The sequence below is a fragment of the Salvia miltiorrhiza genome, unplaced genomic scaffold (genome assembly GCF_028751815.1).
Source record: "Salvia miltiorrhiza cultivar Shanhuang (shh) unplaced genomic scaffold, IMPLAD_Smil_shh original_scaffold_350_2, whole genome shotgun sequence".
Taxonomy (NCBI): domain Eukaryota; kingdom Viridiplantae; phylum Streptophyta; class Magnoliopsida; order Lamiales; family Lamiaceae; genus Salvia; species Salvia miltiorrhiza.
In genome coordinates, this window is record NW_026651531.1 from 476996 (window position 1) to 549084 (window position 72089).

The 72089-nt window shown below is 38.7% G+C and overlaps 4 protein-coding genes across 5 annotated transcripts; 3 read left to right on the forward strand and 1 right to left on the reverse strand.

The window, feature by feature from the left end:
• Positions 1-10442: 10442 nt before the first annotated feature.
• On the reverse strand, positions 10443-11450 carry LOC131004177 (protein ALP1-like). The gene has a single exon (XM_057930802.1). The coding sequence runs from the start codon at positions 11448-11450 to the stop codon at positions 10443-10445; it is 1008 nt and encodes a 335-aa protein (XP_057786785.1).
• Positions 11451-24801: 13351 nt separating this feature from the next.
• On the forward strand, positions 24802-25814 carry LOC131004167 (uncharacterized). The gene is made up of 3 exons (XM_057930792.1): positions 24802-25311; positions 25379-25489; positions 25739-25814. The coding sequence occupies exons 1-3, from the start codon at positions 25054-25056 to the stop codon at positions 25796-25798; spliced, it is 429 nt and encodes a 142-aa protein (XP_057786775.1). The 5' UTR covers positions 24802-25053; the 3' UTR covers positions 25799-25814.
• A 99-nt stretch (positions 25815-25913) lies between these two features.
• On the forward strand, positions 25914-28468 carry LOC131004189 (protein STRUBBELIG-RECEPTOR FAMILY 5-like). Of its 2 annotated transcripts, none has more exons than XM_057930811.1 (7): positions 25914-26031; positions 26126-26197; positions 26287-26352; positions 26453-26524; positions 26852-26901; positions 27374-28063; positions 28171-28468. In XM_057930811.1, the coding sequence occupies exons 1-5, from the start codon at positions 25937-25939 to the stop codon at positions 26868-26870; spliced, it is 324 nt and encodes a 107-aa protein (XP_057786794.1). In that variant the 5' UTR covers positions 25914-25936; the 3' UTR covers positions 26871-26901; positions 27374-28063; positions 28171-28468. The 2 variants fall into 2 exon arrangements, with proteins under 2 accessions (XP_057786794.1, XP_057786795.1); XM_057930812.1 differs by lacking the exon at positions 28171-28468 and having other exon boundaries at positions 27374-27428; positions 27540-28161.
• Positions 28469-55731: 27263 nt separating this feature from the next.
• LOC131004178 (uncharacterized) lies at positions 55732-56610 on the forward strand. The gene is made up of 2 exons (XM_057930803.1): positions 55732-56323; positions 56588-56610. Exons 1-2 carry the CDS (start codon positions 55732-55734, stop codon positions 56608-56610), a joined length of 615 nt encoding a protein of 204 aa, XP_057786786.1.
• The last annotated feature ends 15479 nt before the right edge of the window (positions 56611-72089 follow it).

Sequence of the window (72089 nt, forward strand, 5' to 3'; positions counted from 1 at the left end):
CTGTATTTATCCCTTGTACCTATATATAGGTCCTTTTTCTGACCTAATAGACACATCTTTTTACCTCTCTTCACCTCCTTTTCTCCTCTTTTCATATTTTTCACTTTTAGAGTTAGGATTTTAATGCTTTCATAGATTAGATTTCTTTTCCTGCAAGATTCAAGATTCCAACTGTTCATCCTGAATTCTTTCCGGGTTTTATCTATTTTATTTATTTCAATTGCTTTCTTTTATTTATGCTTTTATTTTATTTTATGATGTCTAGCTAGTTCTTTATCTGATTTTAGGGTTTGTAAATAGTTTATTGAATTTATGTGATTAATTTGTTAATACCTTTTTGCCTTCCAGTTTATGATTCATAATTCCTGGTGCTTGATTTCTTGTGGATTATCTGGCCAATAATTTGCATGTGTAGCTATTCGGTTTGAGACCTAGCGGAGATAACTGTTTAGCGGATTCAGGAATGTATGATATGATTTTAACCTTGAAACCTAGCGGAGATAGGTGGATCACAGGGAGCTATTCTTGTGAGCTTTTGGGAGTTAGTAGATTTTCTTGAGACCTAGCGGAGATAGAGAATTTATTAATCTACTGTCATATGCTGCTCTAGCGAGAGTGTTTGATTATATTTGCGATCTCTCATCATAACTGGATTAAACTGGTAATTAGGATTAATAGGTTGATTATGTGAATTTGATTAATGAATTTATATCCCTAGGATCAGTCGTTTTATTTATCTGATTTTATTTGTTTTGTCTTGAGTTTAGTTTTTATTCTCCTTCATATTTCTGGTTGCCTGAATATTGCTATAGGAATTATTAAAAATACTTAGAGTAATTTCATTTATCAGTCCCTGTGGATACGATACTCGGTTACTGATTATTTGCTACAATTGCACCGTGTTAGTTGCGGTATTTGTTGCTAAGAAATTAGTGATCACTACATGTGTTCTAGAATTGCATGCTTAGATTTTCCATGTCAACGTGATTTAACCTATAAACCTTTTGAAGTAAAAGACTAAGCGGATAATTTAATTTTTTTAAATAAAGTTGATATAGACCTCCACGGTTGGTTTAAGACAAAGTAGATTGATAATTGGTGTACACGTCCACACGAACGTGGCTTGCACTCGTTCTCAATTTGCAGCTTTTGTCAGTTAAACTTCTAAATTAAAAAAAATGATTTAATCTTGTGAATAAGTGGGAGTTTTGCATGTAAACGTTCACACTATCGTGACTTGCATGTTTTAATTCCTGCGAGTTATTCTAGGAAAGATTAAAGTAATTATTTTAACCTTGTAAATAGTGGGAGCTTCTCGTGTAAACGTCCACACGAACGTGGCTTGCACGGGTTAGTTTGTCATGGATTATTCTAGGAGGGGTTAAAATAAAAGATAGTCATAAAGTTGACTAAACTGTGGTCATAGCTTAGGCATTTATTTCAAGTACAACTCCCCAACGGAGTCCCTTCTTGAAGTTGCGTGGTCTAGTTAAGGTCCGTTTATTGATCATGCAAGTAATTTAAAGTTTAAGAAGCAACATTTAGGTAATGCAAATAATTCGATCAGACCCAGTTCTCCGCTAGAAGTGAATTCCCTAATGTGATCGCCTTTATAATCAATATCTCCATTTTTCACACTTTGTGTGCTTAATCACTTTAGATTTCGACAGTTGAGCCATAATTCATGAAATAAAACCATTTGGATGTAATCAAAAGTCTTTTCACGTGGTTTCCCATGTTCATAGTTAAACTAGAGGAGCAAAGACTCAGAGCTGTCGTTTTCAAAGCTGGCCAGTTCAGAGCTGGCCTTTTCAGAGCTGGCAATTCGTCCAGCATTTTAAACATTTCACAGATAAGGATACGATCGTAAGCAATCACAATGACAACACTCCCTCTAGCATCGACCGGACAAATCACGTTTTACTTACTTACAATTGTGTTGCAACAAAACTCATAATTTTTTGCATAATCAAGAAACATATATCAAAAGTAAAACAAGAATAACCACCATTCAATCACTAACCCGAAATTCACATCGAAAACCATCTTCTCTTCCACAAATTCATAAAAAAAATCGCAAGTATCCAAGAGCAAATTAAGAATAGCGTGACCAATTTCCCAATTGAAAACATGCAACAAAACAAGACACCCCCCACACTTAAAGAAAGCCATGTCCTCAGGGCACAAAATAAAAAGAGTTAGAATACGTCCCTGATCTTTGGCGATGAAAACTGAAGCGCTGTGGGAGCGGCGAAATGTCGGGTTTGCGGTCTTCGGCAGAGTGTAAATGTCAGCGCTGGTCCTTTTCAGAGTGGAAATTCAGATCTGGAAGTGGACTTTTCAGCGCTGGCATTCTTCAGCGCTGGTGGCAAAGTCAGAGTAGAATTGCAACGCTGGAAACAAAAACATTAACACCCAGAATCAAAGCAACCGAACAAGCAACCAAAAACAAGGAAAACAAAAAAAATGGAAAGCAAAGAACAAGAAAAAATAAAAAACTAAACCAAACCAACAGTGGGTTGCCTCCCACCAAGCACTAGTTTTAAAGTCATCAGCCCGACTTAGAGGAACCCTTAACCAAAGTCACTGTGAAGCGTCAGCTGCATTAGTCCCTGTGAAAGCACGTCTTCTTCAATTGCAGCTGCGGGTCCTCTTGATGAGCAAACATCGCTCATCACATTCAACATTCTCTCGATCCAAGAGCTGGATCGCAAGCTCTCCTCTTTCTTTTCCTCCACGAGCATTACTCCTTGCACTCCTTGCATGACACCATCCTTGCATTGTAGCATTTCAGTCCATCCTTTTTCAACTGCGGCGTCCTCTTTCAAGCTAGACGGTAATTCATGAACTGCATTGACATCGAGTGGCAGCTTGTCCAAAAATTCATCTTCGATGGCCATCTCATCTAGCAGGTTGTCAAGAAATTCTTGTATTATTTCGTCCTCTTTCAGGCATGTGCTCATCAATTTCTCCTCAGCAGAATTATGGCAGGTGCTCACCAGAACTTTTCTCAGCTCTGACGCCAGTCTCAGCTCTGGCGCCATTATCAACTCTAGCATCCTTCTCAGCTCTGGCGCTCTTCTCAGCTCTGGCGCCCTTTTCAGCTTTGGCACTCTTCTCAGCTCTGGCGCCATTTTCAGCTCTGGCGCCCTTTTCAGCTCTGGCGCCATTTTCAGCTCTGGAGTTCTTATCAGCTCTGGCATCCTGGTCTGCTCTGTTACCTTCTTCTGCTCTGGTACCGTAGTCTGCTCTGGTACCGTTATTAGCTCTGGCATCCATGTCAGCCCTGGTACCCTAGTCTGCTCTGGTATCCATGTCTACTCTGGGAGAGCAGTAATAGCTAAAGCCTGATGAGCTTGCAGAGGTTGACCATGAAGTTTTCCAGACTGCTGCTACTGCTGCAATTGGTTCAAAGTGCCCGACAGCTGCCCCACAGTGGTCTCAAGTCTTTTTATGGTTGTGGACTGAGATTCTATATTCTGCTTGGTCATCTCCATGTTCTGCTTGCTGATCTCCATGAAATACTGCAAAGTCTCCTCCATAGACTGTTTCGGCGGTGGCATCTGCTGCGCATTCTGGAAGTTTTGCGGTTGAAAGTTCCCTTGCTGCCGAGGGAATGACTGAAACTGTTGCTGAAAATTCTACTGCGATGGGAAATATTGTTGTTGTTGTTGATATCCCATTTGGGGCGGTCGATGGAATTGATTTTCTCTGAAATTTTGATTTCCCCATCTAGTGTTCGGCTGACCTCTCCATCCACCATTGACGTTCTGTTGCCCCTGATTATAGCTCTGCCCAACTTGCGGTCTGCTCTAGAGTCCTTGTGCGGCATAGACTTTCGCTTTGCCCTCCGGTGTAAACTCGCCCATTCTGTGACACTCGTTGATTCCATGGCTGAAATCTCCACATATGCCACAAGGCTCGACATTCTGCACAGGGACGGGAGGAGTTTCCATCTTGCTCATCTTGAGCTGCTGTACTTCTCTCATAATTGAAGCTAATTGTATCTACAGCTCGCCAGTTTGTGAAACAGCGCTGGCCTCGACCTTCTTTCCACGGACCGACTTTTGTTGAGAACTCTCGGCTAAGGTTTTTTAATATTTTCTTTAACTCATTTGCCGTCTTCCTAGCAATGTTTCCTCCTGCCATGCTGTCCACTATGAATTGGGCCGTCTGCACTTGCCCATCGTAGAAAAATTGCATCAACATCACATTGGTAAATTGATGTTGTGGGCACTGGCGGAGGAGTTCTTGAAACCTCTCCCAAGCCTCATGCAAAGGCTCGTCCGATCCTTGGGTGAATTTCATGATTTGAGAATTGATCTCCCGTATCTTGTGATTCGGATAGTACTTTAGCATGAACTTCTCACAAGCTTCACACCAAGTAGTTATGGAGTTGGGCGGCAGAGATAGCATCCACGTCCTCGCCCGATCTTTAAGTGTATAAGGGAAATACTTAAGCTTTAGTTGATCCTCCGTAAGATTCAGCAGTGGGATGGTTTGCACTTGAGTGCAAAAATCGTGGATGAACTATAAGGCGTCCTCACTCGGCATCCCGTGGAACAGAGGTAGCAAACTTGAATCGTTCGGCTTCAACTTGTAATTTCTGACTGCGGTGGGGAGCACAATAACCGAGGTGTTAGTGTCCCCTATGACGGGCCTGGTGAAATCTCCCATGTACTGTAAGTTGTCTTGCGCCATCTCTTATTTGTTGAGGTTGGCACGCTCTTTAACTTCCTCTTCTTTGGGCAGCTCTGCAGGCTCTTCTTCTTCCTCTTCTACGGACTGCTCTGTATGGTCCGAGACAGAGCTCGCTGGCAGCTCTGTAAGTTTTTCTTCTTCCTCTTCTACGCTCTGTCCTGGAAAGTCAGAGTCAGATCCAGAGCCAGAGTAGAAACCGTCAGCTCTGGCACGTTCCTTTCCTTCAGAGTCAGAATCGTCTGCTCTGTCCTCAGCGAAAACTCATTTTTAGCTATTCTCTCTGAAAATCCCTTCGCTCGTACTGTGCAATGGAGACACAAGTTTGCCTTTTAGACTACGGCGTCTCTGCATGCACAACACTAAATAAACGGATTAAACACACCGGGTGGAAGGAAAAGTAAAAACAAAACGTAAGTAAAGAAAGCAATAAAAAACTGAAAAGAAAGTGACACAACTAAACGCCTAAAACCTTCCCCGGCAACGGCGCTAAAATTTGACTCAACTAGAAACATCTCTAGATTGACTTGCAATAGGACAAGGACACTCTAGCAGTGGTAAGTTAACCCAATGTCGTCTCTCAAGGAAGATCCTTAAGGCCTTTTAATTATGTCACAAGAAAGCAGTAAACTTTGATTATTAAACTAAGACTTATAATTAAAAACTCAATTTAAAACTAAACTTAGAATCAACTAGGCAAAATAAACTATTAAACCCTAGGCAAGATTAAACGATTAAAGAAAATGAACTAAGAATTTAAATACTTGTAAATAAAAGCTTCTAATCTAATTGACATAAACTAAATTGCATAATTTAAAGGAAAGCATAAACATAATGAAATTGCATAATTGAAAGCAAGGCATAAACGAAAGTGCAGAATTGAAATAGCATAATTGAAAGCAACGCATAAACATAACAAAGCAAGTAAATTAAAATAAATACGGAATACCATAACTTCTCGAAGGTGCAACCACTGTCACTTGATTACAAATTCGAAAGGAAAATTAAACAAAGCTAAACTTAAAATCTAACTAGAACAAAAAGTAACGAAAATTTGAAGAACTAAGAAAACTCAAAAAATTAAGAAAGCTTGAAAAATCTAAGTCTTTGGCTGCCTAGCGGAAGAATGACTCTCAAAAGACGGAACAAAGATTAGGGCAAAGATTGATTATTACAATGAATATTAAGACCCTATTTATAGACTTAATTCCAACCTTAATTACCATCAAAAAGGCCTTGCAAAACTGGACTTTTAAAGATAAGCATCGTGAAATAAAAGGAAAGTCCAGTTGGCAGCGTGCTCTGCAAGTAACGCTAGCTCTGGCGAATATTTGCTAACTCTGGAACCGTGTTAACTCTGGCGATCAAGGCAGAGCTGGAAGTACGCTCTGGAAAGTTCAGCTCTAGCGAGTCAAATCCGCTCTAGAAAGTTCAGCTCTGTAAAGTGGTAGTCTGCTCTGGAACATTCAGAGTTGGAGATAAAGTCAGCTCTGGAGAAATATGTTGACTCTGGAAAAATATGTTGACTCTGGCATGTAAAGTCAGCGCTGGTGACTAAACTTCAGCTCTGTCGAGTTTTAGCTCTGCTCTGACAAGTTTGTTCTGCTCTGGAGAATTTAGCTCTGATAGTGAAGTTCAGCTCTGGAGATGGTCGGCTCTGACTATGACATTTCAGCTCTGCTCTGGCACGGACTCTTCCGCTCTGCTCTGGCACGGGCTTTTCTGCTCTGGCGCGGGCTTTTCTACTCTGGCGCGGGCTTTTCAGCTCTGGGCACCAGTTTGCGCCTAAGTACGCAATTCTGACCCAAAATCTCCAACATCACACTCTTCCATCTATAAAATCAGAATCTCCTGCAAAGCATCAAACAACACCATAAACGCACCAATTTCTAGGATATTTAACTCAAAATAAACACATGCAAACCCCCAAATTAAGAACAATTAAGCATAAATCAATGAATCAATCGTAGATCTAGATGATCTAAGGGCTGAAAATGGTTCATGTTTTATATCTTAGGAGGTCTTTTTATTTTATATATATATATATATATATATATATATATATATATAGAGAGAGAGAGAGAGAGAGAGAAATGTTCAACAGATAATGCTAAATATTTAGATAATAGAGAATTCGTGAAACAAAAACGAACAGATCTATAATTTTGATGAACAAATCAATATACCTCATGAACAACATTTTGCCTTGGGTTTGAATTCTATTGGTGGCGAGTTTTTCTCTGTTTTTACTAAACACGTCTGTTCATTAGTTATGTTGATCTGTTCGTAAAATATATAGATTTGTTCATTCTCTCGAAAAAGATAATTCTCTATTGAACCCAACCCTATATATATATATATATATATATATATATATATATATATATATATATAATATTAAGAGATATAGTAGGATTCGCAGTATAATTATTTTTATAAATTTATTGTTGTATAGATAGGTTTATAAATATGATAGGTTCAAATTTTTGATGCGACGTTAATGTGAAGCTATCAATGAGTTGTTTCTTCAAAAAACCAATACCACCACTCTAAGTTTTTTTGATAAACTAACAATATTAAATAAATAAATTCAAGACCGCACTACAGGGGCTCGAACCCAAGACCTTTGATCTTGAGCATTAACTCCTTACCGCTTGACCAACACACAGACACCACCACTCTAAGTTAGAGGATTTGAAAAGCGAAAAAACGGTGAGATTTATTTACTAGTTACCTAGTTGGGTCGAAAAGGACTAATTGATAGCCTATTAGCATGTACCCCTTTAGGTAAGACCCGTCGTAATATATCATTTGATAAATTGATATTAATTTAATATAACATTAGGTAATTAATAAGAGTGGAAAGGCTATCTTGGTACGTAGGATTAAAAAAATGCAAGAACATTTTGATGATGAAACTTTAGATCGATCTACTTATCTAGTTGGCTTAAAAAAAATCTACTTATCTAGTTATTCGCAATTAGGTCAAATTTATCAATTGTTCAGACTCTATTGACTCCTGAGAGCATCTCCAATGCATTGGTGCTTAGAAGGGGTCTTAGATGGTGGTCCCCACCTAAGACACACCCCTCTCCAATGCATTGGGTCTTAGAATGTATCTTAAATCCTTATTTCCACAAAATTCACATATTTACACTTTTATTTTTAAATTCCAAACTTCATTAAAATTAAAATTCAACATTATAATAAAAATAAAAATTACATTATTTAAATAATAAAGAAATTACATAATTTAAATTTTATTTTAAAATTTAAAATTTTATTAAATTTAAATATTCAATATTGCATCAATTAAAATAAAATATAGAATTTTAAAATTTAAAATATTACAATAACTAAACATCTTGTGAAAAAATTAAAATAATTAAAAACCAAAATAAGAAAACAAACAAAATAATTAAAAAACCAAAATAATTAAAAACCAAAATAATTAAAAGATTTAAGCAAATTTCGATTTTTTTTAAATGGGGCGCGTCCTCTGGACACGCCAACCATTTCTCTTCTTCGCCTCGGATCTCCGCTAAGCATCGGCTTCGACCCCCTTTGGTTCTCCAATGCAGCGCAACTGAGGAAGCACCGGGTCGACGCCTCCTTCGCAACGAGCATTGGAGATGCTCTCATGATTTTGAGTTGTGTAAATACATTCTATATTTGTTAAGAGTGCGTTTGCTTTGCAGGGAAATATGAAAAAAGATATATTTTCACCTATTTTTTTTTTATTATTTTTATATATTTATTATAATAGAAAATATTTTTAGACATGATGAAATATTTTTTTGAGTAACTCATTTTCTCTTCAATATTGGATAATATTATCTTTGAGTAGTGGTGTGAAAATATTTTTCAATATTTTCTCATCTTTTCATCTCTAATAAATATATGATAAAAAAAGATAATATTTTCTTATCTATCATTTCATCGGTTTATATCATGTAATAGACGAGAACTCTTATTTCTTTTGCGGAGTTTTGTTCTTTTTGTAATAAAATTTTATTTATATATCTTTTCCATCATTTTTCAATAAAAATTTTATTAATTATTTTTCAATGAAAATGCACCCCAAAAAGATAATTAAAAAGGTAACGACCTTCTTTTATGCCAAAATTTATTTAATATGTGGGCCAGGGAAAATCTACATGGGTGCATGGGGTACAATTGTACCCCCCAAATTATTTATTTATTTTATATATATATATATATAAAAGAAATACAAGAAAAACTAAATTGTTTAATATTTTACAGTGATTTGTTATATTAATTTGTTAAAAATTTGTGTTATTTTTATCACATTTTCCTTTCTTATTTAATTTTTAATGTTGAATTTAAATCATTCCTCGAGTTAAAGTAAATATGAAATTAGTTTATTTTTTTAGAAGATGAAATAATTTATAAAAAAAAAACGCATAGAAGTAGGTCTTTATATATTTTCAATGTACTTGTTGCTGAATTAATGGAAATACGAACAACTATTTATATATTAAGGGTGCGTTTACTTTGATGGATAAATTTATCATGAGAAAAAGAGGAATAACAAATATTTTTGTCTTGAAATGCCTCATTTCTTTTCTCATATTTTATACAAAAGAAAAGTTGACAATTTTCCCTTCCTTATTTTCACTTCAACGAGAAATAATATTATGTGAAATTTATTGAGATTTTACTTGAATATAGAAAAGAACTATAGCTCAAAAAAATTTGGCTCAAGGGCTCCTCCCCCGAATCCAGTGCAAATATTTTTTCAACGCCATAATTCAATGAAATCTGCCACGTAAATAAGAAATCTTGGATCCGCGGCATCCGCCCCTCACATGGGCATTCTAGTTAGCTTCTGTACTATGTATTGTAAAATATGATTAGAAAGTTACTTTCATTAGCGAGTAGTACTAATTAATGTAAAATAAATCACATGTCCAAAGTAATCAATGTTGAGATTTTGATAGTGGGGGCAAACCATGTCCACAACGTTAAAGAAGTGGCACACATTAGGTTTTGTCATTGCCCACTTGTTTAGTTTGGCTTCTTTTATAAATATTATAAATGACTGAAAAGTTAGTTGAATTAATTTATTAGAATTCTTGATTTTATTTGATGGTTATCAATCGCTTAGTTGGTGCATTTTGTCACAATATTTTATCTTATAGTATTAGTAATTTTGCGCCCAAGCGATATATGAGTATATTTTAAAATAAATAAATAATATTTTAAAATAATTTTATATTTAAAATATAATTATTTATTGAGAAAAAAATTTAGATGCCACACATCCAAATATATGCGGCTGGGTCAACCCGCCTTGACCCGACTTGTCTGCCACCGTCTATAAAAAACAAAAAAATAATTATTTTATTGTGGTTGAGGTCTTTTACCGAACAGTTGATGTGTAGCGGGTATTATTTTTTTCGATGTAAGAACTGAATTTTTAAATATGGGAGTAATTCCATTAGAGCATCCACAATGCTTGTTGCTTAGAGGGGTGTCTTAGGAGTGGGCCCCACCTAAGACACACTCCTCTCCAATGCATTGTGTCTTAGGTGGGTGCTTAAATCCCCATTTCCACAAAATTCATATTTCTACACTTTTATTTTTAAATTCCCAATTTCATTAAAAATAAAATTAAACATTACAATATTTTAAAGACATAATTTAAATACAATAATAATAAAAAAAAATTAAAAGAATTTTCTAGGGCTCAATCGGACCAAAACGAGACCAAATGTGCTCCTTCAAGTCCAATGTGAGGCGAGCATGCATCTCTGCGTCTCGCATGGATGCTTGTCGTGCAACAAATGCACGAAAATTCGGCGGAGCACCGACATGAGGTTGAGATGCGGCGCTACTCGAAGCTTCGTCGGCGTCTTCTTCCCACACTGCGTTGCTTGCTCGCCTTCGTCTTCGATGATCATGTCATGCAAAATGATGCACGTGAACATGATGTCGCTCATTGCCTCCTTGCTCCAAAGACGCGCTGGGCCTTTGACGATTGCCCAACGAGCTTGAAGGACGTCGAAGGCTCGTTCAATATCCTTGCGAGCCGCTTCCTGCATCACTTTGAACCTCTTCCCTTTCGGATCCGTCGGATGTGTAGGACTCTTCACGAATACAGGCCAATTGGGATAGATGCCGTCAGTCAAGTAATACCCACTTGTGTAGTAGGCGTTGTTGACTTGATATGTGACCGGCACCCCCATTCCTTGCAGCCGATCGTTGAACAACGTCGAGTTGTTGAGCACGTTGATGTCGTTGTTCGAACCAGGAGTCCTAAAAAAAGCATGCCAGATCCATAGATCTTGCGAGGCGACGGCTTCGAGGATGATGGTCGGTTCCCCCTGATCGCCGCGAGTGTATGCGCATTGCCATGGCGTTGGACAATTCTTCCACGCCCAATGCATGCAATCAAGGCTCCCTAGCATTCCCGGGAAGCCGTGCTTCGCTTCGTGCATTGCTAGAAGTCGTTGGCAGTCAGCGGAAGTCGGCCTCCTCAAGTACTCCGCGCCGAAGAGTTGAATAATGACACGACAGAATCTCCGCAAGCACTCCAACGATGTGGACTCTGCAATCCAGAGACACTCGTCGTATTGGTCCGCTGCCCCACCGTTAGCTAGCATACGAACAACGACAGTGCATTTTTGCAATGGCGTGAAGTCGGGCCTCCCAAGTGCATCCGTGCGTTGTTGGAAGTATGGATCGGAGGCGACGGCATTAACGATGCGCAAAAACAATGCACGACGCATCCGAAAATGACGGCGAAAGATGTTGTCGGGGAAGACCGGATTTTCATCAAAGTAATCCGCGTGCAAACATACAGCACCGGCTTCACGGTCCCGACGAATGAAAGCCTTCTTCCGCGCACCTCATCGGCGACGACGAGGTTGCTCTTCTGGATCACCAATATCTTGAACAATTTGGTTAAATTGTTGTACAAGATTGGAAAATTCTTCAGCACGTCGCTCGTCCTCGTGGCTTGATGAGGAGGAAGACATTTTTTTTAGAATTTTTTTTGATGTGGAGATGTGAAATGAATGAAGAAGAGTGGTGATATATATAGATAAAAGGAAAAAAAAAATGAAAAAGTCGAATTCGGCCGTTTGATTCAACGGTCATTTTATTAAAAAAATAAAAAAAAATTTACAAACGGTCGAAAATTCAAAAAAGAATCGAATTAATTTTTTTTTAATAGGCGCGTCCGCCGGACGCGCCATACACTTCCGCCTCTCGCCCCGGGTCTTCGCTTCGCCACCCCTTCGAACCAGGACGGGTCTCCAGCGCGCGGCGTCTTCCTTCGTCCCGGCTCGACCCGCCCTTCAATCTCCGCGCTGTGGATGGCCTTAGAGTTGTGAATTTCTATAAGAAAGAAAGGAGAAAGAAAAAGTAAGATACCAAATTGAGTGTTCTGCTATGTTGCTCTGCTCTGGCTGTCTGCTCTGGATGCTCTGCTCTGTCTGCTCCGCTCTGCTTTGAGTGCTCTGCTCTGGCTGCTCTGCTCTACTGCTTTGCTATGCTGCTCTGATCTGGCGTTGGTGCTTAGGTCTGGCTGCTCTGCTTTGCTGCTCTGCTACTTTGCTGCTCTGCTCTGGCGCTGTTGCTCAACTTTGGCGAGTCGGTTCTGAACGAATCAGCTCTGGAGTGTTTCCTTTTTATCTTTTGCGTTTTCTTAGGGGAGGGTGAGTTCTCACCTCCTTGGGTTGTAATCTTTGTTTGGGTATCAGGCACTTCTAGTGCCGGTGCTCTTGGTAATACAATTTTTTTCTGATAAAAAAAAAATGAGTTGAACTTTTATTGGTTGAAGTGAATTAAAGATAAAGAGTTATTATTATTACTTTTTTTTAACATTAACACAAGTGTTCAATGTTGCAGTAGATAAAAACATTAGTAAATAAAATATATTAGGTATTTTAAACAATAAATAAATTAATTTAACTATTAATAATACTAATTAAGTAATTGATAAAACATAAAATTAAAATATGGTGTCGTTTTATGTAAATTATGTATTACTTATATTGTAAAAATATGTATATTATCATTACAAATATATTAATTTTATATGGCCCAAAAGCCAAATATTTATAAGCAAACCAGAATAAGAGGGGCAAAGAGTCGAAAAAATAGTTGGGCTGAATCTATTTATAATATTGGAAATTTCATAGTATTTAAATTTTGTATACTATTTTAAAAAATAGTTTTATTATTATTTATGGAACAATATATATATTTACAGCTCAATTATATTCTTTGATCAGCTTATACTTTGTGTCGTTTTATAGATACATATGAATATATGAATATGAATTACAAATTTCGAGGTGCAAATAAATAATGAATTGTTAAAAATTATAACTATTAAATATAATGAATGTGAAAATATATAAATAAATAATAGATATTTGGCCACTTAATAAATAGGAAATAGTTAAGATTTAATATTCATTCCAACGACTCATTTAATGTTGCAGATTTGCAAACCCGTCAAATCTGCAAATCATGTTGGATAGAGTAACGCTTATATATAGGATCACATAGAGGATGTGTTTTTACCGCAAGTATGTAAGAATGGTGTTCAAAACACTGTTCATCCAGTCATGTTTCTTGGTCGAATACAATATAATACAACACAGAAATATAGATAGATGGAAGATGAATAAATATCTCATACTTGGTTGTTTTCGACCGCTTGGAACATTTAAAAAAAGGTAAAGGGAACAGTTCGCTATCATAAATTAGTTTGAATATAGTTATTGATTTTAAGTGCAATACAAATTGTAAAGAAGTTAATTAATGATGTCATAGTGTATTAATATTATTTTCTTAATTATCATTTGCAGAGATGAATTCAAATGGGATATAGTGCCGAGGTTCACGGTGTAGATGGAGAATTTTAATCCTTAATATGACATTAATGTCATAGAATAGAAATATAGACCCAAGTTTATAATTTAGGGTTTAGAGTGCAGCTGAAATATTAGAATTAGAAAATTGAAAACATATTAAATTAGAATGAAATATAATGAAAAAAAAAAATCATAATTGGGTTATATTTTATAATACTGAGTATTACTTATACAAAAAGAAAAAAAAAACTATCGTATAGAAACTTATATTTTTGTAAACTTATAACCTGATTAATTTTACAACTTATAAATTTTTAAAGAGCTTTTTTTCCAAACACTTTGAAAGACCTTATAAGCACTTGAATAGTATTTACAGAGTATTTGGTTGAGCTTAGCTGTAAGATAAAAAACTTAAATATTAAAATATATGAAATTTACATGCCGTGCTACGCACGGGTGCTCCACTAGTATTATAAATGACTGAAAAGTTAGTTGAATTAATTTATTAGAATTCTTGATTTTATTTGATGGTTATCGATCGCTTAGTTGGTGCATTTTGTCACAATATTTTATCTTATAGTATTAGTAATTTTGCGCCCAAGCGATATATGAGTATATTTTAAAATAAATAAATAATATTTTAAAATAATTTTATATTTAAAATTTAATTATTTAATGAGAAAAAAAATTAGATGCCACACATCCAAATATATGCGGCTGGGTCAACCCGCCTTGACCCGACTTGTCTGCCACCGTCTATAAAAAACAAAAAGATAATTAGTGTATATAATTGCTTAATTTTTTTTTATTTTTAATGATAAATATTGATTATGGTTCATTATATGATAATATTTCTTATTTTTGTAGCCGATAACTCATAAGCCTGATTATAAAAATTCATTCATATCTGTAAACATTATTGATATTTTGCGATGTGTGGTCATATGAACGCATAAGCCTCGATCTATTGTTGTTTGTTTATAAAATTTAGATCAATGACCACATTGGAAATATGAAAATAATAATAAGTGATATTGAAAAATAAATATTGAGTGAAAATAAGATTATGGTAGCAAATGTGATTTTAGCAAACAACTATTGTAGTTTTTATAGAGAGGTGAATTATAATATATACTCACTCCGTTGCAATTCAATAAGCCATAAGGTTTGGGCACAGATGTTAAGAAACGAATAATTTATAATAAAATATGAGAGATTGTTGGGAAGCTTGTGGAATATCATAATCCTTGTTTTGATGATACCAAAATGCATAGGTCTTACTTGTAATAGACTAGAACGGTTTTCAACTCAAGTGTTAGAGTTCGTTTCTAGTTTAACTTGTGGTTCTGAAGACTGAAGACTGAAGGACGAAGGACTGAAGACTAAAGACTGAAGATACCAACTGAAGTTTCAGTTCGGAACTTATTACTTAATGCGTGCCGCGTGGACTCAGCGGACTGATACTAAAGTCAAGTATCAGTTAAACATTCTTCCTCGGACTGAACTTCCAACGTTCAAAGGAAGCCACGTACTCACAAAAGTACAGCCGCATTAAATGCAGAGATCTCAGGATCTTCTTATCTCTGCAGAGGTCATTCCTATTTGGTGGCTACTTTACCAGAGACGTCACATCTCCTGCCCTTCAAGAGAGCCGTTTCCACCAAACAAGGAACCTCGAAGATTGAAGCCTCAGCCCAAATTCGAAATGCTTTCCAACGGAAGAAATCTTGAAGACGTTCTCCGCCAACGGATCTATTCAAGACCTCTCCTATAAATAGCGTTCGAGGATTACTTCAATCTTCACCGATTCAACGACATAAGCTCAAGCTCTGCCAAAATCGCTACTCAGCCTAAAGCTTAACCTCCCCAAAGCTTGAATCGAAGAAGAGAATTCCAAAGCCAAAATCAGTCACTGCTGATTACATATATTCTCTTAGACCTTAGGCAAACCTCTGTTAACCCAGAACCCTAGGTCAAACTTGCTCTAAAGAACTTGTTCTTTGAAGTATAGTTCGCAACCGTTCAAACCTCCTTTCAAGAAGAAAGAGTAGAGTGTTTGAGTGATTCGGAGTTTAGGAAGGTACTCTAACTCTGAGAAATCTTAGCGCGGGTTGTGCTAAGTGTGAGAAATCCGACACGAGTGAAGTGTGGGTGCTGAAGAAGTGGTTTCTTCAGTGGTACGGTTTTGTGCACCCGGCAAGCACACGGTTCGGTTGCAATGCACCAGTTAAGCACTTGCGGAGTGGATTGTTGGTCTGATCAACCGACCGTGGATGTAGGAAAGTATTTTCCGAACCACTTAAAAGTCTCTGTATTATTTACAGCTTTCAGTTTTACATTCTTATTTGTGTTGTTTCAATTGATAAACTGAATTTTGAATAACTGCAAAGAGAAACCTAAGACTAACAACGTGCTCAACCGAGGCTATTACGAAACTAAGTTTATTTCTACAGCGTATGATATCAGTCTGACTGATCTATCCTCTGATAGTCAGGAAGAGTGTTATCATCTCTGTTTTAGCAAACTCGACTGAAGCCCTTACGTGCATCAGTTATGTTCCAGTAACTTAACTGATAACTCCTTACTGAAGAGTTTTCAGTATCAGTCGTCAACCCTGTTTGGTCAAAACTCCTTTCAGTTAACAGGTGTCATAGTTTGCGTGTAAAGTTTCATTTAGATCTCTATCTTGAGATCCCTCTCAGTTTGAGGAAAGAAAAATAGCCCATAGGTGTATTCTCCCCCCCCCATACACCTATTCGAGACCCTTCGGACCTAACAATTAGTATCAGAGCAGGTTGTTCGCAAGAACACTCTGTTTCTGATTAGGTTCTAATTGAACTAGATCCTTTTTCTCAAAGGTCTCGAAAAAGTTTTCTCTTTCAAATTGTGCTTGCTAATTGCTCTATCTGCTGTTAACTGTTCTCTCTTTTTTGATGGAGACTAACCACAACAGATTATCTTCTCTACCTATGTTTAGTATTGAAAAATACGACATATGGAAGTTTCGGCTTGAAAGCTTCCTTACCGCCCAACATTGCCGAATATGGGAAGTCATCACCAATGGATCAATTACCATCACCGAAACCGTCAAAAGGGTTCCTGTTGATCCACATCAGGATCCTTACGATGAGGTCCAGCCCAAGAAAAAGGCAGACTTCTCCACAGAAGAAAGGAAGCAAGATGAGCTAGACAACCTCGCCAAAAGCATCATCTCCGATATCGTTCCTGACAAGCATGTCATGAAGATCATGAAGTGCGGAACTGCAAAGGAGATGTGGGACATTCTTGAAAGAATGTGCATAGGTTCCGAGGAAATCAAGGAGAATAAGCTTTCCATAGCTTGCCAGAAGTTCGACTCCTTCCTCATGCTCAAGAATGAATCTGTCGAAGAGATGGAACTCAGATTCAATCAAATCCTGAATGAAGTTCAATCTATCTCGAAAGATAAGTATACTCAACGAGAAATCAACTTGAAGATTATTCGAGCACTGCCACGAGGAGAATGGCAGATTTACTCAGTCGCTCATCAGTATAAGCCTGGATTCAGTCAGCTCCCGACAAACAAGCTTTTCTCTGATCTCATGGAAAATGAGTTCGATCTTCAGAGAAATCTTGGAATCAAGAAGGCTGGAGGATCAGACGAAGATGGTCTATCAACCTCAAGAGGAGCAGCACTGAAAGCTTCTGCGAGAGAAGGCAAGAAGCAAATCAAAGAACCAGCGGAACTCAACCCTGAGGACTTTTTCAGTCAATATGCTTTGTTGACTAAAAGATTCAACAAGATGGAGTACAAATTCCGCAAGTACAGAAGGTTCCACAAGCAGCACAACAAAGGAAAGGAAAGAGAAAGCAACTCCAGACATTCCACTGATCGAAGCGGAGAAAGAAAGTCAGCCGCTTACGAAATCAAAGACATGGAATGCTTTGGATGCAGAAAGAAAGGGCACTTTCGAAATGAATGCCCTAAACTGACTCAATCTGAGCGCAAAGAGCTGAAAGCCAAGAAGGATCGCAGGTTTACAAAGAAGAAAGCGATGGTTGCTGACGATGCTGAATCTTCCGAAGACACATCAGAATCATCCGACGTCGACTCCACCAGCTCAGACGATGAGAGCCAAGCCCTGATGGCCAATGAATCTGAAAGCGTGGCTGATAACAGCTACGACAATGGAATGAATGGCTCAGAGGTAATCTCTCATTCAAAGACTCCTTATACTGATAACTTCCTGATGTTTTCAGGATACCACTCAGAATCTGGAGAAAGCTCATCAGATAAAACTGACGAGTTCAATCAGCTCATGACTGATCACTGTCAGTTGAGGAAAATGTTCGAAGATATCCTCAAGTAGAATCAGAAAATGGAAAAGGAGATCAATGATGAACGAGCTAAGAATCAGACAATCATCTACTTTCAAGATGAAACTTGTCTTGATCAGCTAATCATGGAGAACAGCCGACTGGAAGAAAAGCTCAGAATCTCCAACTCAGAATGTGATAGAGCAACTCATGAAATCAACAGGCTCAATCACAAACTGGAAGAAACAGTCAAAGACTGCATGATGAAGTCTTCCATGATGAGCAACTTTCCATCAAAAGGCCTTGTTGAAAGCATTGGAGGAAAGGTTGCAGTTGATAAAGGAAAGAATGTCATGATCAATTCAAAGGACGATACTTCTGAAATCACCACATCAGAAGAATCAAGAGATCATGATATGGATGAAGTTCGCAAACGCAAACTGATGGCAAGAACAAATGTTCCATCTCCACGGAGCTATAGACGAGCAAAGGAGACCCCCAACCAGATCATCCTACTGAGAAGACTGGAAAGCAGATTTCAGTCAAAGATCAGGGAAGGAACATTAGGAATCAAGAAGAATCTTCCTCACCAGTCCAGGGGGAAGAACAACCACATCAGTCAGAAACTGAAATCAGTTCAGTTTCAGAAAGAACAACATCCATGGAGACATAACAATGATGAGTTCAGATGAGCCAAACAACATCCTCGACAACAAGCGACTGGACATCATATGACTCATGTCTCACGACATCAGTCAAGTCTCCATCAGTTTGAAATGACTCGAGTATCTCAAGGAAGATACTTCACCGAGCAAAGAAGACCTCAACAACTCATCAGACGAATCTCGTTCAAGAGTGAGGCCTTCAAAAGGAAAGCTCAACAGAAGAATGCTCATGTGCCAACTGAAGCACCAACTACTTCAGTCAGACGATCAGTAAAGCGCAAGAGATCAGCAAGACCAGTTCTGAAGCAAATATGGGTTCCAAAGGGAACTCGAGCTAACCTTGAAGGACCCAAATCTTGATTGGGTACCTGAAGTAACTCTTCCTTGCAGGTCAAAATCAGGAAACATAAAAAAAGGAAGAAGTTAAAGCTTCAATCAGGACATGGTATGTGGATAGCGGCTGCTCAAAGCACATGACGGGCTACAAAGAATATCTATCTCAGTATGTTGAGAAAGCTGGATCCAAAGTTGCATTCGGAGACAACTCAATCGGAGAAACAAAAGGCTATGGTGTGCTCAACATGGGTAACGCCAGTATCAGTAATGTTAGCTTTGTTTCTGGTCTTAAACATAATCTATTATCTGTGAGTCAATTTTGTGATAGCGGTTTCACAGTGAAGATCAAAAAGGATGAATTCAATGTTAGAAACAATCAAAAGAAGGTGGTTCTGAAAGGATTCAGACAAGGAAGTCTCTACGTCGTCTCATGGAAAGACAGCCCACCAGAAACGTGTCTCATCAGCAAAAGTAGCTCGGAGCTCAACTGGCTGTGGCACAGGAGACTCAACCATCTCAATTTCAAGACGATCAACAAACTTGCTAAACACCAACTGGTAAAAGGTCTGCCTTCTATTGTATTCCAGAAGAAGCAAGAATGTGAAGCATGTCAAAGAGGAAAGCAGACGCGAATGTCATTCAAGTCGAAGTCAGGACACTCCTCTGGAAGAATTCTTCAACTACTTCACATGGATCTGTTTGGCCCAATCTCTCCAAGAAGCTACAACGGTAGGAAGTACACCTTAGTTGTTGTGGATGATTATTCACGATATACTTGGGTTATCTTTATCTTCACCAAGAAAGAGACACTGGAGGAATTGCCAAAGCTGCTGAGAAGACTGAGCGTCGAAAAGGAAGTCAACATCATCAGCCTCAGATCAGATCGTGGGACTGTGTTCCTCAATACTGTTATTCGTAAGTATTCTGAGGAACAAGGAATCAGTCATCAAACTTCGGCAGCAAGAACTCCTCAACAGAACGGAGTTGCATAAAGAAGAAACAGGTCTTTGAAGGAAGCAGCAAGGACGATGCTAGCCGAATCAAAACTGCCTTTAAAGTTTTGGGCTGAAGCAGTCAACAACGCATGCTACACGCAGAATCGCTCCTTCCTCACTCAAAGACATGGAAAAACTCCATACGAGCTACGGAAGAACAGGAAGCCTTTAATTGCTTATTTTCATGCTTTCGGTTCTAGGTGTTTCATCCACAACAATGATAAGAAGAGGCTAAAACACATTTGATAGCAAGGCTGATCCAGGAATCTTTCTTGGATACTCTGGAACAGATCGATCCAGCAAAGCCTATCGAGTGTTTAATTCTCAAACTCTTTGTGTTGAAGAAACACCACATGTTGTCTTTGATGAGTCTACAGATGATTTCAGGGAATAGAAAACTGAAAGATGTGTTGAGAACACTGAAGTTTCCAAAGCTGAAATCAACATCACCGAGCCTTCTACTGTTTTAGTGTGGGGACTAGGAAAAGAAGAAGATACTGAGAAGCTTCAGTATCAAAAGATCAGCCAGAGGTCTGAAGTTCAGACTGGAGCCAATGCAGATGGCATCAGTCAAGGGGGAACTCCAATTGCTGAAGTTCGAGTTGAACGTGCCGAAGCAGCTCCAGCTCAACTCTCCCCTGCTCCAGAAGGTGCTCAACACTTCAGAACCGTTATGACTGAAGAAGCCCCACCATCACCAGAAGAGATCAAGAAGTATCGAAGATGGTTTGACCTCCATTCAAAGGAGAACATCATTGGAGAACCATCAGACGGTGTCAAGACTCGAAGATCAATGTGCAATCTCGTCTTTGATATCAATCAGAACTGCATCAACGAAGATAAGAATTTCAGCTGTTTCTTATCATCTACAGAGCCCAAGGATGTCGAAGAAGCTCTGAAGTCCACTCAATGGGTCATCGCAATGCAAGAAGAGCTCAATGAATTCAATCGGAATTTAGTTTGGGAGCTTGTGGATCGACCAGAGGATGCAAAGGTGATTGGTTTGAAATGCGTTTTCAAAAATAAGAAAGACGAAGAAGGAAACGTTGTGAGAAATAAAGCAAGGCTTGTAGCAAAAGGTTACAGTCAAGAAGAAGAAATCAACTACGACGAAACGTTTGCTCCAGTTGCCAGATTGGAAGCAGTCAGACTCTTCTCAGCCTTCACAGCTCACAAAGGTTTCAAGGTACACCAAATGGATGTGAAGTGTGCATTTCTCAATGGAGTGCTCACCGATGAAGTCTACGTGGAACAACTTCCAGGCTTTGAGGTTGCCAGACCAGAAAAGGTGTACAATCTGAAGAAAGCGCTCTATGGCTTGAAGCAAGCTCCAAGAACATGGTATGATACTCTCTCAGAGTATCTTGTTGAACAAGGTTTCAAGAAAGGATCTGTGGACAGAACGTTGTTCACTCTCAAAGAAGAAGATCTCTTGCTTGTTCAGATTTAAGTCGATGACATAATTTTCGGATCTAAATCTGAACGCATGTGCAAGAAGTTTGCTGACATCATGACCAACAAGTTCCAGATGTCCATGATGGGATAAATGAATTTCTTTCTCGGATTGCAAGTCAAGCAGACCATCGAAGGAATACTGATCAGTCAGTCCAAGTATGCCAAGGAACTGATAGCCAAGTTCGGTATTCAGCACATGAAATCAGTCAAGATCCCAATGAATACAAACTGGAAAGTTGATCCAGGTTCAGAAGGAAAATCTGTCTCTTTGACGAAGTACAGAGAAATCATTGGATCATTGCTGTATTTGACTACGAGCAGACCAGATATCGCATATGCAGTCGGGATTTGTGCAAGATATCATTCAGATCCAAAGGAAGCTCATTTGGATGCTGCAAAGCGAATACTGCGATATCTCAAAGGCACACCCAATTTAGGATTGTGGTACCCAGCAGACGACGACTTCAAGCTCACCGGTTATTCAGACTCGAATTTTGCAGGATGCAAAATTGATCGCAAATCAACCTCCGGAACCTGTCAATTCCTAGGCAACAAGCTCATCTCATGGTTTTCAAAGAAGCAGACTTCAGTCGCCACCTCCACAACTGAAGCTGAATATGTTGCTGCCGGAAGCTGCTGTTCACAACTCCTATGGTTAGTCCAACAGTTGAAGGACTATGGGATAGACGAAAAGGAAGTCCCAATCTATTGCGACAGCTCCAGTGCTATTGCAATCTCCCAGAATCCAGTTCATCACACCAGAGTCAAGCATATTGATATTCGACATCACTTCATCCGTGATCACGTCGAAAAGAAGAATATCTCTGTTGAATGGATTCCAACTGCTGTTCAGAGAGCGGACTTGCTGACCAAAGCTCTTCCAGAAGAAAGGTTCAACGATCTGTGTGGAATGATCGACCTCATCAACCCTGAAGAGTAATGCTGTGTTTGAAGATTTTCACAAACAGTCATGCTGACTGGTGGTCAACCAACTGCTGTTCTACAACCGCTGACGTCGAAAGCAATGAAGACAAACGCTCATCTGAAGAGAAGCCATCCTGATGAATCAACTAGGATCAAGTGGTATCGATTGACTACGATGATCAGTCGATCAATAAGTATTTTTTAAGCTTACTATTTAAAATTAGTTATATCTGTTAAGAGTTTTGTGATTTAAGTTCAAAATCTTTCTCTAACTGATCAGTTTCTTTCAAAACCTTTAACTGATTGTTGGAAAATGGAATATCCGAGAAGGACAAGTATTTTAAAAGGGAAAATCTGTTTTGATTGAACTTATCCTGATCTTCTCTAAAAATCTTTCCAACCTTTTGCCTCTGTGATCAAATTTCTTGAGAATCTCATTGACATGACATAATGCAATGATACCTCTCACCTTTTGAAGCTTCAGTCCCCTGCAGTGACGGCGGACGTGAATTTTTACTTTAAAAACATTTTAGGCACAGTTTTCGAAAAACTTTTCATTTTCTTACATGGTAAAATTTGTCTATTTATACCATGTTGTTTTCACATATTTTCTGCATCAACTAACAACTCTCCACAGCCTTCACTGTGAGAAAAATTTCCAATCTTTCCAAAGTTGCAGAGAAAATTTGTTCCGACAAAAGGAGAAATCAATGACTGCAAAGTCATGGAGTGGGAGAATGACGCTCACATACTTGGTCTTCATCGAACCCTTCCACTGGATCTCAACGTCTCTCTGACGTGAAAGTTTGCTCTACCCTCACTTGTATCCAGCGAAGCGAGTGTCTTTCATCCTCATACCCGGACCATACGGTTTGAAGTACCTGTCTCAAGAAGACGGACTTCACCTGTTTCTCAGGCGAGCTTCTTACCTTTTTGTGAAGCTTCCGTGTGGTGCAACATCGACAGTGTCTATCCTCACGATAGCCGCTGATTTGATTTTCCCTTCCCACACACTTCTCTCTACTCCCCTCTCTCTTCTCCAGGAACCTCTCCTCAGCCCTCTTCGGTTTGCATGATAGCCGCTCTCTTCTCTTCCCATTCTGGAGATCCATGCAAATCAACCCCTGCCCTTTTCTTCGTCTCCTCTCATCTTTCACTTTCTTCTTTTTCTAAACCTCCGCATTCTCCATCTACCTCTTACCCTAAGCATCTTTCTCTGGACCATTCTGCGATTCTGTTTCCTCGCAATGGTCTTAGCTTCATCCTTCAGTCAATTCTACCTTTTTGATGTTGCCAAAAAAGGGGAAAAGTTCTTAAGAGACTTATTCTCAAAAGACTGAAGACGATCAAACAAAATGATCATCTCAATGATCATGAGGAAGATTAGCCAAATGATAAGACCTCAAATCAACGGAAAACAAGTGAGAGTGGAACAAGCTTATGAACACGAAGACAGAAGATGGAGATCAAGAAGTTCAAGGCGCAACGATGCAGACTGCTGGAGTCCATGGGTTTCCCATGATGTTTTTGTTTTTCTTTTTACTCCAATGTAAGTCTTTCTCTATACCTCGACTGATGGCTTATCAGTCTTTCTTTAATGAAAAGAACTTCTTTTTTATCTCAACCTGAAGACAATGACTCTTTGTCTAGGCTCTGATTAATGTTTTTATGTCTTCTCCTTGTTCTGTTTTAGAACTGTTTCGTTCTTGACTCTAAGTACAAGTTTTTAGGTTCTATTGTTAAGGGGGAATTGTATTCACCCCAGTTTTAGAACTTGTGCTCTGGGTTCAGTCTTTTTGTTTGTCTAGAACTGCTGTATGGTTTTGGCATCATCAAAAAGGGGGAAATTATTGGGAACCTTGTGGAATATCCTAATCCTTGTTTTGATGATACCAAAATCCATAGGTCTTACTTGTAATAGACTAGAACGGTTTTGAACTCAAGTGTTAGAGTTCGTTTCACTACTACAAAAGTTTACATACATAACAGTGAATAGATAACGGTTTTTTTCAAAAACCGTTATGTATGAGCGCACTTTTAGGAATAGATAACGGTTTTGCGAAAATCCGTTATCTATGTACTGTTATCTAAATGCATAGATAACGGTTTGAACAAATGCGTTATGTTTTTGCGTTATCTATTAGTTGCATACATAACGGTATTACAAACCGTTGTGCCACCGTTATCTATGACCATCTTTTATAACAGTAATTTACAACGGTTTTTGAACCGTTATGTATAAGAGTCATTTACAACGGTTTTTGAACCGTTATGTATGAGCGTCTCTAAAAACTGTTATGTATAATTTTTTTTATTAATTTTTTTAAAATAATATTATATTATCTTATATTATATTAAAAAATAACAAATAAATTATTTATCCTAAAATTTGAATTTATTCCTAGATATAGACTTTGAAAAATAAAAAATTCATAACATTTTTTATTAAAAATCTAAATTAGAAATCTAAATACCAAAAATTGAATATTAAAAGTGAAAAAAAGAAAAAGACAAATCCTTATTTCTCTTCAAAATTTCCCCCAATCTCTTCAAAAATTTTCTCCAATCCCGCGCTGAATCCAATCCTGTCTCCTCCCTGTCTCTCGACTCCCTCTCTCCCCTCTCAACTCCGCCGCCGGCGCCGCTGCCCTGCACCGGCCCGTCATCGCCCACCCTCGCTGCTGCCCCGCGCCCTAGTTCTTCTCTATTCGATTGGTTGAGCCCTAGTTCTTCTCTGTTCGAAACAACCCAGCCGTCGCCATCTCAGGAAGACCGGCGAGCTACGCGACCTAGAGCCCGCCCATCGTTGCTGGTGGTCCGAGGATCGGCGAGCCGATGGTGTTCTACGGCCGGTTCTCTTCTCAACTCCACATAATCGAGGCAGGAAAGGGGGAAAGCCCTAATTCTCTAATTTGCAATCGAGAGCAGATGAGGTTGATAATTGGGCGTCGAACAAGAGTTTTGCCCCTTCTCCCTCTTTCTACCTCCTCTCTGCGCCGCCTTTGTCTCCGGCGAGCAGCCGCTAGCCGCCACCTTCTCCAGCCTGGCGTCGCCCCCCATCCCCATCACCCCTCTCTCGCTTCCACCACCACGGTATACTCTCTCTCTCTCCATTTTCTATATGTATTTCTATCTTTGCGTAATTTTTGAATTTGGGCAGAGCAACCTCCATCGTCGGCTCAGCGCCCACCACCGCTCCAATCGCACCACCACTACCCCTGGCACCTGCCTCCAGCCTCTGACTCCGACAACAGTCGCCCTCATTCTTCAGGTAACAACTAAATGAAATTGAAGAGTTCATTAGGTAGCAAATTTTAGGGCATTTTGGACTCGAATTTTAGGGATTTATGGCTTGAATTTTCGCTAGTTTTTTTTTCTTGTTTCAGTTCATCTCATCTTTTTGTTCTTGGTTATTCTGAATTGAGAATATTGAACACTGCTTTCTGAAAAGAAGTTGCTTAAATTCATCTCATCTGTTTGTTTCCCCAAAGTTAGGGCTGAAACTGTGCATGCTAATTAGGTTGTTCGAAGCAGAAGAAGTGTTGGAATAACAAATCTGCTGCTGTTGCTGATGGTTTAGAATAGGAGCAGCACTGGTTCACAGCTATATTCTAGCTTGTTTTGCTTCTTCTTAAAAAAAAAAAAAGGAAACTGATAAACGAGCTCGTGTTATGCAGTTCAAGCTCTTCAAAATTTGTACAGGTCACTTAACAAGCCGATGCAGCTGGAGCATTGGAAAGAAGAGAGTGGAGACCCTTGTGCAGAACCACCCTGGACTGGAGTTCAATGCATCGGATCATCAATTATCGACCTGTAGTTCTTCATTATCGATATGATGATATAGATTCTTCTTACAGATTGACTATTATAGTGACTCTGACTTCTTATTTGTGTTCTTTTTTTTCAGTAAACTTCATGGGCTGGGGCTGACAGGAAGCATTGGATTTGAGCTCTCAAATCTCAAGAGTCTGAAGAAATTGTAAGAAAATTCTGTCAATTTCTGTGTTCTTCATTCATCATCGTGCATTGTTGTGACCTCTTTTTAATTGTGTGAAAATCATTTTTTAGGGACCTTAGTTCAAATGACATTGAGGGATCAATCCCCTACAGTTTACCTCCCAACCTCACGCACCTGTAAGATACTCGACATAGGCTTGTTCGTGTAAGAACTAAGACCATTTGCTTCAAAAGTTTTACAATAATAACTGTTTTGGTTCTCTTCAATGCATATCAGAAACTTCGCTGAGAACAAATTTAGTCAGAGCTTTCCATACTCGATAGAGAAGATGAAACACCTCCAACATCTGTAAGTAGCTCTATGTTTAATAGGATGTGGTACTGAGAATTCCAAGTCTTCTGTATGATTACTGACCGTGTTTTACTCCGTGTTTTATTAAGATCTTAATTAAGATTGTAAGTCGATGTTGCTTGGTCATCTCAAATTATAAGAAATTTAAGGTTATTCTGGTTCAAATTTGATTAGATACGATTCTATGTTAAGGTAGGATATTTCTCAAACTTTTAGGGTATGGCTCATTCCTCATTCTGTTTCATCTTCTTATCTAAGGTTTCATTCCTTCATTTTAATTTTTGGAGCTTAAGTGCCCTAATCTTTACATTTATGTTGTTTTAGGTTTGAAAGTACACGGTGATAGAGAGATTGATAAAGAGATAAGCTTCAAGGTGAGTTTTATGTCCTCTTGCTTTTAGTTTTAGTTTTATATCCTCTTCCTACATTTTATACCATTGCTTTTAGTGCTAATACTCACTATTAGCACTTTCCACTCATTTTCTTTGCAACTTTATCGCTTGCATGCTGAGAGGTTGGTATTTGGTAATCTGCTTATCAATCTCTTTTATTGAATAATTTGGAACAATTTAATATATTGAGAAGGGTGGGGTTGGAATTGGTGTTAGTTCTTATTTAGCATACTAGAACTCTATCAAACAGGTAAACTATCTAATATATTTTTCTGAAGCATACTTGTTTGGTTTCATGATGCTCTATTACTCTGGTTTCTTATCATCCCTCTCTCCACCAAATTTATTAGGCTTGGCCTTTTGTTATTGTTCTTTGTGTTTCTTTTGGTTCCTGGTAGTGGTAATACAGATCATTGCAAAGATACTGAAAGGTACTTTTTCATGGTTGGCCAAGAAATAACTTCCCAATTCTGGTGCCCCCAGTTAGCTTCAGTGAACGAGAATCGGGAGTAATTACTGCCGCCTTTTGGTTATTACATCTAACTAATGTTATATATTTGTTTTTGGAGGTGAATTTGCGTTAATCACTCTTTTATGTCTGTTTGTATTTGTGGTTGTAGATATGTTATAGTAGGTGGTGGAAATTCAGTTGGTTATGCTGCTCGGACTTTTGTTGAGCATGGAGTGGCTGATGGGAAGCTCTGCATTGTCTCCAAAGAGGTTTTTCATTCTATAATATGGCACAAAACTTTGTGTTGCTGCGCTGCTTTAGTTGTTCTTGTGGAGTATCAGACAATGAAATTTTGTGTATTTTGTGAGCCATAATTAGCTTGCCTTTTTCTCAGTTCGGATGGTTTGTTTATAGTAGTACTCTACTTGTTTCAGTCTGTTCTTTTTCCCTATCTTTGCTTTGTTTTCCTCTTCTTCTTTTCCTTCTCGTAGTTAATTAAAATGCCAATTCACAGATAGATCCTAAATTTGCTTCTTCTTTTGTCTGATCTTCCTGGTCTCACTGATACTGAGAAACCAAGGATGAGAGGTCCAAAGAGGGCTTCAAAGATCAGCAAGCTCTTCAACCTTAACAAGGAAGATGATGTTAGGAAGTATGTCAACACATACCGTCGCACATTCACCACCAAATCTGGTGAGATATTTGCATTCATTTCGTATACAAATACAATGATCCTTGTGTGACTTTAAACCTATTTTGATTTCACATGCTTCCATTTGACATTTATTTTATGAACACAGGCAACAAAGTCAGCAAAGCTCCTAAGAGTGGAGATGAGAAAGTGATAGGAGGACTTTCATGCTTGATGTCGGAAATTGGTCAAGCTGTGGGTATCATTTTACAATTATTTTGAGGTCAAAAGACAACCAGAGAATCATAGCAGGTTGACTAACTAGTTCTTGAGGATTTGGTGCTAGAAATATTGTATGATAGATTTTTATTTTAGCTATAAGGTAGTTGGTATTTTCAATTTTGAATAGGAATATGCAATGATGATGTATACTTGATATTTGGTTCATTTGTATAATAATGTATGAATATTTTGAATGATATATAATATTGTTATTGTTGATTTTATCATTTTGTCGTTTTATAAAAAGTGCAAAATTTAAAAATATACTACAATTATAAAAAGTGCAAAAAACTGTTATAAAAAGTGCAAAAAAGCGTTATGTATTCTAATCAAAGATAACGGTTAAAATCGTTATAAAAAGTGCAAAAATCGTTATAAAAAGTGCAAAAAACCGTTATAAAGAGTGCAAAAAACCGTTATGTATTCTATCAAAGATAACGGTTAAAACCGTTATAAAAAGTGCAAAAAACTGTTAACTATGATAAAAAAAAATAAAAAAAAAATTAATACATAACGGAAAAATCTTAATACATAACGGTGAAAAACCGTTATGTATTCTATCAAAGATAACGGTTTAAACCGTTATAAAAAGTATAAAAAACTGTTAACTATAATATGAAAAAATATATATTATGGAATAGATAACGGATAAATTATAATACATAACAGTCGAAAACCGTTATGTATAATCAATATAGATAACGGTTTTATAACCGTTATGTATGTGTGGTTGTACTGTTATCTATTCCCTTCATAGATAACGGTTTTATAACCGTTATGTATGTGTGGTTGTACTGTTATCTTTTCCCTTCATAGATAACGGTTTTTAAACCGTTGTGTATGACACCTATAATAGATAACACCACTATACACAACGCTTTTTTTGCTCATAGATAACGGATAAAATCCGTTATCTATGTGCGTTTTTCTAGTAGTGTTTCTAGTTTAGCTTGCGATTCTGAAGACTGAAGGACGAAGGACTGAAGACTGAAGACTGAAGATACCAACTGAAGTATCAGTTGAAGAATCAGTTCAGAACTTATTACTTAATGTGTGCCGCGTGGACTCAGCGGACTGATACTAAAGTCAAGTATCAGTTAAACATTCTTCCTCGGACTGAACTTCCAACGTTCAAAAGAAGCCACGTACTCACAAAAGTACAGCCGCATTAAATGCACAGATCTCAGGATGTTCTTATCTCTACAGAGGTCATTCCTATTTGGTGGCTACTTTATCAGAGACGTCACATCTCATGCCCTTCAAGAGAGCCGTTTCCACCAAACAAGGAACCTCGAAGATTGAAGCCTCAGCCCAAATTTGAAATGCTTTCTAACGGAAGAAATCTTGAAGACGTTCTCCGCCAACGGATCTATTCAAGACCTCTCCTATAAATAGCGTTCGAGGATTACTTCAATCTTCACCGATTCAACGACATAAGCTGAAGCTCTGCCAAAATCGCTACTCAGCCTAAAGCTTAACCTCCCCAAAGCTTGAATCGAAGAAGAGAATTCCAAAGCCAAAATCAGTCACTGCTGATTACATATATTCTCTTAGACCTTAGGCAAACCTCTGTTTATCCAGAAGCCTAGGTCAAACTTGCTCCAAAGAACTTGTTCTTTGAAGTATAGTTGGCAACCGTTCAAACCTCATTTCAAGAAGAAAGAGTAGAGTGTTTGAGTGATTCAGAGTTCAGGAAAGTACTTTGACTCTGAGAAATCTTAGCACGGGTTGTGCTAAGTGTGAGAAATCCGACACGAGTGAAGTGTGGGTACTTGATGTGTGTATTTTAGCTACCTAGTTTAGTGTGCGTTTCGCCGTGGTTTCATGTGATATTACATAGTTTGCTATGTTTTGGCGCAGGAATGAGAAGAATTGGAGATGGAGCTGCTAATTGGGAGAAATTGGAGAAAGACGAGCTTGCAACGGAGATTCGATGTGGAGATGGAAGATAGTAGAGATTGGGCTTTTAATTACTTGTTATATTTTTATAAAGCTCAAAACTCTTAGTTTTATTTTATTTTGGACTTAATTAGGTAAAAGGGTCGAAGCCCATTTTGTTAGATCAAGCGGCGCCCTGTAGGGATTTATTTCCTAAATTTTGGAGAGAGGCGCCGCATGCATGCATAGATAGCATATATATAGTTTAGGTTTAATTCACTTTTACACACATTCACTTTTACATACTTTGACAGCCGCAATAGCTGATTCAAGTTTTTGAGAGTTGACTTTTAAATTCCATGCAACTTTGTTTTTCATGCAATTCGATTCCAACCTTTTCGTATTTGATTTCTTAGTTTAGCTTTAGATTTAATTCTTGCTTTTATTTTATTGAATTGCGGCTGGATTGGTTCGAAGGAGGCATACGATTTCTTCTTCAATTGGTTCAAGTTTCTTTTAAATTCCTGCAATTAATTTCCTTAAGTATTGTTCGTTATTTTATTTATGTTTATTTTTATTTATTTGATTGTTCTTAGTTTAAGCATGAGTAGCTAATTCTTTTAGTTCGGCGAGAATAATGAAACTCTAATTTAATGATCTGTGAGACCTAATTGATTTTAAAATTGATTCCTATTGATTCCGATTAATTCCTAGGTTTAAAGATAATTCTGATTTTATTTAAGCCTGATCAACTTAAGTTTAATTAGATTACAGTCAATTAGTTCCTGCCAATCCGTAATTGTTGGAATAGGGCTGATTAGTGATACAACTACCATGCTCGTAGTAAGAATTAATTGGTATATTAATTATTACTAGCGTCTCTAGGATAATTGATATAAATTGGGTTCCTTCATCGTAATGCTGTTAGAATATTAAATCTAGGTCTGGCGTCTCCAGCTAGGTTATATTTTAATAAGGGAAATAAGCAGGTTTGGCGTCTCCAGCTGTTTATCGACACAGTAAGTAGGAATTGGGGTACGTCCGTTGCGTTTCACGGTATCCTATAACTGGTTGGTTGATAGGGATTGATTAATTATTGCGTCGAGGATCAGAGTTGAATTAGAGTGGATTTATTTGAGCCGAATTACCCTTTTCATATATTTACTTCAAGCGTATTTTATTTGATTTAATTCTGCATTCTTAGTTTAATTAACTCCTCTTAAATTTAAGGCGTGGTGGCATCACCGTTTTTATAGATTTAGGGATTTGAATGATTTTTAACTGCTCTCTATGGGATCGACCCTGCTTGCCATTGTATTAATTTATTGAGTTAGTCTTCTGTGCGGCGGTCGCATAGTGCGACGGGTCGGATCCAACCCGGCGCGCATCGTATGTAAGTTCAAAACTGTTCTGTGGTGTAGTGGTTGATGACTTCAAGTGCGCTCCTCTATCCAAAAGGTCATAGGTTTGAAACCGCCTTTTCCCATTTTTCTTGCTTATTCGATTTTTTTGCTTCTTTTTGGGTTCCTCTTTTTTTTTTCCACAGTTTTTTGCTTTTGTTGTTTCTTTTTCGATTTTGCTGTTTTCCAGTTTTTTTTTTGTTTCAACTTTTTTGTCTTTTTTAATTTTCGCTGTTTTTTCTTTTTGTTAGCTTACTTATTTTCTTCTATTTTTTCATTCTTTTTCATATTACCTTTACTCATATCAATGGTTATTTTTTCTTACAACCATAATTACTTAACCGGATGATTATAATTATAAATTTTCGTGAAACAAGTAATAATTTTAAAATATTACATTTATTCTTATGAATAATAACTTTTTTTTATTAAGATTATAGTTACTTTTAATAAGTATAAAATGTACTTTTCTTAGCACAAATATTTATATATGTTAATATAAGTATTTATCTTCATTAAATATAAAGTATTATATAAACTAAATCCTAAACCATGAAAACTAAACCCTAAACCTTGAAAACTAAATCTTAAATCCTGAATACTAAATATTGAACCCTAATAGGAATAATTACTTTTCATAAGCATAAGATATACATTTGTTCGCACAAATGTATACTTATGTTAATATAAGTATTTACTTTTATTCAATATAAGTATTACATTTTCTAGACGTAATTTTTACTTTTATTGAAAATAAGTATTACTTTTTCTATTATTAATTAAAAAGTGCAAAATTCTAAGAAATTGAAATTTAATCTAAAAAAATCAATTTTACATTTAATAATACAAATATTTATTTTCAATCAGTATAAGATATACATTTGTTGGCACACGTGTATATTCATATTAATATAAGGATTTAATTTCATTTAATACAAAATAATATATTTTCTAAACCCTAAACCATGAAAACTAAACCTTAAACATTTGATTGATTGAGTTCAGAATATCAAATAAAATGACTAATTTCATACATTATAAGTACTACATTTTCTAGACATAATATTTACTTTCATTGAAAATAAGTAGTACTTTTCATATTATTAATTAAAAGTGCAAAATACTAAGACATTTGAAATTTAATTTTAAAAAATTAATTTTACATTTCATAATACAAATATTTACTTTCGATCAATATAAGATTTACATTCGTTGGCACAAATATATATTCATATTAATATAAGGATATAATTTCATTTAATATAAAGTATTATATTTTCTAAACCCTAAACATTAAACACTAAACCCTAAACACTTGATTGATTGTGGTGAAGTCTAACGTTCAAACCTATCTAAACTAGTCGGAAAAGGACGTCGGAATCACCTGTATCGCAGTGTGAGAGAGAGTTTGCTTGAAAACTTGCATATGAGATTTCTTAAGGTAAAATTGCATATATCAAATATTGGTTTACAAAGCGTATTTATAGGATTACATTAGGGCGAAGGGTAAAAGGGGCTTTTCATGTCGTTCACGTACTCCACATGCGGCGTACGTGAACGTTTCTCTCTCCACTAACAAACTCTCTAACTATTTTGCAGCTTTTTGTTGAACACGTGCTCTTTTCCAGCTCTCACTGCTGGTTGTTTCCACTCCCTAGGTCTTCTCCGGATGTCGCTTTAGTGCTGCGCTGTCCTTTCTAGTCTGCGCAGACATTCGACGGCGCCGTTATCTTTTATGATATGGCTTTGCCTCTTTCGATCCGAGTGGGCCTGGGGTTTAAACCAGCTTCTTTCTTAGCCTGCGCCGACATCAATCGTCGCCGTTGTATTATTTCGACATCGTGTGGTGTATTCACGCTTCTTGAGTCGAGTGTGTTCCAGGGCTAAGTCGGCGCCGCTGTCCTTGTTTGGGGTAGGATGGTTGATGGGATCCTCACTCCTCATCAGATTGGATTTATAATATCAAACAAATGACTATTTTCATACATTATAAGTATTACATTTTCTAGACGTAATGTTTACTTTCATTGAAAATAAGTACTCCCTCCGTCCCAATAAAAGTGGCCACATTTCCTTTTTGGGTGTCCCATTAAAAGTGGCTACTTTCTAAAAATGGCAAAAGTTTACTTTAATTAAGTCAACAATTACTCACTAATTTGGTCAACAATTGCAGGCCACTTTCTAAAAATGCCAAAATTACTTTAATTAAGTCAACAATTACTCACTAATTTGGTCAACAATTGTAGGCCACACTCTATTAAAACATATAACACTCAATTTTTTAATCTCCGTGCCCAAAAAAAAGTGGCCACTTTTATTGGGACGGAGGGAGTATTACTTTTCCTATTATTAATTAAAAAGTGCAAAATACTAAGAAATTTGAAATGTAATTTTTTTTTAAATTACATTTCATAATACAAATATTTACTTTCAATCAGTGTAAGATATACATTTGTTGACACACATGTATATTCATATTAATATAAGAATTTAATTTCATTTAATATAAAATATTATATTTTCTAAACCCTAAACACTAAATTCTAAACCCTAAACCTTAAAAACTAAACCCTAAACACTTGATTGATTGAGTTTAGAATATCAGATAAATGACTATTTTCATACATTATAAGTATTACATTTTCTGGATGTAATGTTTATTTTCATACATAATAATTTAGAAACATTATAAGTAAATGTTCTTATGAATAAAAATAAACATTATAGTGAGGAAATGTAATATTTTCTAAACATTACCTTTCATCACATCAATGGTTACTTTTTACCAACAATAATTACGTTTTATTGCTATAATAATTATTTGACCAAATAACTAAAAGTATAAGTTTTCATAAATAAAAGTAATAATTATCATAAACAAATGTTACGAGTTTAAAACATTACATTTGTTCAAGTTAATAATTACTTTTTATTATGATAATAATTACTTGATCTAATATTGCCTAACAAAAATACTTGCCCAAATAAATTAAAGAAGTGGTAAAACCGAAATTTTTTTTGATAAAAATTCCACAATTTAATTTTCATCTAGCAAATCCCCCTAAAAGAAAAACAGCAAAAAGAAAAAAAAAGAAACAGTAAAAAATAATTTTATCATAATAACAATTATTTTGAAATCAATAAAATACCTAAAAATAAAATAAAAAATATTGTAAAAAGAAACAGTAAAAAATGAAAAGAAAGAAAAAACTAAAATAAAAAGAATGAAAAACAAACATAAAAAAACCCCAAAAAAAAATAAATAAAAAACAGTATAAACGCATAGTAAGGAAAAAGAAAAGAAAAAACTGGAAAAAAAAAATCAAAAAACGCAAAGAAAAGGGAACAAATAAAACAAATTACATAAAATTCGGTCCTCCCTGGGTTTGAACACGCGACCTCGTGGAGGCGCAAAGGCTTAAGGCGCAAGTGGTAGCCCCTGCACAACAGCTTGATATTAGCTTTTAATTGTCAAATTTGCAATATATAGTTTGTTATCCGGGTCAGATTAAAGACGAATCCGACCCGTCGCATCCCATGCGACTGTATGCACACTATAATTTGCGTAATTTATTTTGGTAATTCCGCATGAATTATTTTGGTGGTTGGCGACGTCCACCAAATTGGCGCCGTTGCCGGGGAGCGGTGTTAATTAATTCTTTTCCCTTTGTCTATTTTTCTTTTTTTTATTTTCTTTGTTTATGAGCAGATCGTCCAAGCCAAACCTCCTCTTCGATAGTGAAATTGAGAAGACCGCGAAGAAGCTAAGGAAGGAGGCGAAGGCGAGGAAGCTACTGGATCTGCTGGATTCGCAGGCTGACCTTCCCATTCGACCAGAACAGTTCGTCGAGGAGAAACCCAGTTCTGTAGCTGCGGAAGAGGTTCTGTTTGCCCAAACAGACCACGACTCGGAGACAGAATCAGACTGTGAAGAAGAAACCGACTCAATTTCGGTTGCAAGTACTGAGAGTGACATGGCTGACGATCCGAGACTGTGCGATCTCTCCAGCCACGAAGCTGATGACCCCCCAACTCCGATCCGGATGCCGGCGGCTGCTACTGCTATAGAAATTAAGCTTGGATTGCTTAATGTTCTTCCTAAGTACTACGGGAAGAAAGGAGAAGATCCATATAATTTCCTGAGCGAATTCATCAAGATTTGCAAGGTACAGAAGCGCCCCACTGATGTAACGGAGGAACACTTCAGATTAGCTGCTTTTCCCTTCACCATGACAGCAGAGGCGAACTCTTGGTTCGCGAGTCTTCCACCGTATTCTATCACTACATGGGCGGAGATGAAAAGGCTATTCTTGGAGCACTTTTTCCCTCCCACCAAGACGAACGCGCTAAAGAAGGAGATCAGTGATGCAAAGCAGGAGTATGATGAATCGTTAAGCGCCTACTGGACCAGATTTAGAAGATTGGTGGATAGTTGCCCAAACCACAAGTTTTCTGAGGGTGACTTGTTGCAGTATTTCTACCAAGGGATGACCGTTGACACTAAGAATTTGGTGAACTCAGCAAGTGGAGGGGATTTTCCCAAAATACGGTGAGTGAAGCCAAAAGATTAATTCAACACTTGGTGGAAGCTACGAGGGAATATGAGGAGCCGCGCATCCAACTGCTCAAGAAAGCTGCTCAAGCTAGTTCATCAGATTTTGAGGAGAAGTTCGAAGCAAGGATGGGGAAATTGGAGAGAATGTTGAGTACTGTGGTGGAGAAGGTTGCAACCGCTGGACAACCGACAGAAAAGCCATGTGGAACATGCGGTAATTCAGGCCACACGAGTTTGCAATGCACAGGGGATGAGGAAGAGTATCAAGCCCATGTAAATTCTTCCCACAATTTTTACAGTTGTGACGCGCCACTGCCCCATTTGCCCAAACGGGACCAGTACGCGAACAATCACAATGCTCCATGGAGAAACCATCCCAATTTCCGATGGAGAGATCCCGAGCCAAAGCAACCACCAACGATGCAGCAGCCACAGCAGCAAAACTACCGTCCTCCACATCAAAGGACATGGTATCAAGCTCCACAAGCTCAGCAACATCCTCCCGAGAAGCAAGGCAAGTCACTTGAGGAGATGATGGCGGATTTGATTGGCAACCAGCAATTTCTGCAAAATAATGTGCAACAGCTTCAACAATCTCAAGCCGAGCAGAAGGTGCAAATCGAAGGACTATCTCGTCAGATGTCTCAGCTCGCCACATCCATGAATCAGCTTAAGGAAAATAATGGAGCTTTGCCATCTCAAGTTCATGTGAATCCCAAGGAGAATGTCAACAAGATCACCTTGAGGAGCGGTACAGAGTTGGACGGACCGACACCCTAGAACTCTCAAGATGGACCGCAGGCAGATTCTGGAGTCGAATTTCATGTGGAAGAATTCGAAAGTTCTGTTGGCACAAAAGATCCAGTCATTCAGCAGGCAGAACAGCCCCATTTGGCCAAACAGAGCAAGGGGCCGACAGCTGAGCAGAAGGGGAAAGGAGCAGCACTTGAATCCAACGAAGATGAGCAGACCAAGGTCTCTAAACCTTTGAGCTTACATGATCCCAAGGTTGCAACATCAGTCCCCTTTCCAGGAAGATTGGCGAGGAAGAAGCCGGAAGAGGAACTCATTGATTTTGTGAAGATCTTTGGCAAACTTGAAGTGAATCTTCCATTCTTGCAAGCGTTGAAGATCCCTCCTTTTGGGAAATTTGTGAAGGACTTCATAGCTGGAAAGTCCAAGGCAACTGGAAAGATTGTGATGGGCGAGAACGTCTCAGCTGCACTCAAGAAGGAGTTACCCGCCAAATGCAAAGATCCTGGTATGTTTTCTCTTCCCATTTACATTGGTGATACTAGGATCGAGCATGCTATGTGTGACTTAGGAGCGTCTATCAATGTTATGCCTCTCACTGTTTATAATAGATTGTCGGGTGTAGAATTGGTAGATACTAGAGTGGTCATCCAGTTAGCCGATAGGTCTTGTGTTTATCCCGAGGGTTTGCTTGAGAATGTTCTTGTGAGTGTGAATAATTTTGTTTATCCTGCCGATTTCTATGTGGTGAGAATGAGTGGAGTGCAATCTAAGGGTTCAACGGGAGTCCTTTTAGGTCGTCTGTTCTTAAGAACTGCAAAGTCGATCATAGATGTTAGTAATGGCACGATTTGTCTGGATTATCATGGGGAGAAATACACTTTTAGTATGGATGATGCCATGAAAACTCCTAATGATGCTGAAAATTCTTATTCTATTGATATGATTGACCCTCTTGTCCAAGAATTTCTTGAGACCGAATTCATGCAGGATAAGTTGGAGTTCACTATGATCAAGAGTTGGACAGATTTTGATGCTCAAGGGATGAACAATGCAGAGGTCAAGGAGGCCATCATGTCTCTTTATGCACAACTGGAGGTGGTCAGTTCGGGAAGCCAGTTCTGTTTGCCCAAACAGACACCATACGACAGACCACTGAGATCCGATGAGAAGCTGCCTGAACTGGAGCTCAAGCCTCTTCCTCTGAATCTGAAGTATGTTTACTTGGGGGATGCTGATACTCTTCCAGTCATCATTAGCAGCGATCTGACCGCAAGCCAGGAGCAGCAGTTGATCACCGTGCTTAAGAGGCACAAGAAGGCTATTGGGTGGACATTGGCGGATATCACTGGTATAAGTCCTGACGTATGTCAACATTACATCTTGATGGAGCCGGATGCTAAGTCTGTTAGAGATCCGCAGAGGAAGTTGAATCCGAACATGAGGGAGATCGTCCTTAAGGAGATTCTAAAGCTTCTCGCTTTGGGAATCATTTATCCTATCTCTGACAGCAAGTGGGTGAGCCCGATTCACATGGTTCCAAAGAAGTCGGGGTTGCAAGTGGTTGAGAACGAGAAGAATGAGTTGGTGCTGATGCGTCTTGTGACTGGATGGCGAATGTGCTTCGATTATCGGAAATTAAATGCAGCCACTCGCAAGGACCATTTTCCTCTACCATTCATTGATCAGATGTTGGAGCGCCTGGCTGGACAATCATTCTTTTGCTTCTTGGATGGATATAGTGGCTATTTTCAAATTCATGTCAATCAAGAAGATCAAGAGAAGACTACCTTCACCTGCCCGTTTGGAACATATGCTTGCAAGAGGATGCTATTTGGATTGTGCAATGCACCTGGCACTTTCCAAAGATGTATGATGAGCATTTTTTCTGATTTGATCGAGAAGAGCATCGAGATCTTTATGGACGATTTCACAGTTTATGGAGCATCGTTTGAGGGCTGTCTTGACAACTTGAAAAAGGTTTTGACACGTTGCGTGGAGAAGAATCTGATCTTGAATTTCAAAAAGTGTCATTTTATGGTCAAGGAGGGCATCGTTTTAGGCCATGTTGTTTCAGAAAGAGGGATTCAAGTGGACAAGGCAAAGGTGGATTTGATAGCGAAGCTGCCGTATCCTACAAATGTGAAGGAAATTCGAGGTTTTCTTGGTCACGCTGGATTCTACAGACGATTCATCAAGGATTTCGCAAAGATCGCACAACCATTGACACATCTGCTGCAGAATGATGTTCTGTTTGCCCTAACAGACGACTGCAAGCAGGCGTTTGACTTGTTGAAAACCAAGTTGACCACAGCTCCGATTATGCAACCACCTGAATGGAGCCTTCCTTTTGAGCTCATGTGCGACGCTAGTGACCATCCTGTGGGTGCGGTGCTTGGACAAAAGATGGGGAAGGAGAGCCATGTAATTTATTACGCTTCAAAGACGTTGAATCCTGCCCAATGCAACTATGCAACAACAGAAAAGCAGATGTTGGCGATTATTTTTGCCTTTGAAAAGTTCCGTTCATATCTTTTGGGGGCGAAAATAATTGTCTACACGGACCATGCCGCATTGAAGTTTCTACTATCAAAGAAGGAGTCTAAACCACGTTTGATTAGATGGATTCTTTTGTTGCAGGAGTTTGATTGGGAGATTCGGGATAAGAAGGGAGTGGAGAATCATGTGGCTGACCATTTAAGTCGTTTAGTCCAGCAAGGGGAAGATGAGATCCCTATCAATGAAGCTTTCCCAGAAGAGCATCTTTATGCTATCCAGACCTGTTCGGCTGTCTGTTTGCCCAAACAGAGCCCTCTGTCCGAGCCAGCAGCAACCGTTGTCAAGGGTGATCCCGAACCTTGGTTTACCGATATTGTCAATTACTTGACATCTGGACAATTTCCACCTCTGTTCACAAAGGCGCAGCGGATGAAACTAAGGCAGAACAACAGGAAATTCTCTTGCACTGCCATTCTCTCGCGTGTGGAGGACATTTTGGCCCAAAGAGGACAGCTCGGAAGGTGCTCGATTCAGGATTCTTCTGGCCCACGTTGAATAGAAGTGCTTACTTGTTTTGCAAAAGCTGTGGGAGATGTCAACTGACCGGGAGTATTTCCAAACGCGACCAACATGGAATATCCTCTGGGATGAGCCTTACTTGTGGAAGGTTGGAGCCGATCAAGTTATACGCCGATGCATTCCCGAGGCAGAACAACAGGAAATTCTCTTGCACTGCCATTCTCTCGCGTGTGGAGGACATTTTGGCCCAAAGAGGACAGCTCGGAAGGTGCTCGATTCAGGATTCTTCTGGCCCACGTTGAATAGAAGTGCTTACTTGTTTTGCAAAAGCTGTGGGAGATGTCAACTGACCGGGAGTATTTCCAAACGCGATGAGATGCCTCAAGTTCCGCTGATTTTTTGTGAGGTATTCGATGTGTGGGGGATGGATTTTATGGGGCCGTTTCCGATTTTATTCGGGAATCTCTACATATTGCTCGCCGTCGACTATGTCTCGAAATGGGTAGAAGCGAAAGCCACCAGAACGAATGACTCCAAGGTGGTCGCTGCGTTCTTGAAGTCTCATATTTTCACAAGTTATGGAGTGCCGCGAGCAGTGATAAGCGATCAAGGGACTCATTTTTGCAACCGCACGATTGAAGCTTTGATGCGGAAGTATGGAGTTCAACATAGATTGGCTACTCCCTATCATCCTCAAACAAACGGGCAAGCCGAAGTTTCTAATCGGGAGATAAAGCAAATCTTGGAGAAGACGGTGAATCCATCAAGGAAGGATTGGAGTTCAAGGCTAGACGATGCATTGTGGGCTTATCGAACGGCCTACAAAACTCCCATTGGCATGTCACCTTATCGCTTGATTTTTGGGAAGATGTGTCACTTACCTGTTGGATTGGAGCATAGAGCATATTGGGCAATCAAGAAGGTGAATATGCAATCGCCCAAGTGTGAGGAGCTAGGAGAGGAGATTTCAACTTCAAGAGTTGGAAGAGCTTCGTCTTGAAGCTTATGACGCAGCGGCGTGGTACAAGGATCGCACCAAGATGTGGCACAACAAGAATCTGCGAGGAAAGACATTTGAAGTCGGCCAAAGAGTGCTGTTGTTCCAGTCAAAGCTGCGATTGATGCCCGGGAAATTGAAGACGAAGTGGATTGGCCCCTTCGTTATACAGTCTGTTTGCCCAAACGGGGCATTTGAGATTCGCAGTTTGGATACGGCGAAGACGTTTACCCTCAATGGCCATCGATTGAAGCCATATTATGATACATCACCCGTGGCAAACGTGGAAGAAATTTCACTCCTACCTCTGAAGGTTTCGTGAGCAAAGTTGGAAGTCGAGCCGACGACGTTAAAAAATGGCACTTATCGGGAGGCAACCCGACTTTCTTTCCCTTTTAATTTTCCGTTTTGTTCTTCTTTTCTTTAATTTTTGTTTTTCGTTAAGTTTTTCAGTTTCTTAGTTTCCCTTCCTTAGTTTAAAATTTTTGTTATGTTTCAGTTAAAAAAAAAAAAAAGAGAGAGAGAGATTGACGGGAGTGTAGCAGCATTGCAGGAGAGCATAGCCAACCTGAGCGCCACGATCAGAAAGGAGCTGCGGCGGCAGGGCGCGCGGTGATTCCCTTCATTTTTCCTTTTATTTTTGTTTGTTCTTGCGTTGGTTTTTCTGTTTTGAGTGTTGTTCTGTGTTTTTCGTTGCCCTTACTTATGCTTTATTTTGTTTTGCTTGAGGGCAAGCAAAATTTAAGTGTGCGGGGGGGGGGGGGGGGGGGGCGTTGTTGAGTCTTTGCTTGTTAAGTCAGTTTATGTTGAGTCTTGTGAGTCTTCTAGCCAAAGTAATTGATAAGTTCAGTGTTGGAGCATACTGTTAGATTGAATATGTGTGATAACTTGGTCTTTCCCGACTTAGGAATTGAGAACTTGTGATTGACAGTGTGTGTTTTGATTACATGATGTCTGGAATGACAAAATCAGGTTGATGAGTGAATCTAAACTACACATAAGTGAGGTATTGAGCTTAATAGAGTAGAGCACCCTATACTAATTTTTGTTTTGAGAGATTTGATGATCCATGAAGTCGTGATATCAAGTGTCATATGTGGTGAATGATAAGAGGCACTAGGGTAGCCAATTGGCCTGCTTTTAAATTCCTACCGTACACTAACCCCTAGTGAGCCATGTTTGAGCTTTGTCGTGATTGTTCATATTAGTCACTATATATATATAGCCAAGGCCTGTTTTTTGTGAACTTTCTCTTTGGTCCCATTGTGCATGTTAGAATTGAATTACATCTTAAGTGAATTTTGAGGAATGTGCATAAGGATGCTTGTTTGCCCAAACAGAACCGAGCCGAAATTGCATTTTGAATCTAGGACAGATGTTCTGTTTGGCCAAACAGAGGAAGATGTTGACATTTGGGCAGATTGTTTTTGATGTACTCTTTGCATGATTGTGTTGTTTTAATGAAGTGGTGCAGAAAAAATTGAAAAAAAAAATCGAAAAATAAAAAAAAAGAAAAAAAAAGAACAGAAAAAAGAAAAAAAAAAGAGAGAAAATAAAGGTTGCACCAAGGTTGAATGAGTATATATGCATTGAGTTGTTTGATGGTTGTTGCCCATAGTTGAGTTGGAAGTTGCTTTTCATATGTTCAGAATTCTTTTGGTGTGATTTGATTCAAGCATGCACGATATTTGATCTTCAATGTTTGAGCTTAGGACCCCTAGGATCTTGCCTACATCATTGATAGTCCTTAGCCCCATTACAACCGAAGAAGAAAGATCTTTTTGAGCCATAATGTGACTGCGAAATATCATGACTAATTGGAGTTTCTTCTTGTGTGAGAATTACCTTATCTTATGGAGAGATTGAATGAGCGTGAGAGTTGCACTCATTGTTGCCTAATTTGGACTAGATTGATAATGAAAACACACTTTGGAGGTTCATGTTTTTAGTTCGAGAGTTGGGAAGTGATGGTGAATTGCATGATTCGATTTGATAGACTGTTGCATTCCTGATGCTTTGATGTTGTTTGGCTAGTTGTTTGGTTAGTTCGTGTCTTGTCTCGTTTCCCTTTCTACTTTCCTGTTCTTTGCGTGTGTTGTTGTGTCTGTTTTTAGTTCGTTCATTTCTAGAGTCTTCGTGTCAAGGAAGAGAGTTGCTTCTAGGGGCTGAATTTCACCATTAATTCTTCTCTTATTTCATACTTGAGGACAAGTATGATCTAAGTGTGAGGGGATTTGATGTGTGTATTTTAGCTACCTAGTTTAGTGTGCGTTTCGCCGTGGTTTCATGTGATATTACATAGTTTGCTATGTTTTGACACAGGAATGAGAAGAATTGGAGATGGAGCTGCTAATTGGGAGAAATTGGAGAAAGACGACCTTGCAACGGAGATTCGATGTGGAGATGGAAGATAGTAGAGATTGGGCTTTTAATTACTTGTTATATTTTTATAAAGCTCAAAACTCTTAGTTTTATTTTATTTTGGACTTAATTAGGTAAAAGGGCCGAAGCCCATTTTGTTAGATCAAGCGGCGCCCTGTAGGGATTTATTTCCTAAATTTTGGAGAGAGGCGCCGCATGCATGCATAGATAGCATATATATAGTTTAGGTTTAATTCACTTTTACACACATTCACTTTTACATACTTTGACAGCCGCAATAGTTGATTCAAGTTTTTGAGAGTTGACTTTTAAATTCCATGCAACTTTGTTTTTCATGCAATTCGATTCCAGCCTTTTCGTATTTGATTTCTTAGTTTAGCTTTAGATTTAATTCTTGCTTTTATTTTATTGAATTGCGGCTGGATTGGTTCGAATGAGGCATACGATTTCTTCTTCAATTGGTTCAAGTTTCTTTTAAATTCCTGCAATTAATTTCCTTAAGTATTGTTCGTTATTTTATTTATGTTTATTTTTATTTATTTGATTGTTCTAAGTTTAAGCATGAGTAGCTAATTCTTTTAATTCGGCGAGAATAATGAAACTCTAATTTAATGATCTGTGAGACCTAATTGATTTTAAAATTGATTCCTATTGATTCCGATTAATTCCTAGGTTTAAAGATAATTCTGATTTTATTTAAGCCTGATCAACTTAAGTTTAATTAGATTACAGTCAATTAGTTCCTGCCAATTCGTAATTGTTGGAATAGGGCTGATTAGTGATACAACTACCATGTTTGTAGTAGGAATTAATTGGTATATTAATTATTACTAGCGTCTCTAGGATAATTGATATAAATTGGGTTCCTTCATCGTAATGCTGTTAGAATATTAAATCTAGGTTTGGCGTCTCCAGCTAGGTTATATTTTAATAAGGGAAATAAGCAGGTCTGGCGTCTCCAGCTGTTTATCGACACAGCAAGTAGGAATTGGGGTACGTCCGTTGCGTTTCACGGTATCCTATAACTGGTTGGTTGATAGGGATTGATTAATTATTGCGTCGAGGATCAGAGTTGAATTAGAGTGGATTTATTTGAGCCGAATTACCCTTTTCATATATTTACTTCAAGCGTATTTTATTTGATTTAATTCTGCATTCTTAGTTTAATTAACTCCTCTTAAATTTAAGGCGTGGTGGTATCACCGTTTTTATAGATTTAGGGATTTGAATGATTTTTAACTGCTTTCTGTGGGATCGACCCTGCTTGCCATTGTATTAATTTATTTTGGTAATTCCGCATGAATTATTTTGGTGGTTGGCGACGTCCACCAGTACTGAAGAAGTGGCTTCTTCAGTGGTACGGTTGTGTGCACCCGGCAAGCACACGGTTCGGTTTGCAGTGCACCAGTTAAGCACTTGCGGAGTGGATTGTTGGTCTGATCAACCGACCGTGGATGTAGGCAAGTGTTTTTCGAACCACTTAAAAGTCTCTGTATTTTTTACAGCTTTCAGTTTTACATTCTTATTTGTGTTGTTTCAATTGATAAACTGAATATTGAATAACTGTAAAGAAAAACCTAAGACTAACAACGTGCTCAACCGAGGCTATTACGAAACTAAGTTTATTTCCGCTGCGTATGATATTAGTCTGACTGATCTATCCTCTGATAGTCAGGAAGAGTGTTATCCTCTCTGTTTTAGCAAACTCGACTGAAGCCCTTCCGTGCATCAGTTAAGTTCTAGTAACTAAACTGATAACTCCTTACTGAAGAGTTTTCAGTATCAGTCGTCAACCCTGTTTGGTCAAAACTCCTTTCAGTTAACAGGTGTCATAGTTTGCGTGTAAAGTTTCGTTTAGATCTCTATATTGAGATCCCTCTCCGTTTGTGGAAACAAAAATAGCTCATAGGTGTATTCCCCCCCATACACCTATTCGAGACCCTCCGGACCTAACAGAGATAAATTAACTTTTGTTGATGATATATATGTCTAAAAAGTAGGAGAAAGAGAAATAAGGTAAAGATAATTATGTGTGAGGTGCAATGACATTTAGGGGGGTGTATTCGTTGTGAATTTGCACAAACTTTTAAAAGTCCATGGAATTTAAATTCCATGGAATTCACATAGATTCCAGACGACTTTCAAAGAATTCGTGGTTGGATTTCACCCCGATTTTCACTGATTTTCGAAGAATTTAGGGGATAATTCTGGAATTGAAATCCATGATGCCAACGCCCGCTGAGTCCCAGCACCGCTGGAAACCCAGCGACCGCTGGGAATCCAGCGAGCGCTGGGTTCCAACGATCGCTGGGAATAAGTCTTATATAAAGGCCCAGCGAGCGCTGGTGCCCTAATTTTTACAGCTTCTCAACCTCTCCGCGCCGCTCTAGAACCTCCCAGCCCACAATTTCACCTTCAACTACAGTTCTTCCATACCACTACCCTCTAAAATCACCTTCAACGATATAATGGTCCGAACGAAGAACGCAAACGTCCGTAGAGAGGAGCAAACTTTGAGCGAAAGGTATGAATATCCATTTGAATTGCAAAGCGAACTAGAGGGAGAAATATTTAAGAAATTTAACTCGAACTATATTACTCCTCCGCATTACTTGGATTGGGAGTTGATTACTGATTTGAATCTTGAGCAGCAAGTTGGTTTGTATTTGAAGAATCTAGGGATGAAAGAATATGCTAAAAATATTGCTTTTTCTGGGTATGATCCTCTATGTTATGAGTTCATGACTACTGTGTCTATGAGTAGTGACATGAAATGGATTACAGTTAGGATGTATGAGCGAGAGTATCGCATTAGTTTGGCTAGAATGAAAGCTGTTTTTGGTTTCAGTATTGGTGGATTATCTGATAAACCTCGGGGATGGAATGTTAATCAAGTGTGGAATCGATTGACTGACTGTGTGTAACACCCCGCATTTTTTCCTCATTATAAATATTTTGAGTTTTAAGAGCACTAAGATATAAAAATAAGTTTATGATGAGATGAGATATTCCAATAGTTTGAGCTATTATATTTTCGATGATGGGACTAGAGAATGAAATACTCTGAGGAAATAAGGATGTATGGAGATGTTGGTTGAACATTGATGAAGTTAAAAATGTCTTTTCTTTCGATAGTTTGTAGCCGAGCTCTGGCGTAGCCGAGCTCTGCTCTGGAAGCAGAGCTGAAGTTGAGCTCTGCTCTGCTCTGACGACAGAGCTGAAAGCTCTGCTCTGCTCTGGCCTGCGAGTTCTGCTCTGGTTTTGAGCTCTGCTCTGGATGCGAGCTCTGCTCTGCCAAGTGAATTATGTTTTGAGCGGTCTTTGCTTTGGACAGAGCTGCTGCTCTGACAGAGAAATCACCATTCCTCTGCTCTGGCAGAGAAATCACCATTCCTCTGCTATGACAAAGAAATCACCATTCCTCTGCTCTGACAGAGAAATCATCATTCCTTTGCTCTGACCCGAGAAATCATTCCTCTGCTCTGGCGAGCATTCCTCTGCTCTGGCGAGTATTCCTTCTCCGCTCTGACGAGCGAGGCAGAGCTGAGTGAGCTCTGCTCTGAAGGCAGAACTGAGTGAGCTCTGCTCTGGTGGTTGAGATGTGCTCTGCTCTGGTGCGGAACCAACTTTAGAGAGAGAGGAGTCAAAGCAAGTGGATAAACATAGTTAACGGATAAGATATTTTATGCAAGTGGATAATTAAGCATGTGTTATTTATCCAATATTTGATGGCTAAGTAAATGGGGTTAAATAAAACAACATCCCTCATAACAGACGTCCCTTTCCTCTCTCTTTCCTCTCTCTTCTCTCTCTCCTTTGTCGACTGTCTTCACCCAACACCATTGATGAGATAGTAAAAAGCTTCACAAGCTACTTGTATGCCATAACCACCGATTAAATCCAGCTGAAAACATTCTTAAATCCATAGAACGAAAGCTAGGTTGAAGGTTCAAGCTAGGAATCAAGAAGGTGGAATTATACTTTTCTCTATACAGATCATAAGAGTAAGCTTCTAAACACATGAATCTACTTATATCTAAGCTTTATGAGCATGTAAATGGAGGATCAAAGCATGAAAACAACTCCTAATTCAAGCTGGTAATTTTCGAAGATTACTAGGGTTGGAAGTCTTCTAAAATTTTGTCGTCTTCTAACTTTAAGTGGAGAGTATATGCATGCTGTTAAGATGTTATTTATTGGTCTTTGAATGAAAAGCATGAATTGATTTTGAGATATGGAATATTAAAGGTGTTAGGTTGTGTGATGTTGGAAAGTTGAAGTTCATGAAGAAAGTGACGATTTGAGTATAAAAATGAGCCTATGAGATTGTAGTTATGATAGTTGATGAATTAAAATGATGATTTCGACAGGGTTATTGATACCCAAAAATCTTGTAAATTTTATGGTAAGTATATATAAGTGTTAGGAACGTTCATGTAAAATTTTAGGTCATTTGAACATCGTTTGATATCCTTTTAAATTATTAATCTCCAGCTGCTACTTTCTACCGAAAGTGTGGAAGAAACAGATACAAGAGTCACTTTTCCAGTAGTTTTTCCTGAGTTTATGGTTTCCAAATTTTTATTTAAACAAGATGAATATGTTAGCTAGCTACCCACAATATTTCAAGTCATTTTGACGAGATCTACGATTTTTCAAAAATCAAAACTTCCAATTGCACAAAACTGTCGAATATGGTAGACTGTAGGAAAATGGTCATATCTCCTAAACCACGTAGAGTTTTGCAACCTACTTTTTTTTAAATGAAACTAGACTTCAAGAGGTTTCAAACGGTATGAGTCCCAAACCCAGGAGAGTTCCGAGGTAAAACAGTTTATTCCCCGAAGTTAAAACAGAAGGGTATGAGGTCAAGTATGGTCTTTCACAGTACACCTACTTTTGATTTATTATAATTTCATGTGTTAATGACGATAACTATACACCATAGTAATTCATAAAAATGCTAATGGGGTATATATATATATATGTATATATATATGTAGATATAACACTTTTTCCAAGTTTAATACTTAACCAAATTTGGTTCTCTTGAGATATTTAACCACATAATGATGTCATTAAGCATTATGTGAATTATCGTGAATATATTAAAGAATGTGATATAACATCATAACTTTAGTATGTGATTGTTAGATGTTATCTGAGTTTGAGTATTTACGAAGTTATTCCTTAATGAACAGATTAGACTTAAAATTTTGGTGATGAGTTGAAAATGGAAACGATGAATATTTAGGAAGTATTATTATAAGGGTGATTAGTTACAGGGAAACAATGAGAAAGGAAGACTAGTACTTAGATAAGAATAGTAAACCTAGTGAGGATTTGTCTGATCCACGTTTATTTTATTACATGAACCATTTATGCCAATGATGATACCTGAAGACACGAGTCGAGGGCATAAGTAGGATTGCTCCGAAGTACGAGGACCGAAGCTAAGATTTCCAGGTAGGCATTACTTTCTAATACCCCTATTACTGGCTTTCTAAATGATGATTATGATGATGTCTATAAGTTTTTGAAATGATTTGAGATAAATTGATGTTTGAACTAATTAACTTGCCGAGTTTTGACGACGACGAGCCTGTACGTTACCCTCTACGGATGAAACGATTTCGGGTCCTGCCAAAGACGGGATTGTGTACACGGAGGTAACCGTGAGCTGTATACCGGGTTGGCCGGTCAGAAATGACTGTGAGCCGACTGTCAGGTCGGCCGGTTACGGTACTTGAGAAGGAGGCCTACTTCTCAGTACCATGATGATGATGAGTTGTAGAAGTGGTACTACATGCTAAGTATTTGTGATTGCAGTCTATCTTTTCTTTACTTTATGATGCTTATAATTTATCAATTGCTTACACGGGTTCTTTTAAGAAAAACCCCTGTGTAAAGTATAAATGGCAAGTTAAATTTATAGCTCTAAGAGCGAGATTGTTTATTTTCGGCTTATGTCCACTGAGTATTTTATACTCAGCCCTGCATGTATTTCTAAATGTGCAGGATGAGCAAGGAGAGAGATTGGGGGACCGTTGGAGGATTGTTGTTTCTAGACGACTTCTGGATACCGTATTCTGCTCCTATACGGTAGTGTGAATAGTTGAAGAATATGTCCTTTGAACTTAATTAGGATTGTCACTCTCAGCTATATGTCCTTATACATATAGTCTGATCACGTTTTGCTGTGCTACCCTGAACAATATGAATCATTGTAAATATTTAGCTATACTCCCTTTGTTTTCGTTGACTAGAACCCTGATACATTTGAATGTATGAAGCCGACAATGTTTCTGTTAAGATTAATGATATTTTATTTGCTTGAGCATGAATTATTATTAGCTTCCACTTGATGAGTCATCTATTTTTTCCTTGTTTACCATATCATTTTATTAGTCGTATCGATACCCGATCTACGCTATCACTGGCTAGATGTTGGGCTGCGACAGAGTGGTATCAGAGCAGGTCGTCTGCTCTGAGTTTCATTCTTGATTGAGTTCAAACTCCTTCATTGAGTTAAAACTCCTCGATTGAGTCAAATGTTTGATTTTCAACTATCCTTGAGATGAGTAAATCTTTTGATCTCAATTAATCATGAGACTAAGTCCTACCTTGAGATTGAGTCTAGCCTACCTTGAATCCTTAGGCTAGAGTGAAAGTAAGATTGAGAGTAAGTCTGAAACAACACCTCAGCGCCCCATCTCCTCCGGCTTATTGAGGTAAGAGTTATTTTTGTATTGTTTTATGTTGAATGTTGATTTTGATGTACTAACGAGATATGTAATGTTTTGATGGATGGAACTGCTTGAGGTGATGGAATATGATGTGAGCCAGTGGTTTTGGAATAAATGGAGAAATATTGAAGCTAGAATAGCCAATGCACCACCGTACCAAACGAGATTGAGTATGTCATTGTTTGAGATGTATCAAGTAAGTTCTTTATCCTTGATGTGATAGAAGTTATAATTTATCTCAGGATGCAGCGACGTTTAGGAGAGATGATGCGCCGATGGTTCAGAGATATTAGGCCGCAAGAGGGTGACACGCTTGGTGAGTTCTTAGCCCACTACCACAACCGATGGATGAAGACTACCGCATATGGGATTGACGAAGCAGAGGCTATCACAAATTTGATTCCACAGTTACCACCTGAGTGGCAGGATTGGGCGGCCTCACTAGTGCCGCAGTATATCGTTAGGGGTGAGTTTGGACGATTCGAGCGTGCAGATTTTAGGGGTTTTGTAGCGATGATTAGTCACCGTTACTTTGTATTTGATGAGCCCCCATCACCACCATATGATGCACCCCCTCATCCGACAGATCCTTTTTTGATCATACCTGCACCCCCAGTTGATGAGGTTCCGTATGTTCCTGAGCCAGTTGTGCCTGATGAGGCCGTTGCATTTGAGCCCATTATCCCTGATTCCGTTGTTCCTGAATCGGGTATTCCTCAGACTGGATCGACATTTATGGACTTTGATCCATTTCATTACTTGACACTGATACCGTTTCCCTGTGCTGATCTGCCGCCCTGGGAGCCGACCCCAGCGACAGAGCCATTATCTTTGCCTCATTCGGAGATTATACCACCTATTCCATCTACGATGCCTTGGACCGAGTATGTGCCTTTTGATCCTTACCCGAGGGTTGCTCCTCTACCTGAGCCCGGCACACTTGAGTTTCAGCTTTATATGCATCCTATTATATACCCGTCATCTCGAGATGCACAGGAGGGACCGTCTCGTCCGATTCAGATTGATAGTGATGGTGAGGACCCACACGAGGAAACACCAGAGATGACAGTTGGGCATGGACAGACCCGACCACTACGGCGTCGGACCGCTGCTGATAGAGTCGATGTTTGGGAGCCTATTCCAGAGCCACCTGTTTTCGGCCCAATGGCGGACACAGATGTTGAAGATGAGACAAAGGATGATGATGAAAGTGGGAACCGTTTGATTGATAGAGGTGAGGATGAGGAGATCGAGCCTAGTGAGGATGAGGAGACCGAGCTCAGTGAGGAGATGACAATAGATGATGCAGAGAGTAGAGTATCCGGAGATGCTTTCGGTGGGACTGGATGGATCTGAGTGAGAGTAGCTACATATGATGCTGGGTTTTTGATGCTTATATGTAGATAGATGTATATAGTTAGAGATGCATAGTATAGTGTGTATATCAGTATCTGACACATATAGATGCCTAGTACGTATGACGACCGTTTTGATAGAGCGTCATAGTATGTATTAGGGGACATTTTGCTGTATATATCCCATTTTGTAAAAGTCCTCGTAAGAGGCAATTTTCCTATATATATGATGATGACCCGAGGGTCTTTTATAAATAAGAGTTTTGATTTATGATTCCATATTATGATGTTAAAAATGAATAGAATTTTTTTTTACTAAGAGATGTAATGTTATAGAGATAGTATGATGTTGAGTAAGAACCCTAAGATTGGTGATTTATAAGAACTAGTTTTAAGAGCTGACGTATGTTTTCTTTTTAAGAATGCCGCCAAGAAGAAGATATAGAAATCAAGAAGAGGAAGAGGAGGAACAAAGAGAACCTACGCCACCACCACCTCCTCCACAGCCAGAAAGAAGAATAGAAGAACTCTTTTTAAGGCAAAATCCACCTATCTTCAATGGGTCTGGAGATCCTGCTGAAACTGAAGAATGGATAAGAAGCATGGAGCGAATCTTTAGATTTCTGCGATGTGATGATTCCGAGCGTCTTATGTGTATGTCATATCAGCTTAAGGGGTCAGCAGATTTTTAGTGGGAAGCGAAACAGAAAACCATGACCCCAGAACAGATGGCTGCTCTAACTTGGGAGCAATTTAAGTTAGCGCTGTGTGAAAAATACGTACCGCGAAGTTATCGGAAGAAGAAGGAGACGGAATTTGTAAATCTAAGGCAAGGAAACAAAACAGTAGCTGAGTACGATCGTCTGTTTTGTGATTTGGCTCGATATGCACCATATCGAGTAGATACGGACGAGAAGATGTCAGAGCTGTTTTGCTCTGGACTAAAGCAAGAGATACGAGTTGTCTTGGCAAATCAGAGTGCGCTGTCATATGCTGAAGCTTTAAATTGAGCACTGGATATGGAACTGGCAATGCAGCCAGAGAAGACGAGTCAAATTGTACCCCAGTCGAACCCGAACCCTCAGAAGGGAAATCAACCTTTTTCGGGACAGGGACAGAAAGGTAAGAGGAAATGGGAAGACAGAAGTCAAGAATTTAAAAAGCCATGGCAGTATCAGAATGCACCACTACAATTTCAAAACAGAGATAAGCGACTTTATGCTGGACCTCCGGCAACACCACACGGACCTCGAGGGATACCACCTTGTCCGAAATGTAACAAGCTACATTTGGGAGAATGCAAGATCGGAACGAACAACTGCTATACCTGTGGAAGGGCTGGACATTATTCAAATCAATGTCCCAATCGTCAGCAAAGTGGAGGCGGAGGGCGACCAAAACAGTTCCAGCCACATCTTAGGGCTATGGAAGGATATCTACCGTTACCGCCGCCACAGCGCCTACAACAAGCTTACCGACCACATCAGTCGGGAAGACGACCTCTAGCCCCGCAGGCAAATCAGCGACATCACCAGAGAATGTTTGCCATTGATCAGAAAGCGAAGGATGGAAATCAAGGAAATTTAGCAGGTATGGGTGAGTTAAAAGGAGTACCCATAGTAATATTGTTCGATACTGGAGCCTCGCATTCTTTTATTTCCATTCCGTGTGTGGATACGTTAGAACTAAACATAGAACCTGCTCCACAACATCCAAGGGTAACCACTCCCATAGGCAGAACTACTACGGTTTCGTATGTGTGTCATAACTTAGAATTTAAGTTAGGATCAATTAAGCTTAAGGCTAGAAACCTGAGGGTAATGCCTATGTGGCATTTGGACATTATATTGGGAATGGATTGGTTGGAGGAAAACCATGCGACGATACAATGCAAGGAGAGACGAATATCATTTCAACCTCCCGGCCAAGAGTCTACTTCTTTTATTGGCATTGAGAGAAAATGGAAAAAGACGCCAATCATCTCAGCGCTACGAGCCAAGAAGCTTTTGGAGAGGAATGATACAACTGCTTACGTTGTATACTTAAATCAAAATGAGGAATCCAAGGCAAACATAGACGACGTGTCAGTCGTGCGGGAGTACCAAGATGTTTTTCCTGAAGCTTTGCCAGGATTACCACCCGATCGACAACTCGAGTTTACGATCAACCTTGAGCACGGAGCCGCGCTGATATCAAAAGCACCATATAGAATGGCACCGGCAGAGTTACAGGAGTTGAAGCTGCAACTGCAAGAATTGTTGGACATGGGTTTCATTTGACCCAGTGTTTCCCCGTGGGGAGCACCAGTTCTTTTTGTTAAGAAGAAAGATGGCAGTTTGAGGTTATGCATCGATTATCGTGAATTGAATAAGGTGACGCTGAAGAATAAGTATCCGTTGCCCCGGATAGATGACCTGTTCGACCAACTACAGGGAGCGAATACTTTTTCGAAGATTCATTTAAGATCGGGATACCACCAATTGAAAATACGGTCAGAGGATATTCCGAAAATGGCATTTCGTACAAGATATGGACACTATGAGTTTATAGTGATGCCTTTTGGATTAACGAATGCCCCTGGTGTGTTCATGGACCTCATGAACCGAGTTTTTCACGAATACTTAGATAAGTTCGTGGTAGTTTTCATCGATGATATTTTGATTTACTCGAGAAGTAAACAGAAATATGAAGAACATCTAAGGATCGTGTTAGAGAAATTGTGAGCTGAGAAACTTTACGCCAAGTTTAGAAAATGCGAGTTCTGGCTTAAGGAAGTCAATTTTCTGGGCCATATCGTTTCGACAAGAGGAATTGAGGTAGATCCAGCAAAAGTCCAGGCTGTACAAGAATGGAGATCACCAACTACGCCGCATGAAATACGCAGTTTTCTAGGGTTAGCAGGTTATTACCGAAGATTCATTGAGGGCTTTTCAAGAATTGCTAAGCCAATAATGCACCTGCTAAAGAAGGATGTCAAGTATGAGTGGACTGATGCATGTGAGCGAAGTTTCCAGGAATTGAAGAAGAGACTCACCACTGCTCCAGTGCTAGCTGTTCCAAAGGCAGATAAAGAGTACGCTGTCTACACGGATGCATCCAAGAATGGTCTAGGATGTGTACTTATGCAAGACGGAAAAGTGATAGCTTATGCATCACGACAACTTAGACCACACGAGATGAATTATCCGACGCATGATTTAGAATTAGCAGCAGTGGTACACGCATTGAAGATATGGAGACACCATCTTTATGGAGTACGGTGCGAGATTTACACCGATCACAAGACTCTCAAATATTTCTTCGAGCAAAAGGATCTCAATATGCGACAGAGAAAATGGCTCGAGTTAGTAAAAGATTATGATTGTGGAATCAATTATCACCCTGGAAAGGCTAATGTTGTAGCTGACGCTTTGAGTAGAAATAATCAAGTAGAATTGGGATTTCTCCTTACCCAAGAAAAGGACTTGATCAAAAAATTTGAGAGGATGAAAATAGAAGTTGTATTACCACCACAAACGACAGAATTTTTTGTGGCCACATTAAGTATTGCACCTGATTTGCGATCAAGGATTATCGCGGCGCAACGAGAAGATGAGAAAATGGAGAGATTGCGTGTGAAGATTCGAACTGAGAAAATGGAAGGTTATCAAGAAACGGCAGACAATGCCATCTTATACGAAAGAATATTGTGTGTGCCTGATAAGAAAGAGTTGAAGAATGAAATTATGAGCAAAGCTCATGACACTCCCTACACCGCACACCCAGGAAGCACGAAGATGTACCAAGATCTAAAAACTAGGTTTTGGTGGGAAGGAATGAAGAGAGAGATAGCAGCTTTCGTAGAAAGATGTTTGGCATGTCAACAAGTAAAAGCACTACACCAACGACCCTATGGCAAACTACACCCGTTAGAGATTCCAGAGTGGAAGTGGGATCATATAGCTATGGACTTTGTCACTGGGTTGCCAAAGTCAAAAAGAGGAAACACAGCCATTTGGGTAGTTGTTGATAGATTGACGAAGAGTGCCCATTCTATACCTATTTCGATTACTTATGGATCTGACAAGCTAGCTCAGATCTATGTTCGAGAGATAGTACGACTGCGTGGAGTACCGATGACGATCACATCCGACAGAGATTCCAAATTTACCTCACGGTTTTGGATGAGCATGCAGAAGGAGATGGGTACTAAATTGAACTTTAGTACAGCTTTTCATCCTCAGACAGACGGACAATCTGAAAGGACTATACAAGTTCTGGAAGATATGATCCGAACTGTTGTGCTAGACAAAGGAACCCAATGGGAACAAGTTTTGCCCTTAATTGAGTTTGCTTATAATAATAGCTTCCAGTCAACTATTAACATGGCTCCATATGAAGCCTTGTATGGGAAGAAGTGTAGGTCTCCGCTCTATTGGGACGAAGTAGGAGAAAGAAAGGTACTTGGACCTGAAGCAGTAGAAGAAATGATTTCTACCGTGCGACAGATTCGTCAGAGAATCAATGAGGCCAGAAGAACAGAGATTCATTTCGATGTGGGAAATAATGTTTTTCTGAAAGTTTCCCCATCTCGAGGAGTGCATCGATACGGAGTGAAAGGAAAGCTCAAACCGAGATACATAGGACCGTATGATATACTAGAGAAAGTAGGCCCCGTTGCTTACAGACTTGCGTTGCCACCACACTTCGCAAACGTCCACGACGTTTTTCATGTATCTCAACTGAGGAAGTACGTGTTCGATCCAAAACACGTCATTCACCTAGAAGAAGTATCCCTAGAACCGGACTTGAGCTATGAGGAGAGGCCAGAAGTTATTCTGGATAGGAAGATACAGCAGTTGCGAAACAAATCAATTGCTTTGGTGAAAATCCAATGGAGACACCATGGCCAAGAAGAAGCAACCTGGGAACTTGAGCAGAAGATGAAGGAGAGGTACCCCGAGCTTTTTCCCGAAGGTAAATAACGTAAATTTCGGGACGAAATTTTTTTTAAGACGGGTAGGATGTAACACCCCGCATTTTTTACTCATTATAAATATTTTGAGTTTTAAGAGCACTGAGATATAAAAATAAGTTTATGATGAGATGAGATATTCCAATAGTTTGAGCTATTATATTTTCGATGATGGGACTAGAGAATGAAATACTCTGAGGAAATAAGGATGTATGGAGATGTTGGTTGAACATTGATGAAGTTAAAAATGTCTTTTCTTTCGATAGTTTGTAGCCGAGCTCTGGCGTAGCCGAGCTCTGCTCTGGAAGCAGAGCTGAAGTTGAGCTCTGCTCTGCTCTGACGACAGAGCTGAAAGCTCTGCTCTGCTCTGGCTTTGAGCTCTGCTCTGGCCTGCGAGTTCTGCTCTGGTTTTGAGCTCTGCTCTGGATGCGAGCTCTGCTCTGCCAAGTGAATTATGTTTTGAGCGGTCTTTGCTTTGGACAGAGCTGCTGCTCTGACAGAGAAATCACCATTCCTCTGCTCTGGCAGAGAAATCACCATTCCTCTGCTATGACAAAGAAATCACCATTCCTCTGCTCTGACAGAGAAATCATCATTCCTTTGCTCTGACCCGAGAAATCATTCCTCTGCTCTGGCGAGCATTCCTCTGCTCTGGCGAGTATTCCTTCTCCGCTCTGACGAGCGAGGCAGAGCTGAGTGAGCTCTGCTCTGAAGGCAGAACTGAGTGAGCTCTGCTCTGGTGGTTGAGATGTGCTCTGCTCTGGTGCGGAACCAACTTTAGAGAGAGAGGAGTCAAAGCAAGTGGATAAACATAGTTAACGGATAACATATTTTATGCAAGTGGATAATTAAGCATGTGTTATTTATCCAATATTTGATGGCTAAGTAAATGGGGTTAAATAAAACAACATCCCTCATAACAGACGTCCCTTTCCTCTCTCTTCTCTCTCTCCTTTGTCGACTGTCTTCACCCAACACCATTGATGAGATAGTAAAAAGCTTCACAAGCTACTTGTATGCCATAACCACCGATTAAATCCAGCTGAAAACATTCTTAAATCCATAGAACGAAAGCTAGGTTGAAGGTTCAAGCTAGGAATCAAGAAGGTGGAATTATACTTTTCTCTATACAGATCATAAGAGTAAGCTTCTAAACACATGAATCTACTTATATCTAAGCTTTATGAGCATGTAAATGGAGGATCAAAGCATGAAAACAACTCCTAATTCAAGCTGGTAATTTTCGAAGATTACTAGGGTTGGAAGTCTTCTAAAATTTTGTCGTCTTCTAACTTTAAGTGGAGAGTATATGCATGCTGTTAAGATGTTATTTATTGGTCTTTGAATGAAAAGCATGAATTGATTTTGAGATATGGAATATTAAAGGTGTTAGGTTGTGTGATGTTGGAAAGTTGAAGTTCATGAAGAAAGTGAGGATTTGAGTATAAAAATGAGCCTATGAGATTGTAGTTATGATAGTTGATGAATTAAAATGATGATTAGAGATGATTGATAACGATTATGATGAATTGGTTTGACAAGAATTAGAGTATGCTTGGCTATATGTTTAGGGTGGACTAGTTGATGAGTTAATTGGCTAGCTTATCAAGCTACTGACTTGATTGATTTCGACAGGGTTATTGATACCCAAAAATCTTGAACATTTTATGGTAAGTATATATAAGTGTTATAAACGTTCATGTAAAATTTTAGGTCATTTGAACATCGTTTGATATCCTTTTAAATTATTAATCTCCAGCTGCTACTTTCTACCAAAAGTGTGGAAGAAACAGATACAAGAGTCACTTTTCCAGTAGTTTTTCCTGCGTTTATGGTTTCCAAATTTTTATTTAAAGAAGATGAATATGTTAGCTAGCTACCCACAAAAGTTCAAGTCATTTTGACAAGATCTACGATTTTTCAAAAATCAAAACTTCCAGTTGCACAAAACTGTCGAATATGGTAGACTGTAGGAAAATGGTCATATCTCCTAAACCACGTAGAGTTTTGAAACCTACTTTTTTTTAAATGAAACTAGACTTCAAGAGGTTTCAAACGGTATGAGTCCCAAACCCAAGAGAGTTCCGAGGTAAAACAGTTTATTCCCCGAAGTTAAAACAGAAGGGTATGAGGTCAAGTATGGTCTTTCACAGTACACCTACTTTTGATTTATTATAATTTCATGTGTTAATGACGATAACTATACACCATAGTAATTCATAAAAATGCTAATGGGGTATATATATATACGTATATATATATGTAGATATAACACTTTTTCCATGTTTAATACTTAACCAAATTTGGTTCTCTTGAGATATTTAACCACATAATGATGTCATTAAGCATTATGTGAATTATCGTGAATATATTAAAGAATGTGATATAACATCATAACTTTAGTATGTGATTGTTAGATGTTATCTGAGTTTGAGTATTTAGGAAGTTATTCCTTAATGAACAGATTAGACTTAAAATTTTGGTGATGAGTTGAAAATGCAAACGATGAATATTTAGGAAGTATTATTATAAGGGTGATTAGTTACAAGGAAACAATGAGAAAGGAAGACTAGTACTTAGATAAGAATAGTAAACCTAGTGAGGATTTGTCTGATCGACGTTTATTTTATTACATGAACCATCTATGCCAATGATGATACCTGAAGACACGAGTCGAGGGCAGAAGTAGGATTGCTCCGAAGTACGAGGACCGAAGCTAAGATTTCCAGGTGGGCATTACTTTCTAATACCCCTATTACTGGCTTTCTAAATGATGATTATGATGATGTCTACAAGTTTTTGAAATGATTTGAGATAAATTGATGTTTGAACTAATTAACTTGCCGAGTTTTGATGACGACGAGCCTGTACGTTACCCTCTACGGATGAAACGATTTCGGGTCCTGCCAAAGGCGGGATTGTGTACACGGAGGTAACCGTGAGCTGTATACCGAGTTGGCCGGTCAGAAATGACTGTGAGACGACTGTCAGGTCGGCCGGTTACGGTACTTGAGAAGGGGGCCTACTTCTCAGTACCATGATGATGATGAATTGTAGAAGTGGTACTACATGCTAAGTATTTGTGACTGCAGTCTATCTTTTCTTTACTTTATGATGCTTATAATTTATCAATTGCTTACACGGGTTCTTTTAAGAAAAACCCCTGTGTAAAGTATAAATGGCAAGTTAAATTTATAGCTCTAAGAGCGAGATTGTTTATTTTCGGCTTATGTCCACTGAGTATTTTATACTCAGCCCTGCATGTATTTCTAAATGTGCAGGATGAGCAAGGAGAGAGATTGGGGGACCGTTGGAGGATTGTTGTTTCTAGACGACTTCTGGATACCGTATTCTACTCCTATACGGTAGTGTGAATTCTGGGGATTTACTCAAATCCCAAACAAATACCCCCTAACTCATGCTCAATTCCGTGGATTTCATCAAATCCCCAACTAATACACCCCTAATTATATAATTCATGCTCAATAAAATCAACCAATATCCATTAAAAAAAATCTAAAAATAACGTCAACATCCATAAAACATCCAACATTGAAAAAAAAACGTTAATTCAACCACATCCATCAAAACACCGCTCTAAATATTATCTTCGGTCTCCGCCTGACCGTCTTGATCGGTTTCAGATATGTGTCTATTTTGCCACATTGCATTAGCAATATTTGTTCTCCATATGTTCGCTTCATTCCGCTGTGATAGTTGGCTTTGAGAAAGATATTCCAAAATGTCTGTATTGTTCTCAACATCTGGTGCAACATTTCCTTCTTCAACCTCGACTGGAAATTCATCGGAACGACACTCCTTTCGGAGAAACTAACTCTGCTTGTGTTTGAAATGGGAACGGAGGAGCTGTTTTGAAAATTGAAAAACTTGATTTGAAGATTCCAAAAATGAGTTCAATCACGTTTCGCAATGATGCGTGTCGAAGATTGAACAACTCATCTGCATTTCTTGGATGACGACCGTCACCACCGAAATCTTTGGGATGATATCGAACGCCACGTAACGGAGCCAAAAACTGACGACGATTAGCAAATCTACAATCTACTAGAAAATATTTACCTTGAGGCACGTGGAGTCCATTTGGTCTAGACAATGCATCACTTAAAATTTTGGAATCATGGGCTGAGCCTTCCCATCCACTTAGATGAACTGCAAATCAAAGTTGCAAGCTACCAAAACATTTTGCGAATTCACCCCATGACGGTTACGATAACAGCTCACGTCTTTACCTATTATCATGGCCGGGATATGAGTGCCATCTATAGCCCCGATACAATCCTAAAATAATAGGTGAATGTGTTATACAAAAACCAAAAATATTTAATATAATACAAGAGCAGAAATATTATACCTTGAAGTAAGGATAAAATCTGATATTTTCTCGAATTTTAGCGGGTATTGCGCCAGTCGGCTTAACCATCATGTCCGGTGCTATGGTGTTCAATGCTCTCAAGATTTTGTTGAAGTTCTGACTAGTAGCAAAATGAGAACGACCAAACCTTTCACGAACGTTACAATAACGATCGTTGTGCCCTACAATGATGAGGAATGTTGCCAACATTTCTTCAACAGTTGTATATCGTGTATCATCCACATGGGCTTTCTCCCTAATGATCTGGCATAATTTGATGAAGACGTCAGGATACATTCTATACAACTGTCGAAACTGGCTCGGATCTCCATCCATCATTCTCGTAATAAAACGGAATCCTTCCCTAGTCTTTGGTCGTCGCATCAGAGCGTTGTCAGCAGTCGGATGTAGCGTCATAATATTTCCCAATAGAGTGATAACTACCTTAGCTGCTTCCATCAGTTGCCTAACAAGATCAGAAAGTTCAATCTCCATCTCTGTTTCGATTTCATCCTCAAGTTCTTCATCTATGTCTTCTTCAATTGCAATGTTAATTTTATCTTCATAATTCATGCTGCCATTTAAAACAATGAAACAATAATTGAAATAAGAATAAAAGGGACTCACAAAAAATAGCCTTTTAAAAATACTCATAAAATTCAACCACATCCATCAACAAAATAAAGTATTAAAACATAAAACCAACAAAACAATGTACACATAAAAAGATGGTGAAACAAAAATTAAAACATAGTTCAAAAAACATGACTAAACTATACTCTATTTCCTAGTCTTGGATTCTATCCATCTTTTGCGTTCAGGAACAGTCATTTTCATAAATCCATCTTTTTGTAACTTTGTAACAAGCAAGTCAAATGCTGTGTAGCGGGCATCTTCACTCAAATCAGGAATTTCTTTGATAGCATCCCAAGTTGTATAACCTTTTTCTTTTTCTCTTCTCTCCAGCATAGTATCTCGTTTCACGAAGAGGCTTTCAACTCGATCCATTATGCTAGTGACTTTTTTAATTTCTACCATGAGCTCCTGATGCGAACTATTTTCAGTGTGGCCTGAATTTGTCTCAAACTGGCCTCTGCTTCTTTTGGCGGGAGCTCTTCTCTGAGTGGACTCCACAGGCACTTCAGTGGACTCCAAAGGTGATTTGGAGCCGGATAATGGTGGATCATCTTCACCCAGTACTACAAACGCCTCATTAGCAGCATCGTAATTCAACTCCTCTATGAGTGGACCTCTACTTTCATCAACTCCTATTGTCCTAGCATCAGTAGCACTGCCCACTCCAATTGCGTTTCTTCCTACAGCCACATCGTTTCCAATAGCAAGCCTCAAGAGTGTTTAAAAACTCCCACTCCGAAAAACTCCCAGCGCGTAAGTATGCATCTTTTGGGTGAGCCTAAAATATAATAAATAAGAAAATTATTAATTAACTATATTATTTAAATAACATTGTGTTTAAAAAATAATTGATAATAAATTTACCTCTATATACACATCCCATACTTCATCTGGGGCCGTGAATGTTTTGGTGTCGTCGTCATAACCAAAACCAGAGTGTTGAATACGCATTCCAACGGCTCTTAAACCATTTGATACGACTTTGGTAGTGATTATAATTTTTATTGGACCTAAGTTTTTCATTGAGAACAGACAATATCCTTTCCTCTATTGTTGCTTTGATAAATATACCACTATTATCGCGCCATCCCCTAATTGCAGATTCAACCAGAATTCGTAACAAGGCATCACTTTGTTCCTGCGTCCATGCTTCATACACTGCCCTTTTTTTGGAATCTTGTGGTTGAGAGTCTCCCATAATAATATTACTAGACACCGAACAGTACTATATGAATGAATAAAAATAAAAAATAAAAAACATCAACAAAAAACTAAAATCAACTCACATGCAATAGAAACACGGTATACAGTTGCTAACAATTTATAAAGGTACAAGATTCATGCTATAGAAAAATTGCATAATTAAAATAATATGAAGATATAAAATTTATGAAAAAATACCTGGCTAAAAGCTAATATAGAACCCTAAACTTGTCTTGTTTTTTGAAGGGGGTGAGGCGTCTGTCGAATGTGGAATGAGAGGGGAAAAAAATCGAAGAGGGGTATTTAAAAAGCGTTGCTGGGCTGGGCTGGCTGGGCCCAGCGACCGCTGCAACCCAGCGGCCGCTGGGAACCCAGCGCTCGCTCAAATCCAGCGTATGCTGGACTCTCTCAACGGTGGCTGAGTTCCAGCGCTCGCTAGCTTCTGGGCAGCGGGCGCTGGAACTCAGCGCTCGCTTAAAACTTCATGGATTTCAATTCTCGTGGTTCTTGGCCGGATTTCGTCGTGTGTATTTTTTGGATGAAATCCATGAAAGTCATTCCGGATTTTAAGTCAATGGAATAACGAATACACCTAGATTTGTATGGATTTTAAAAAGTCTGAAACGAATACACCTAGATTTATATGGACTTTTAAAAGTCTTGAACGAATACACCTGGATTTCTGCAGACTTTTAAAAGTCTGGAACGAATACACCCAGACTTTTAAAATCCATAGAAATCTATTAAATTCCACAACGAATACACCCCCCTTAGTGTAAATAATGAGTTATGTGGGGGATATTTATTATGTATTGACTTTTTATTTTAAGAAATGGCATATTGAATTGGGACGTCCAAATAATGAAACATGGCCTATTGAATTGGGACGGAAGGAGTAATATGTTTTTCAATTGCTACAATAAATTATAGTGCATTGTTTATGTTATGATCAATTTGGTGGGATTATGATTAATACATAATTATAGTGGCTTGATTAATCTTAAATGCTCAAAATTTTACATACGCTGACAAAATGTTTAAGAAAGAAAAAATAAATATGTTAAAAGTTCATGTATAATCATAAATCATAAATGGGGGAAATCTTTTTAGATACCACATAATAAAAGGTAGAAGTTATTTACACTCATTTATAAGAGTATAAGTTTTTTTATACCAAAATGTGTTAAATTACTACACCACCCTTACTATACACTAATAAGTTGAAAGAAAATTAAAAAAAAAACAACTAAAGTTCAAACTCATTCACTTTCACCTTTCAAACAAAAAAAAAACTCATGCTCTTTCTTTTGGAAAACACTCGACATCCACACGCACACACACACACTATCGATACACTCGACAACAACATAATGAGTAGAACCCGATCGTAAGCCAACCACAATGAGCAGAAGACGGCGTCGAATAGTGGAGAAGGAGAAATAATCGATAACAAGCCACCGCTGAGTGCCCTAAATTCCACACGTCCATGTCTTTTTCTTTTGGAAAACTTATGCTTTTAAATTATGTGTTTATGCCCGTTAAATGGAAGTTGAGAACAATGTACATACTTGTATGAGTATAATTAGTGTTATTGCTATGATTTGTGGGTGAATTTTGGTTTTGAAGGGTGGAAACCATGGCTGCCCCCGGTAGATGTTTATCTTCACACGATGTTGTGTGAAGATAAACCCATCGTATAGGAGACATGGTGGCGGCTGCCCACAGCTTGCACATGCTGGCAAGATATGGTCGTGTATCCATCATGTGCACCCACAGTTGTGCACAATCCCCTAATTGTGCACACGATGGCTACACTATTGTGTCTTGAGCAATTGAGTGCAGGGCAGAATGTGTACAATTTGCCCATGATTTATGTTATTGTTTGATTTGAGCACTCGATCATTGTTCTTATGGTTTGTATATTTATATTGCAGCCCGATCTTGAATGGATGAGGTTGACATTGCGTGGTGTTACGTAATAATTGAATCTTTACATGTGTGGGGCTGTATTCAATGAGATAACTTCGATGCTCCGGTGCCTTCCCAACAATCTGAAACGGTGTAGGAGAGTGTATGAAGTATTTACGACAGGTTATATTGGTCGTTTGATTAAAAATAAAAGAAAATGAAGTTCAAATGGTCTCTTCCAACATCTTATCGACAACTAATTGAAGGGTAATATCATACCCCAAGATGAGTCTTGGTTCTAGAATTTCGGACATTCTCTAATTCCTCTGATTATTTTGATCTCGAATTAGCCGATGAAAAAGAAGAAGTCATGGATCGTTGTAATGACTCCAGCAAACGTGAAGACATTGAAAACTATGTACAAAAAGCATAGAGCATCAGGCTGTGATGTTATACTGGAGATTAAGGAGCTCAATCACAAAGTCCCATAATCTCTTTTCGACCATGCCAATGATGTGTCAATTCATCATAAAGTACAGTATTGTTTATAGGAAATGTGTAGCAACTAGGATTTATTGGTTAGCGGATGAAGGTTGTCAGTGGGATTGAGAACAATTTAAACTTGTTTTGAACATATGAACTTGTTATTGTCTTATGTAATCTTAAAATTTGAACTTCTTAAGACTTATGTGTTCTATAAGTATGTGTTGTGTGCATAAATTAGCTGAAATTAATAAAATATATGATGAAACAGGGGAAAATATGTGTCATGATCTGCACACGACGGCTTGCCGACCATGTGTAGAGATTGTGTGCACAATCATGGTACTCTAAATTGTGCACACAATCTCTGCACACGGTGGCTGCACATAGTTGCATATATCACATGATGCATTACATCGTGTGCACGGCCATGGCCTACATCATGTATTTGTGTGAACAAGAAATTCCACTTAGGGCCATTTTTCATTCCATGTGTTATCGATTCTCTTATAGCTTATTTCAACATTTATAACTCCATAATATCCAATTCCAACACGTACATATAACCTTCGTCAAATTCATTTGTATAAGGGTTACTTTGTACATAACAAAATGTGATTGTATATTACTAATATCCTCATTATGTCAAGATTATACATTATACGCAATAGATTTTGTTAATTAACCATCTGATGCCACAATATATGGATATTTGTTCGAAATAATTGCACATACGGAGTCAATGATACATAAATTTGTTATTTGACATGCATTTAATGGGAAATTGATCGTGGAGTGCAGGCTACCACTATGTACACGGTTATAGCGGTCGTGTGCACATGTGGCATAAAAAGATGACGTGTGTGCACACACTGTTAGGTCCGGAGGGTCTAGAATAGGTGTATGGGGGGGAATACACCTATAGGCTATTTTTGACTTTAACAGAGTCAAAACGAAACGTCAAACAAAAACTCACACAACCTGTTTTACTTAAAAGAGTTTTGACCAAAACAGGGTTGACGACTGATACTGAATACTCTTTAGTATGGAGTTATCAATTAAGTCAAAAGACCTTAACTGATACATGTAAGGCTTCAGTCGAGTTTGATAAAAAGAGATGTTATGAATCTTACTGATGATCAGAAGATAGATCAGTTAGACTGATAACAAACGTAGCGAAAAACTTTTGTTTCGCAATAGCCTGTGAGTTAAGCACGTTGTCAGTCTTTAGGTTTCTCTTTGCTATTAATCAGTTTTCAGTTTACGAAGGGAAGAGCACAAGTAAGAAAGTAAATACTGAAAGCTGTAAATAACACAGAGATTTTTACGTGATTCGGAAAACACTTCCTATATCCACGGTCGGTTGATCAAACCAACAACTTCACTGGGAAAGTGCTTACGGGTGCACTGCAAACCTGAACGTGTGCTTGCGGGTGCACACAGCCGAAACAACCGAAGATCCAATCTTCAGTACCAACACACCTTGTTGGATTTCTCACTCCTAGCACACACTGGGCACTAGGATCTCGCGGAGACAGAACACTTTTCTGAACTCCTTAGGAACGCAAACACTCAATTAAGAAGGTTGAAGGGAGGTTTGAAAACTTGCCAACTAAACTTCAAAGAACAAGTTCTTTGCAATTAGTTTGACCTAGGTTTTGGATAAACAAGGTTTGCATAAGGTTTAAGAAAATGTATGTAATCAGCAGTGACTGATTTTTGGCTTTGGGATTCTCTTCTTCGATTCAAACTTTGGAGAGTCTAGGCTTTAGCTGAGTAAAGATTTTGGCAGCATTTCAGCTTATGTTGTTGAATCGGTGATGATTGAAATGATCCTCGAGCACTATTTATAGGAGAAGTCTTGAATAGATCCGTTCGCGGAGAAGGACTTCAAGATTTCTTCCATTAGAGAGTAATTTGAACTTGGGCTGATGCTTCAATCTTCAAAGTTCCTTGTTTGGTGAGAACGGCTATGTTGAAGAGCAGGAGATGCGACATCTCTAAAAAGGTAATCACCAAAGAGGAATGACCTCTGCAGAGAAAGGACGATCCTGAGATCTCTACATTTAATGCGGCTGTACTTCTGGAGTGCGTGGCTTTCTTTGAACGTTGGAGGTTCAGTCCGAGGAAGAAAGTTTAACTGATACTTGACTTTAGTATCAGTCCGCTGATTTCACATGGCTCGCATTAAGTAATCAGTTAAAACTGATTCTACGACTGATGCTTCAGCCGACAACTTTATTCTTCAGTCTTCAGTCCTTCGTTCTTCAGTCTTCAGTCTTCAGAACAACAACTAAACTAGAAAAAAACTCTAGCACTTGAGTTCAACCAGTTATAGTCTATTACAAAAGAAACATATTGATTTTGGTATCATCAAAACAAGGTTTAGGATATTTCACTAAGTTCCCAACAATTTCCCCATTTTTGATGATGCCAAAACCACACAACAGTTCTAAGCAAGAAAAAGGCTAAACTCAAAGCACAAGTTATCAACCGGGGTGAATACTATTCCCCCTTAACAATAGAACCTAAAACTTGTACTTCGAAGAAAGAACACAACAGTTCAACAAAACAGAACAAGGATAAGACAGAAAAACATTAATCAGAGCCTGGACACAAAGTCATTGTCTTTCGGTTGAGATCAAGAATAAGTTCTTTTCATTTAAGAAAAACTGATGAGAAATCAGTTGAGGTACAGAGCAAGACATACAAGGGTGCAAAAACAACAAAGAAAACTCATGGGAAACCCATTGACTCCAGCAGTCTGCTTGTCTGCGCCTTGAACTTCTTGATCTTCATCTCCAGTCTTCATGTTCCTAAGCTTGTTCCATTCACACTTATTTTCCATTGACTTGAGGTCTTTACTGTAACGTCATCCTTAAAACTTCTGGTGATCCTTTTGCTTTACCATCTTCAGTCTTTCGAGAAGATACAAGGAACTACCTTTGAGAAGGTTTTTCTCTGAGTTTTACTTTCCCCCTTTTTGGCAAAATCAAAAAGAGAGCTGATGATGGAAGCTATGATCAGACGGTACCCAACTCCTATTCTCAAAAACTCGTGAGAGGACTTGAGAAGAGGATGAGTCCAGAGATGCAGAAGAGGAAGACGCCAGTGGGAAGAGGGAGGTGAGAAGGGAGACGGAGAAGTGAAGGAGAGTGAGAGGATGAGGGAGACGGAAAGATGAAGGAGGCTGCTTTAGAAATGAAGAAGGCTGCCTTGGAGGAGAAATAGAGGCTTAAGAAGAAGAGAGAGGGGACGGGGATGGAGAAAAAGGGAGAGTATGGGAAAAGGGTATGAGAAGGAAAAATCGAATCAGTGACAGTCATGAGGACAAACACTGTCGATTTGCCGGCACGAGGTCTTTGAAGAAAGGACCATGTGCGGCTGACGATGCCGGCAGACAACGAGAGAGAGCTTGTTGTTGTTGCATGCCATGAAGGTGTACAAGATATCTGAAATAAACTTGATAACCTCCGGAGCTTAGAAGCTTCTTGGCGCCAGGCATGAGGATGGAAGACACTCGCATCGCTGGATATAAGTGAGGGTAGAAACAAGTTTGACGTCGGAGAGACGTTGAGATCCAGTGGACGGGTCCGATGAAGACCAAGTATGTGAGCGTCATTCTCCCACTCCATGACTTCGTAGTCATTGAATTCTCCTTTGTCGGAATGAAATTTTTTTTCTGCAACTTTTTGAAAGATTAAGAGTTTCTCACAGAGAAGGCTGTGGAAAGATGTTAGTTGAAGCATAAAACAAATGAAGACATCGAGGCATATATAGACCATATTACCAAGAAAGAAGATGAAAAAGTTTTTCGAAAACTGTGCCTAAAATCTTTTTGAAGAAAAATTTCACGTCCGACGTCACTGCAGATGATGGAAGCTTCAAAAGGTGAGAAAGATCATTGCATTTTGTCAAATCAATGAGATTCTCAAGATTTTCATTTCAGAGGCAAAATGTTGGATAGATTTTGAGTAAAGATCAGGACAAGTTAAATCAAAATTTCAAATCCTCTTAAAAGTACTTGTCCTTCACGGATATTTCATTTTCCAACAATCAGTTAAAGATTTTGAAATAAACTGATCAGTTAGAGAAAGGTTTTGAAAACAAACAAAAGACTCATCATAACTGAAATAACTGATTTTCAGAGTGTAAGTTGAAGATACTTACTAATCGACTGATCATTGTAGTCAGTCGATACCACTGTTTTTGGTTGACTTATCAGAAAAAGTTCCCTTCTGATGAAGATAAGTCTTCATTGATCTCCACGTCAGCAGTTGAAGAGCACCAGTTGGCTGAGAAACAGTCATCGTGCCTGTTAAAGAGATCTTCAAGCACAACATCACCTTTCTGGGTTGATGAGGCCGATCCTTCCACAAAGATCGTTAAACCTTTCTTCAGGAAGAGCTTTGGTCAGCAAGTCTGCTCTCTGAACTGCGGTCGAAATCCATTCAACAGAGATATTCTTCTTTAGCACATGATCACGAATGAAGTGATGTCGGATTGCAATATGCTTGACTCTGGTGTGATGAACTGGATTCTGTGAGACTGCAATAGCACTGGAGTTGTCGCAAAAGATTGGGACTTCCTTTTCTTCGATCCCATAGTGAAGAAATATTAAACTGAATTAATACTCTGATTGCCCGATGACCGTTTCTTGGATTATTATTAATTTATCATACAACGATTAATCTTAACATGCTCCTATGAATTTAATTGCTGCACGTTGGTGGTAGAAAAACTTACTTGTGAAGCGTATGCAAAGGCTGTCGATGATCGAATCGAATGATTCCAGCTCTGACCTTCTGGACTGTGTCCCGCTCAGCTTTCACCGTTGGATGGACAACGATCTATGAAAGTCCTAAGAGAGAAACTGCTCACACGTTTCTGGCGCCTCTCTGCTCTCTCAAAACCCTAATTAATTAGTGTGTGTTTTTCCTGAGAGCAGATAGCTGTATTTAAATAATAAAATACGTATGGGGCGCCAACTTTAGTGCAGGGGGCGATTTCTCCTTCTTCTAGGGCAAGGAGACATTGGGCCGGTCCAGGGACTAGATACAAGGAATAAAGATGGCCTCAAATAAATTAATTCTTTATGGTCAGCCCAGACCATAATTAATTTATAAGTATTAGTTCATTCCACTAGAGAACCAATACTGACTTACCCCTTTATTGTCGGTGATGAGTCGGGGCTTGTATTTAGACTTATTAAATCTCCGTATTTAAAATATCTGACATCCATTAATTAATTAGAGCTCCGACAGCTTAAATTAATTAATCTCTTTGTAATCCTTAAGCAGTACAACTCAAACTTTATTATTGCGCCTGAACTTAATCAACCTGCAGGGTTTAGCGCAATAAATCTTATTAAGCTCCTTAAGGGGATGTCATTATCCTATATCGGATACGGGTACTAATACAGATAATCAAATATCATATATCAACCGCTATCACCCAAGATACAGAGTACTCAAGTTACTATATAACTCTCACTCATAGTAAGTCAAAGTGATACACGAATTAACATATATATCTAAAATCTTATTAGTATTAAGATTTAATTAAGTTACCGAGATCTTGATTCTTCACTTAAGTCAGATAGAAAAATACATCTAACTGTGGTCCTATCAATACGTTATGACGTACCAGTATAGACAAGTAGTCAAGACTAACTACTTCTATCTATACCGCAACCTAAACCGATGACTCATCCTAAAGTCATCTCGGTTGTGATCATTTTATATCTCTTAAGGTTATTCCAATTATATGGTCTTCTGTGATCTACAACACACCATATAACCTACTTATATAGAGATAGAGAACATACATATGCAATCATGAACACAATCAGATAGGAGATTAAAACAGTTAACATAGGAATCATTGTATACAAGCATAAAAGGTTCTTGCTTTTAGTATACAAATCCAACACATAGTCCTTCAGTTGTTGGACTAGCCATAGGAGTTGTGAACAGCAGCTTCCCGCAGCAACATATTCAGTTTCAGTTGTGGAAGTGGCGAGCATACTTCTCGTAGGCCTTTTGCGGCAAGCTCTTCGTGAAAGGGTCAGCTAAGTTCTTCAAGGTATTAATCTTCTCAACCAGCACATCTCCTCTGTTTACGATTTCTCGTATGATGTGGTACTTTCTCTCTATGTGTTTGGTCGCCTTGTGGGTCCTGGGTTCCTTAGAATTTGCCACTACACCCGAGTTATCACAATAAATTATGATACTCTTAGGCAAATTAGGTACCACTCCTAGATCCAAGAGGTAGTTCCGGAACCATACAGCCTCTTTAGCAGCTTCAGAAGCAGCTACATATTCGGCTTCCATGGTGGAGTCTGCAATGCACTTCTGCTTTGCACTCCGCCATGATACGGCTCCACCTCCCAAGGTAAACATATATCCAGAGGTAGATCTCTTCTCATCCCGGTCAGCCTGGAAATCCGAATCGGTATAACCCAAAGGAGTTAGACTGTCTGATTGGTAAACTAGCCTATAATCTCGAGTCCTTTCAGGTACTTGAGAATATGCTTTACCGCAGTCCCGTATCCTGGTCCAGGGTTCGACTGATATCTTGCAACCATGCCAACGACATAGCAAATATTAGGTCTCGTGCAAAGCATTGCATACATGAGGCTACCTACAGCGGAAGCATATGGTACCTTCCTCATTTCCTCAACCTCACTAGGCGTCTTAGGACACATGTCCTTAGACAGAGGAATGCCATGTCTGAAAGGTAGCAACCCTTTCTTGGCAGTTTGCATGCTAAAACGAGCAATCACAGTATCAATGTAGGACGCTTGAGATAAGCTCAACATTATTTTCTGGCGATCACGAACAACCTTGATCCCCAGAATGTACGCTGCATCTCCTAAGTCCTTCATTTGAAACTGTTCGGATAACCACTTCTTTATGTCCGATAATAGCTCCACATTGTTGCCAATGAGGAGAATATCATCTACATAAAGTGCAAGGAAAACCACATCGCCATTGGCATCTAAACGGTACATGCAACTTTTGTTTTCACAACGAGTGAATCCATAGGATTTAATGACCTCATCAAAACGTTTGTTCCACGACCTCGAAGCTTGCTTAAGTCAATAAATGGACTTCTTCAGCTTCCATACAAGATGCTCTTCGCCCTTCTTCACAAACCCTTCGGGT

What these genes read in the sequence shown, in the direction of transcription:
- LOC131004177 (XM_057930802.1), bottom strand. Translation starts at nt 11,450, where the DNA reads ATGCGTCGTGCATTGTTTTTGCGCATCGTTAATGCCGTCGCCTCCGAT.
- LOC131004167 (XM_057930792.1), top strand. Translation starts at nt 25,054, where the DNA reads ATGGTGTTCTACGGCCGGTTCTCTTCTCAACTCCACATAATCGAGGCA. An exon ending in CTCTCGCTTCCACCACCACG is followed by an intron (nt 25,312 to 25,378) that starts GTATACTCTCTC and finishes GAATTTGGGCAG; the next exon opens with AGCAACCTCCATCGTCGGCT. An exon ending in CAGTCGCCCTCATTCTTCAG is followed by an intron (nt 25,490 to 25,738) that starts GTAACAACTAAA and finishes CATGCTAATTAG; the next exon opens with GTTGTTCGAAGCAGAAGAAG.
- LOC131004189 (XM_057930811.1), top strand. Translation starts at nt 25,937, where the DNA reads ATGCAGCTGGAGCATTGGAAAGAAGAGAGTGGAGACCCTTGTGCAGAA. An exon ending in GGATCATCAATTATCGACCT is followed by an intron (nt 26,032 to 26,125) that starts GTAGTTCTTCAT and finishes CTTTTTTTTCAG; the next exon opens with TAAACTTCATGGGCTGGGGC. An exon ending in CCTCCCAACCTCACGCACCT is followed by an intron (nt 26,353 to 26,452) that starts GTAAGATACTCG and finishes AATGCATATCAG; the next exon opens with AAACTTCGCTGAGAACAAAT.
- LOC131004178 (XM_057930803.1), top strand. Translation starts at nt 55,732, where the DNA reads ATGGCTCCATATGAAGCCTTGTATGGGAAGAAGTGTAGGTCTCCGCTC. An exon ending in CCCCGAGCTTTTTCCCGAAG is followed by an intron (nt 56,324 to 56,587) that starts GTAAATAACGTA and finishes TTCTTTCGATAG; the next exon opens with TTTGTAGCCGAGCTCTGGCG.